This window comes from Chlamydotis macqueenii, chromosome 1 (assembly GCF_036417535.1).
Source record: "Chlamydotis macqueenii isolate bChlMac1 chromosome 1, bChlMac1.mat, whole genome shotgun sequence".
Classification (NCBI taxonomy): Eukaryota; Metazoa; Chordata; class Aves; order Otidiformes; family Otididae; genus Chlamydotis; species Chlamydotis macqueenii.
In genome coordinates this window covers 25,245,332-25,317,420 of record NC_141556.1, presented here as the reverse complement: position 1 = coordinate 25,317,420, position 72,089 = coordinate 25,245,332, and the positions used below count along the sequence as shown (strand labels likewise).

Sequence of the window (72,089 nt, the reverse complement as noted above, 5' to 3'; positions counted from 1 at the left end):
AGCTGACTTGGAAGTATACTTCTTTCTGTAAGCCAAATTGCATAGTTTTGCCCTGTTTTTTCTTCCCTAGTTAGTACCCTGTCATACTGCAGTGAACGCAAGGATTACATCTGTAACCTTGTAAATCTTATAGCATAATGTGATTTCAAACTCCTTTGAGATTCTGGTTACTTGCATTGATACAAATAACTAATCATTAGAAATTGGAAAACATTATTAAATGTATTCTGTTTGTAAATTGTGTGTAAAATTTATCTTTTGATATCATGTTTCTCCTTTCCTTTATATTTTATTAGGTTATCTGTATTCTAACAAAGACTTTCTGTCTTTGGATCTTAAATCCTCATCTGTTACATCTTCATGATGCATATTCTGACTACCCAGTTATTTCTTTATTGATAGATTGTCTATTTAACAGAAACTAGCCTGTGAAGGAGAGAAGATGAGTATCTACAAGAATTACTGTCAGTTGATTTGCCACTGAAAGAGTATGAGAGTGCTCTGGGATGAGGGTCTGCTTGTTGCAATGTTCTTGTTTCTTCCAGGATAGGGAAAAATCTCCAATTCCAAAAGCAATCCACAGGGCCTGGAAGTATCTCCTGTACTGATGCATCACTTCACCAGGTTTAGTCTGCAAAGGCTAATGGCTGTTCTAGGTCAGGGTATACACCTGCTCGCTCTTGTTAATGGTTCTTCGAATCCCTTTCTTGTTTGGCTTCTGTAGTAACCACAGGTCTTGTTCATTCACCAAAGATGTGATCCCAAGCAAACACTTTGGTCATGTGTATTTTTAATAATGTTTGTAGAGTTATATGCACATACTGGCTCAGGCTTGTGTCAATATCTTTGGGGCAGAACGTGCCAGAAGGCCTCAATTCCCACCAAAATCAATGGATTTAACCACGTTGGACTCATCCCAAACTTCAGTGACCACACTCACCATGATTAAAAGTCCCAGTTTAACACAGAAACAACTCATTTTATTCACTCCCTGCCTTGACTAGCTCTGAAACTTTGAGGATGGCATTTGTGCTGGCTGAGCTACAAATAAGGAGTCTGGGACTTGAGTTTGTTTCTGGTCCTGCATAGGGTCAGTAGGGCTCGGTAGGATTTCAGGGCTCTGACCTCACTGCAGAGTTAAGGCTTAGGAACAGGCACAAATTAAACTACCTTCTCAGGGGAAATCAGAGGAGAGTATTAGATTTATCTTCTGTTTTTTTTTCTTTCCTAAGACAGTTTGAGAAAGACATAGATTGACAGTGGTTAATATTAGGGTGAAATTTAATAAACATCATGAAGTTGGGAGGATTTTTTGTCTTCCCCATGTTGTGGGAAATAGTTGTTCCTCCACAGAGGAGTAATTTTAATTTGTGTTGGCCTTGCTGCATGAGAACTATGCTATGAGCTAATTTAAAATTCACACTTTCTGTTACATTTCCCAACTGCCTTGATTGTGGAAATTAAGTATGGGGGGAAAGGTTGGTAAAATGGAATATGGTCACATAGACTTTCCATACCATTAACCAATGGTCTGCATGAGTCTACCGGATGGCTCCAGAGAGTACGTTAATGGAAAGGTAAAAAAAAACGAAACAAAACAAAAATTGTGATACCTTGTCCTTTTGTTGTATCTGTGCATGCAATGATTTTTCTGTGCACTTTTCCAAACTTTAATGTGAGATGTGTCACAAGTCTAATTGTATAATTTTATACTATGTCTACTAGATATTCCGTAAGGAAGTATTATATTGATTGTCTGCTGACTATTTGAGTTGTAGTCTCAGATAAAGAAAGTTACTGCTTGTTTACATATCTTAGTTCTTTGAAGCTTGGTCTCCTATAAACAGAGCCAAGACTCTTGTGTGTTGCAAAAGCTTAATGCAGGCTGCAGATCCTCACTGTTGGTCAGACAGTTATTGTTCAGCCCAGTGCTTGCTTTTGCATGGGTGTGGAAAATTAGCCCGTCTAAGAGTATTTTAATGCTGGTAATAACTGTGGAAATTTTGCTAAAACATCTAAACTTATAAAAGTAATTTAAATGCAACTATCCAATTATGTTTAATATAGCCATTATGCAACTGAAATGCTAGAAACCCATGATAGTTCTAGGATGCCTAAATTACAAGAACAGCGCTTGATCCTGTAAGGGAGAATCGCCTGAGATTTACTCCAGAATACCTGAGTTGAAGATATCTGTGCTGAGCTATAGTGGCTCCTTTGGTAGACTTTCCATGGAGCTCAGAGACATGAGCATCCTCCTGCTCTTCTGACACAGGTCTGTCCCAAGGTGCCTCCAGGCCGCACGCTGCGCTGCTTCAGGTGCTGAGCCGCGCTGGTCCCACAGACACTGCTGTGCGACGTCAGGCCGTTCCCATGGCCTTAGCTACAGACTGTGTTGTGAATGTTTAGTGATCTTGATGGTAGCTGCAAGGCACCCTTAAAAGATGGCATAGAGCAGCCCAGTAAATGTCTTCCAGTGTAGGAATGTTGCTGTTACCTGCCCTATCCCTGCTTCCCCTGCTGCTATTCCCCACAAGGGCTGTTTGCTTTCCAGCGATGGGAGGAGTGACACAGGACTTGTTATTTCAGGCAGTTAGGATCCTCCAGAATGAAAAGCCAGCCAGAATTGCAAGCTTTCAATATTGTGATTGAATATTGCTGTGTTATCCCCATTGCAAAGTGCAAATGCAGAGCGCTTCTGAAGATAAGGCTTCTCATAATGGGGGTCTGAAGTTGGAAACCTGACTCCTAACCTGTACTCTGGCTTCCCCATCCCTGAGATGGCAATGGCAGCTGTAATGTTAAGTACTTTGAGATCTCTGTGTTACTAATGTCAGGCAGTATTCCTAATGAATGAAAGACCACATCCAAATGTCATTCTCCCTTTGCTTTCAGGCTGTGGCAAAGCTGATGTCAGTGGATTGCCGTTGTCACGGTGTTTCTGGGTCCTGTGCTGTGAAAACTTGTTGGAGAACAATGTCCTCCTTTGAAAAGATTGGCCGGTTTTTAAAGGATAAGTATGAAAACAGCATACAAATATCAGACAGACTGAAAAAAAAACTACGCAGGAAAGAGAAAAGCCAGCGAAAAATACCAATTGGGAAAGACGACCTGCTGTATGTGAACAAATCGCCCAATTACTGTGTCGAAGACCAAAAACTGGGGATCCCTGGGACTCAGGGAAGGGAGTGTAACCGCACCTCGGAGGGACCCAACGGCTGCAACCTCCTCTGCTGTGGGCGCGGGTACAACACCCACGTTGTCAGGCACGTGGAAAGGTGCGAATGCAAGTTTGTCTGGTGCTGCTACGTGCGCTGCCGGAGGTGCGAGACCATGACCGACGTACACACCTGCAAATAAGATTAAGTGCAGAAAACACGGCCAAACTATCCTGCACTGTTTGGTATGCAGAACTGCCGCACAGGCAGCAGTTACTCTTACCATGTGGGATTGCAGGGGGATCTGCCTCAGGGGGAATGGGTATTGCCAAACAATGGGTGGTCCAAGCATTTGGCATATGGAAGAGCAATTGAGTGAACCGCAGCCTGCCCAAAGGGACAGCTAAAACAACACAAAAAGCACTCCTGTTGACACATTTGAACATGTAACTCCATGAGCAGGGACAGACACTAAGCTTTCCGAGTCTTTAACAGCCACAACATCCTGAAGATCCATGTGGTCAGTAGGTACAGTGGAGAAAACTCAAGATCTCATTAGCCAGAGACTAAAGAGGGCGTGTAAGACACGTTAGATATGATCTTTATGTCTGTATTTTTAAAACTGGGACTAGATGATCCACTACATGGTTCAGTTCTACAAGCTTTAGGGGAAAAAAAAAAAAGATAAGGGAAATGTTCTGCTGTTGACCATGAAGCGTTTGCTTTGTGACCATTCAGAAAGCTGTCTCCTGCGTAATGTCCAGAAAAGCATCTGGTACTGAGAAATATGCATGACTGCAGAGAGCTGGGTACTGCCTGGGTAGACAAGGAGGGTCCATCGGCGTGGAGCAAGCTGTGTCCAGAGTAGAGGGGCTGGAGCACATCCTGGTGAACATGAACGGTGTACTAAATAGCAGCCTAAGGATTTTTTTATAGGTTATCTTTGAAACGCACAAAGGACAGGTCTGAGGAGGGATAGAAAGAAGTAGAGTTTGGTATTTGAAGGAAATAAAATCCTTTGCAGGCGTTTCCTCAGTATCTGAATGCACAATTTGCAAGTCAGCCGGTCGTCCGGTCATCACCCCACAGTTGGACTGTATGCAATAACCTGCTATGTTCAACCATCTTGCGGGTGGTTCACCATCATTTTTGCCATTAACCATATGAGATTCAGCCCAGAGAAAACTGCTATAAAGAAAAAGATTTTTTAAAACACTGCTTTCTCTTATAGAAGCAGCAGCTAGAACTTTACATTAGATTGCATCCCAAGTAAGTTCAATGAACAATGTGATTTATGGATTGGCTCGCACCACTAAAATATTTAAACTGTTATTGATAACATTTTCCCCCTCCATATGTTGGCTCAATTTTATTTTACATCTGTGAAAGGTTGTTTATTTTTATGCAATGATTTAATGCCTAGCTTAAAAAGCATCATGTGAAAGGATTTCTGATGTTTAAATGTGCAAAGACTTATTTTTGATAAGACAAGAAAGTTTATATTTTGTAAATACTTAAATTATGCAAGTTATGTAAAAGGTTTCCAAAACTAATGTGATGAGATTACAGCCTTTGACATCTGTTGGTTTGATATTTGTTACTACTGTAGTAGCCTTTAACTGAGTTTTATTTGCATGTTCAGCAGGAAATTAGTCAGAGAATTATATAAATATTCTTTTTTTACCATCAGGGTGGTTTTAACTATTGCAGTTAATCCACACTGATGAAAAACACTTACTTTGATTTTCTAAATGATCAGTTAATTAATATTCTATATACTTTTAAAATTATTTTCATAGAATCGTTTGGGTTGGAAGGAACCTTTAAAGGTCATTTAGTCCAACTTCCCTGCAAGGAGCAGGGACATCTCCAGCTAGATCAGATTGCTCAGTCCAACCTGGCCTTGAATATTTCCAGGGACAGGACATCTACCACCTCTCTGGGCAACCTGTTCCTTCATAAAAAAAATTGTTTCTTGTATCTACCCTAATTTACCCTCTTTCAGTTTAAAATCGTTACCCCTTGTCCTATCACAACAGGCCCTGCTGAAGAGTTTCTCCCCATCTTTCTTGTAGGCCCCCTTGAGGTACTGGAAGGCCGCTATAAAGTCTCCATATAGCCACCTCTCCTCTAGGCTGAACAGCCCCAACTCTCTCAGCCTGTCCTCACAGGAGAGGTGCTCCAGCCCTCTGATCATCTTTGTGGCCCTTCTCTGGACTCACTCCAACTGGTCCATTTCCTTCTGATGTTGGGGGCTCCAGAGCTGGACAGAGTACTGCAGGTGGGGTCTTATGAGAGTAGAGGGGCAGAATCACCTCCCTTGACCTGCTGGCCACGCTTCTTTTGATGCAGCCCAGGATGCGGTTGGGGAGCACACATTGCTGGCTCATGTCCAGCTTTTCATCCACCAGTACCAAGTCCTTCTTGGCAGGGCTGCTCTCAATTCCTTCATCCCTCAGCCTGTATTGATGCTGGGCGTTGCCCTAACACAAGACCTTGCACTTTTCAATGCATTTTACAAACAGTGAAATCCTGGCTCCAGCAGTAAATGCAGAATTCCCGCTGACATCAAGCGGACTTGCAAGGGGTTGCAATCCCTTAACTTGCTCAACGCTAACAGTCAGTGTTTAGAAAGAAATCCTCTTAGACAGTTTGGTTGAGGCTTTCAAAGTTACTTTGAGGAATCAATTTCCTAGTTGTCAATTATTTTCCCATGAAAGATGGTGACCAGATTCCCTGTCACTATCAGATATGTAGGTCAGGAGGAAGCAAACAAAATCTTCTGTGCCATGCTACTTCAGTGCCTTATGTGGAGTATCTTAGGAACACCACTTCAGTGACCAAATCCTTTATCTGCTGGTTCTTTTTAGAGCTTCCCTCCACATTTGGCCAGTCTGTCTCTATTGACCTAGACAGATCATTATCCCAAGGCCACAAAATCTGTTGTCTGTGGGAAGGGTGCTCAGTGAGCCAGTTGCTGTCACAGGAGGATTCAACACCCTCCCTGTCAAAACTTGAGTGGGGAGGACACATCCTAGTGGAAGACCCTGAAGAGACAGTTGTGAGGCCCAGGTTGTTCCCATCTTCCAACCGTGAAAATAAACCCATGGTGTCCACAGGCCATGCCACAGCGCTTGTTGGCAGCACGAATGGGACATGCTACTGGTCACTACTGATATGAAGGTGTAGAGAACACCAAGAACATCAAGCTGCTGACAGAGGTGGGTGCCTTGGTACCCTACACGAGACTGCTTCTAGCCATCCCTCCATTGAGTTCAGTGTTGAGGTCACCACCTTTTTGATGCATGGGGTTCCAGTGAGACCCAGCCGCTGGGAGTTCAGTGTGAAGACCAAGATCTTCTCTTGAAGCAGCCCCAATCTGTTTCTCAGTGCTACCTTAGCTTTTACTGAATCTAAAGGTTCTTCCATGCCTGATCTGTAATGTACTTCTCTGTATGCTTTAACTTCTGGCAGAGCAGGAAATGGGGAGAAAATGCTGGGCCTAAGGTCAGCTTCAGGGATTTGCCCAGGAGAAAAATCTCAGTGGGCTGTAAGGACACTCACATCAGCATTGCATGGAGACATGGGGCAGTCATGATGCAGCCAACTCCATCAGGGTGTCTCTTGCCTGTATGGCTAGCCAGTATTTGGTGCTGCGTTACTTTTGAGCGGTCATCTAGTTCCAAAAAAGTATCTTTTTGTTCTTAAATGTTGTTAATAAAAGACTTTTTCTTTTCTGGTTTTGTGTTGAGGAAGAGTTTATTTTTTCAAAGAATGACAAAAGGCAAGGAAGAGAAGTGGCAACACACGTGGTTTATGAAAGCTACAATAGCTGAGCAAACAAGGTAACAGGTTTGGAGCTTCACTGGCAGCAGCAGGACCCATCTTGCCTCGGAGAAGCTGAAAAACATTTCACAGCAGAGCACCGAGGGCAGAGCACTGGTGAGAGCAAGCACATGTGATCTGAGGAGCTGCTGCTCGCTCTCCTGCTGTGCTAACATCGGGCTTGGAGGGGTAAGCAGAAGCAATGCGGAGTGCACTGGGGAGACTGGAGATGAGCCCCTCTCTTTACCTATCACAGTTGAAACTGCTGTTTAACTTAAGCTCCACTGTAATTTAATCTAAGTTACATCCATAAAACCAGTTCTGGATGGGCAGCATCTGTAAAAGCAATTCTGGACAGGATGAGGATATGAACATTGTTTTGTAGTAGCATCTGGGCTAAAGAAATTAGCTGACATTTATTGCGGTATTTATTCCACAAAACTGTCTTTATGCCTTCCACACTCTGGAAAAGCTCTTCTTGGGTGAGAGCAAGAGGGAGAGCCATCTGTAAGGCAGCACACCTCCTTAGCTTTCAAAGAGGAGCCTGCGTATGACAGATGTAGCTCAGATACTTTTGTGGGCATATGGCACTGGGATGAATGTCATTCACTCCGTTTAATAGGGTGGGATTTTTTTCCCAGTGCTAGGACTGGAAGATCAAGGTTGTTGACTTTGAGAACATAGCTTTACAATACCTTTGTACAGCTTTGCCATAAGACCTCCTTTCTCTTTGAAAGTAGCTATGTGTGTGCTTATCTCAGCAAGAGAGATTAGAAAAAAAAAATGGAAAGAAATCCACAGTGGGAGTGGGGAAAGGTTTTATCTCAGTCCTGTTCCCTCACACGGCCCTTTTATGCATGGAGCAACAGTTTGTGAAAAGTAGCAAACCTGTGAAAAAATGCCACAAGTTTACTTTTTGAAGAAAGGATAATTGTAACCTCTTCTTGTAACCTCTTCTGAAAGGGAAAATGATATATGCCATTTTGAAAACAGAAATACATGTGGACTGGCTGTGTGTTTTAAGAGCAAAGTTGCATGGCTGGCTGACGTACTGACGTACTCGGAGGAGTTAGTACAGGAACACGGCTGGTCTGTCGGTTGATGTGACAGCCTGTGCGTGCATCGGCAACTGGAGAACACCGTCCTGTCCTGGCCTACTGGAGATCCCTTGTCCAAGGATGTGTGGTAAATAGAGATCATCTCCATTGCTATCAAAACGTCTCTTTGCTGGGCAGCACTTTCCAGTGAATGACAAGTATGTAAAACGTTTGTGTAAAGTAAACAGCATCAATTAGCACTGGTCATTTGGAGGAAATGGTGTTAAAAGGACACCCACTTTGGCTGAGGATTCTGGTGGAGGTGAGATGCTCAATTTCATCGAAGGATGAGGTTTCATAAGATAGCAAACTTGACTTTAGAGCAGTTCCTCGTGGGTTAAAACTGACATGGCTAGGTCATGTGAAGTGCTGAACCGGTACGAACTCACTCTGCTGGCTCACATTTATTAAAAACACATAAAATTATCATCCCACTGTGCCAGACCTCATGCCAAATGAGGCACTGTCTGTCTGAGCCCTCTAAAGTACTGTAGATATCACGCAGGGTGGAATATTGGGAAGTACTAGAGTGGGATAAATGCTATTATTTGTTCTAGATAACCTGCCAGAAATGCTAATTGTGAATCCTTTCCTGACTGTATCCCATCTGTCCTGCCAGGTAATCTGGAGTGCCCAGATCTAGTAGCAGTAGTGGTATTGCGACTTTACTTTTCGTTTTATGCAAGGATTTGCAATAGCAATTTTTAGGATTTTACATACGGTTTTTTTTGTGTGTTTTGCTGTCAGTGGATCAGCACGGGCAGACAATAGCTAACTGAGAAACAGGGCTTCACACCCATACATCCAATGAGCATCACTAAAGGCAGGGGGGAGGGGCAGGTAGTAGTATTCTGGGAATAAATGGGAAACTATGGAGAAATTACTTGCTCAAAGTCACTTGTAAGAGCAATGGCAGACCTAGGTTTAAAAACAATAAGAATAGACCAATTAAATGCTTTTGTTTCACTGCATTTGTCTCTCAGCCCGTGTAGTTTGAAAACTGTGGTTTGCCAGGTGGGACTGTACAGTAACCATCCAAGTCGTGACTGCCAGGCAGGTCCCACTGCAGAGCCCAGGACAGGTTTTCAAGGCAAAGACTAAAATAATCGGTGGTCTGAAATTGCATTTCCTAAACACGACCTCCCATGGTTTGTATTTCTGGAAGTCACGTATGCTTCCCCCCCACCCACAAATCACAAATTCATCCTGAAGCAAATGGTGTTTGTTCATTAAATGAATGGTGCAGATAATTAATGCTATAATACCCGTGCGTGTCCTGGAGTCTGCTGTGACACTGAAGCAAGAGCTGTGTAATTCCATAGGTAGTCCTGTTAAATAACTAACGGTTTACTCGGCAGAGAATGAAATGGGAATTAATCCTCTCTGGCCCCTGTGTCAGCTCTGCAGGGCGGGAAGTATGGTGATGGACACGAACACGAAACTGCAATTCATTGCAAAGCCAGCAGATAACACTGACTGGGGGGTCCCTCTGGCTGAGGCTGGAACGTGGATGCCGAGGCTGACTGTAAATGGATGGCCTTCAGCGAAGGGGAGCTATCGCTTCATTTGCACAGCAAAGAGGTGTAACAAAGTGTCTAGGAGGGTGAAGGCAGACACACACGTGGAGTTTAGATGCACTAATTGAACTGGAGGAAGATTAAGAGATTCATCAGAGGATAGTGCCACGTACCTTGTGAAACCTTCTGCTGAACCTGCGCCCACAAGCACGAGCCCAGCTTCTCACAGATTAAAAGATCAGAGCCTATCTCAGGGTTTGGCCATCGCATTTTCCTCTCAGCTTTGCTATGTTTGTAACTATACCATATAATTTAAAACGAGCTGCACAGTTCCCTTGTTAATACTTCAAGAATCATCAGCCTACCATCCATTTTTTATATTTTTTTTTAAATATCAAGTTATGTGTGTATCAGGATGCTTTAATTAAAATACTGAAACTTATGATTGAGTAAGAATCTATAATCATTTTCCCCAAAGCCCTAAAAATTTGTATTTGATTGGGAAGCAGAGCAAAAACACATTTCATGAGCATTTTTGTTTTCTAGAGAAAAAGTTTGACACTAGACCAGGGGTAAAAACAGACTGCGGTATGATTTATGTGGGTGGTGATTTACTCTCCATGCTGAACGGTCCATTGTGCCTTGTGTCAGTGGCACAAACCCAGCTGACCAGTGAAACAATGTCCCATTCTCTTGCACGGACCAATCTGCCCCATAATCTAATAAGTTAATTTGACGCTCCATTGTGTCTCAGTATGTGCTAAATAATATTTTGGCATTAAACATACTGAGGTTTCAGAAGATCTATATATCATTAAGACAATAAACATGCAGAGGAACGCAACAGTGAGATACTATTCAATTCCAGTGAGAATATTTAATTCCAGTTTAAGATGGACTGTTCAGGTTTTTAAAAAACAGTTCTGGGGAGTCAGCATTGATTATACCAATGGGAGCAAACACAGAAGCTACCCAAATCTCCGGCTCCCTACCCCCTGCCCTGACCTCTGCCTGTTGATGGGTTTAACGATACGGTTCACAGAAACACTCCGCAAACAGATTTGGCTCCGTTTGGAGCAGCAAACCGCAGCAAGAACACAGCAGTCAGAACTCCAGGAGGTGGCCGAGGACAGTAACTCCTCAGGCTGACGGTGCTGCCAACACCAGAAAGTTGTCCAGCTATGGTTTCACACTTCACGTGTGTTGAAAACTCTGTATTTTTAACATAAAACAACAAAACCAAAACCCACACAGCACAAATGGAGTATTGGACAGAAGTTCTGCAAACAAAGCAGCTAGCAAAATAAACCCATTTTAGTGATTTCTATACAAGAGATTTAGGTAGAACCAAGCTTTTGGGATTATCCAATGCTACAGCCACCTCCTGTAGAAGTTTCATGATCCCTCACAACATGCTAACATTGTGCCCTCTCAGGAAAAGAAGCAGGCCATATACAGTAAGAAGGGCTGATGCTTCAGGGCTGGCACATTTTCCATTGATCAATGATTTTACGGCACTACAACTGCCAGTAACCTCTTTAAGAAGCCCTCCTTGCTTTAAGTCACTCAGGACTAAACAGCACTAAGGCAAGACAGAACAGTATCGTACTCTCGGCTGAGACAGTATTTGAGGTAACACAATTTTGTTCATTTAAATAACCTTGACATATTAGTTGGGTTCAGTGGGATTGTTTTGTTTTTTGTTTTTTTTTTCTATTTGCTGATTATGTGCAATATCACAAGAGGAACAGAATGAACCAGCTGTTTTGGGTCACCTCCAAGGATCAGAAGTTTCCCGTAGAAGATGGAGTGATTTCTGTGCATTTTACACAGCACACAACATGGCTGAACCATTACAGTGCTCTGCATTGTTCCCTAACCCTCTCCCTGTATATCTGAAAGCCCTGGGAAAAAAAAAAGTTTTAATTTCTACGTACTTCAAAGAATAATAAACAGATGATGCTAATTTTATTTACTAATATGCCACAAAACTTAACACAAAGTAGTTATCTACATTGTGTGTTAGGTGCTTTCAAGACATCTATGAGGACTTAGATATAAAAGCCATAAATCAAGACATTATCCACCAAGTTTTCCAGTGGGAAGGATGATTCAGCTGCCAAAATCTGGGAACACAAGGCTGTACTGATAAAGACAATGTTGAAATATTCAAGGCTGAGGAAGATAACCAGCCAGAGAGGATTGCTGCAGCATTTGGTAGGAAAAGACATTTGCAGACTACATTCCACAGAAGGCAGCACTCCCTTCCACTGCCATCCATCAAACTCAAAGAGGAGACATGATTCCTCCTCAGCTGGGAGTGCCTTTTTCATGTCAATGAGGTTACAGCTATACCCTGCTATGGACAACACCCTAAAAAAGGAACAGGCCTTTTTTGAGGGAATGGGTGATTGCAAATATACAGATTACAGCAATTTAAAAAGGATAAACACAAGATTAAAGGAACTGGGTTGCATGTTCTAGAAAGGAAAAGATAGGGCCAGGAAGAATGTAAAAGACATGTAAAAGGAGAGCTATCAATTTTCAATTTGCAAAGTAATTAATTTTCAGTAGAGAAGATTTGGATGGTATGTGAGACAACCTATCTAGATGGATAGCTAAGCACCAGAAGACATTTGGGGAACCAGTTCTAACCTGAGTCTATGAAGGATGCATTAGATCTTGTTTGTAAGGCTGAAAGGGACGACTACAGGAGCAGCAAGGAGGAACTAAAAGTGGTTTTAAGCTGATATTAAGATAATCAGAGACATAATGGTGAGCAAGGAGGTGGTTGGTGACAGCCAACATGGCTTCACCAAGGGCAGATAGTGCCTGACCAATTTGGTGGCCTTTTATGACGGGGTAACAGCATCGGTGGACAAGGGACGGGCAACGGATATCATCTACCTGGACTTGTGCAAGGCATTTGACACTGTCCCACACGACATCCTTCTCTCTAAACTAGAGAGGCATGGGTTCGATGGATGGACCACTCGGTGGATAAGGAGTTGGCTGGATGGTCGCACTCAGAGAGTGGTGGTCAACGGCTCAATGTCCAAGTGAAGACCGGTCACCAGTGGCGTCCCTCAGGGGTCCGTGTTGGGCCCGGCCCTGTTCAACATCTTTGTTGGCGACATGGACAGTGGGATAGAGTGCACCCTCAGCAAGTTCGCCGATGACACCAAGCTGTGTGCTGCCGTCGACTCGCTGGAAGGGAGGGATGCCATCCAGAGGGACCTGGACAGGCTGGAGAGGTGGGCCCATGCCAACCTCATGAAGTTCAACCAGGCCAAGTGCAAGGTCCTGCATCTGGGTCGTGGCAATCCCAAGCACAGATACAGGCTGGGCGGGAAATGGATCGAGAGCAGCCCGGAGGAGAAAGACCTGGGAGTGTTGGTAGACGAGAGGTTCAACATGAGTGGGCAATGCGCCCTTGCGGCCCAGAAGGCCAACCGCACCCTGGGCTGCATCAAGAGGAGCGTGGCCAGCAGGTCGAGGGAGGTGATTCTGCCCCTCTACTCTGCCCTGGTGAGACCCGACCTGGAGTACTGTGTCCAGTTCTGGAGTCCCCAACACAAGAAGGACATGGACCAGTTGGAAAGGGTCCAGAGGAGGGCCACAAAGATGATCAGAGGGCTGGAGCACCTCTCCTATGAGGACAGGATGAGAGAGTTGGGGCTGTTCAGCCTGGAGAAGAGGAGGCTCCGGGGAGACCTGATAGCGGTCTTCCAATACCTCAAGGGGGCCTACAAGAAAGATGGGGAGAAGCTGTTCAGTAGGGCCTGCTGTGATAGAACAAGGGGTAATGGGTTTAAATTAGAAGGAGGTAGGTTTAGATTAAATATTAGAAAAAAATTTTTTACAATGAGAGTTGTAGAGCACTGGAACAGGTTGCCCAGAGAGGTGGTGGATGCCCCATCCCTGGAATCGTTCAAGGCCAGGCTGGATGAGGCTCTGAGCAACCTGATCTAGTCAGGGATGTCCCTGCTTCTTGCAGGGGGCTTGGACTAGATGACCGTTGAAGGTCCCTTCCAACTCTAACTATTCTATGATTCTATGATTCTATAATGAAACATTTCAAGTAGAGCACATTCCATCTTGCCATTCTTCATTTTTTCACCTCCAGGGAAGCAGCAGCAGGAGGTGGCTGAGCCCTGGTGTTTGCACCCTTTCAGGAGGTTGCTCAGAAGGCAAGAAGCAGGGTCCATCATATCTCCAGCACTGCATCAGAAGCTACCGACACCTTGTGGTATCACTGAACAGGCCAAGAGCTGTTCTTACATCTTGCTGCTTTGGCCTCAAAGTTTCCATCCAGCCTTCCAGGTTTGTTTTTCAATTTTCTTAGCCAAGCCCCTCGTATTAACACTAGTGTACAGCCATAGCCTGGCCTTACAGAGGTAAAACTGAGGAAGAGGTACCCACCTTTGCCATGACCCAACTCAGTTGAGGGAGGGACTTCAGCCCTGCCCACCATTACACAGGCAAGTCAGTCAACACTTCTGGTGCCAGAATCTACATGATTTCCCCTCCTGAAGTTATTCACCTGGCTTCAATTTTATGAATGCACTCATTCTTGAAAAAAAACACTCTGACTGCAGAAAATCCAAACAGTTTAGGAGACATTACATATGCATCAATGTCATGGTTTTGTTTAGTGAGGGGGGGCCTAAGGTGGCAGCTTCTGTAGGAAACTGCTAGAAGTCGCTCGCCTTTGTTCAGTGGACTTGGCCAGGCCTAGGGCGGACCCACTGCTGGCCAAGGCTGAGCCGATTGGTAGCAGAATGTCCCGTGATAACGCTTCTGCAATAACGTATTTAAGAAGGGGAAAATAGAAAAAAAAAAAAAAAAAAAGAGAGAAGATGTGAAGAAGCTGAGCGGGTGCAGAGGCGCAGAGGGTGAGGCGCAGGCCTCATGGGCCTTGCAGGCCTCACCCTCTGGCCTCTCGCCAGGCAGCCGACTGGGCCCGACTCAGTCCAGCCCAGCTGCAAGAAGTGGAGAGGAGATGAGAAGTGAATAAGATGTAAAAAAAGATCCTGAGAGACATCTACCAGCCTGTTGTGAGGAACGGCTGCAGACGCCAAGGTCAGTTCAGAAGGAGGGGGAGGAGTAATGTGGCTCCTGGCCAAGATTCCCCTGCAGCCTGTGGTGATGACCATGGTGGAGCAGGTTGTCCCCCTGCAGCCCATGGAGGTCCACAGAGAAGCAGAGATCCACTTGGAGCCCGTGAAGGACCCCATACCGGGGGAGGTGGATGCCTGAAGGCGGCTGTGGCCCGTGGAGGGCCCGCTGGGGCAGCTGTTCTGGAGAGACTGCACCCGTGGAAGAGATGACCCACGCCGGAGCAGTTCCATGAAGGACTGTGGCCCGTGGGAGGGACCCCACGATGGAGCAGGGGAGGAATGTGAGTTCTTCCCCCGACCATGAAGCAGGAGAGTGAAACAACATATGATGAACTGACTGCAACCCCCATTCCCTCTTCCCCCCTGTGCCGCTCCTGGGGGGGAAGGTAGTAGAGATAATGTTAAGCTTGGGAAGAGGGAGGGGTAGATGGAGGTTATCTTGTTCTCTGTCTCATTATCCTGCTGTTTGTAGTAATAAATGAATAGTTTTCCCCAAGTTGAGTCTGTTTTGCCCATGATGGTAACTTTAAGGATTTCTCCCTGTCCTTATCTCAAACCTCGAGGCGTTTTTCCTTATATTTTCTCTCCCTGTTCTCTCGGAAGGTGGGGGGAGGGAGAGAGAGACTGCATAGTCTGGTCCTGATCGGGGCTGAACTACGATAATCAAGCATTTAGTAGTCATGTCTATGTTTGAGGGAACCAAGTGCCACAATAAGACATTTGGAAAGCAAAACATGCTGAGCAAAGGGAAGCTTTTTCCAAATTAGCACTTGGTAAACGAAAAGTGCTAAAGGCTCTGCTATTTCCAGAGTAAAAGAAAATGTTTGATCATGAAAGACACTAGGAAAGATGCAGAGGACATATCAAGGCAGCTTCTTTCTTAAGACTCCTGTTATTCACATAAAGCAACACTCGCACAGCAATTGAGAGCTGTGGTTTACAGCTGGTACCCAGCTGGGTGCTCCTTGAGGAAAATGAAGTTACAACCTCCTTGTGTCCTCCCCAATTCTTCTCACAGCTGTACTTTTTGAGATAGACATCCCCCACAATCTCTGTTTCCTCCTCTCACTGCTCTCTTCTCAACAAGCATGCAAGATGCTGCAAAAGTTCCCATCATCTTGTGCAGGAAAATATGCATCCTGCAGCTTTGCCACACACAGGTGCTTTCACACAAACCTACCGGTACAACAGACCTTCATCTTTGCAATAAACAACTTCCTACAATCAGCTGTAGGAGACCAGAAGAGTAATCTTTGTGCTTGGTGACTCAAAAGGAAACGCACAAACTATCAGTCTCATTTCTTAAAAATAAGCATCAGAAAGTTTACCTCAACAGGTGGATGCTGTAAAAGAGATGGCATGACTAGATCGTGTGGCAAGTCAACAACCAGGATGACGAACAAGAGCACGGAGACCCCATGTGCATGGCTACTCCAGTACAAGTTTTATATACACGAAGGGAGTCTTATTAAATATCAGACACCTGTGAGGACATGGGTTAGACAAAAAGAGGAAGATTTTCATCAAAATCACAAGAATCAAATTATTTAAGAAGTTACAAAAATAGTCCATTTCATTGCTTTAAAATCCATTCTTTAAAGGATTCATGGCAGGTGCAACTTTAAGGGGTTAAAAGAGTCATAATATATTTACTTAATTCAGACTGCTAAAAAAAAAAAAAGGCACAAATTTAAAAGATACAAGGGCTAAAAATAGTTGGCCTGTAGTCTTATTTCCTCTCCATTTAATTTTGCAGAGGAAATTTGAACTTTTTAATTTGATGAAAAATGAAATATTCATTGCATTCAAAATAAAAAAAGAAGGCAAGAGTAATCCAGGGAAACTAGTAATACAGACAAATGTTGTTGTTTTTTCTCTTAAGCCTCTGCCAAGGAGCTTCAAAATTATTTTGATATTATTCTGGATAATAGCATAAACAATACTGGCATATATACCAACAAAACTGTATTTCTGTGAAAATTCCAGCACTTAAATCATTAATTTTCCACAATAGCCTAATGTTATAAAACAGAAATTATTTTCCAATTGATAGAAACAGGGGTGTTTACTGTAATGAAAAAATATACATGATTTTGACATGTCCTCCTACACAAGAACATCTGAAAGATTTAACAAAAGCAGTTCCACTCTATAAGGTGCATTTATTGCTGTTCTACATTAAACTTGAGGGAAAACCACACGATTTAACAAGCTAGTTAAACATACAGAACAACTCGGAATCCAGTCTTACTCTGATATCACAGGTTATTTATTTATGACTTACAAATTAATTCCCAATATTGCTTTAAATTTTTAGTGCACAGAATTAAATTTGTTTCAGAATACATAAACAATAGTAGTATTTTGAGTGCCACTGTGTTCAACTTGCACTGTGGGTTCCTGAAAAATCCTTTGTGGCTTTTGCCCCATGGCACCAGCTCAAAGTTTTTGAAGATTATACCAGAACTCATGACAAAGCTCCAAGAGATTACACCCAATTCTGTGTCAGCTCCTATTTTGTGAATACCAACACCATCAGTTATACCATACTAACTTAGTTGCAGCAAAAGTTCAAGCTGGCCCTACTTAAAAGAAACAGAAGTTTCCAAATAAAGCAATGTTTTCTCACAGCTCTGATAAGAGCTAAAGAATAAGGCCACTTCAACTTGGTCCATCTTTTTCCCATTAAAAAAAAAAAAAAAAAAAAGGAAACATTGTCAGTTCAGATTGTCACAGATTGCATAACCCAAGATACAATGCCTTCTCTAACATCTCCCCGTAAGAACAAATTGCCTCAGCTCACATTAGATGTAACGTAAGTGGTAAAGGCGTATAATTGTGCACTCCAGAACAAATCTCAGAAGATAGACTGCTTTCTGTAACAAGCTGCTTGTGTTGTGAAATCCATTCCCAATGTTAGAACTACTCCATTATGCACATTTACTTTGTGACTAGCCACTCCAGCTGAACAGCCATAGGTAGAATGGATGGTTAAGCAGCAGGGCAAAAATTGCAATAAAAACTGAACAAGTTTGCCACGGTACCGCTGCTTAACACGCCAAGTCTCTTCTATAAAATAAACACTATTTTCAAGTCAAGTACAAATCCTTCCAAGCTGCTTTTAAATATTATGCACACTCTTTATATATTTACTTTTGTTCTTCCCCTAATAAAAATAATTTATATTGTGCTTCTCATGGCATACCTGTATTACAGTATCATGTATTTCTCCTTTGCTGATTAGTCAGTTTTGATGGGGGACTACAAAGTAAATTTCTGGAGCACCTAGTATTAGAATAACCAAATAGCTTTAATAAAAAGTGATGCTGCCATTAAAAAGGCAGAGGATAAAAAAAATTAAAGCTCTTTATTAACTTATCACTAAAATCTACATATTCCACAAAAGTTACATACTCACAGCAACATTACGCTGTTAAGAGGACAGTACAACATTTGTCAGGATCTGCTTATTATCCGCATATGCAATTTATTAGCCAGTTGATCTACAAGATATTATTTACCACAGGCAAACTAAATACTGTGCTTTTAAGAAACCTGCATAGAAATGATTTGATGTTTCTTTTGTTTTGGACATATTTACAAAAAGGACTTCTATGTGTGTTAGCAATAAATAATATCCCAATATTCAAAATGTCAGTGCTCATGCACACACCGACAGGATGGTTGCATGCTTTAAAAATATTATTTACAGTACAGTCTCCTTCATAGCCCTCTCCCTAATAATAGCAGAAAGTGCATTTTCTTCCACATTCTTTCTCCTTTCCTTTAGTTTTCATTTAGTCTTGCTTCTGAGGGATACAGCCTTCCATCTCAACAACTTCTGGCCAGCCTTCATACTTGTTTGTGTCCTTGTTGTTCTTTATATGCTGCAAATAGAAAACATCAATCTACCATTAATGTGAAGTCATTTATCCTGTTGCTTTAACTTACAGCTTTAAAAGATATTTTATGTAGCTATTTTCAGGTCATGAACAAAGAGAAACCATCACTGAACAAAGAGAAGACATCACTACTAGCCTCTCACGGTTTGTACCAAATGTAACAACCTCTCAGCATTCACCACTTAATGTAACTTGCCCAGACAAATGTATGCTTAAAACAGTTAAAAACTGGGAAAATATGTTTTAAATACTGCGATTTTTTTTTCCCCAGTTAAAAACTTGCAAAATATTTTTAAAAATTCATTACGGATGTTTATTTAGGAAGACAGACAAGGAAGAAAGAGACCAACTGTATTAAAAGCATGAACCACTAGGAAAAAATAAAGAAGAATACTAAGTTTACAAGGCACTGAAAATGAATATTCAGAATTTTACAAACATCATTTCATGTTGAATGTTCAGCTTTTTTTTTTTTTTAATTAGGGGTTTATTTTTCCACACCAAACAACCACCTGCAGTCAGGTAAGACATTACTGCCTCCAAGAGTGTGCCACTGCTCCTGCACTACGTTCCCACTCCCTTGCAAAGCTGGCAAAAGTACAGAACTATCTTTATTCATAATTAAAAGGAACAATGGCATATACTGATTTTTAACATAATCTATTTCACAAATTTTGCTATGGCAGCAATAACTTTTGCCAGAAGAGTAAACTGGACCACTGGAAACTACCACTTAGCTGGCAGAGGTCTACCATTATTAGTGCATCTAAAATACAACTGTTTGGCAGTACATTTTTAATTCTTCAGTTTAATTTCATTCACTAAAAAAAGATAAATAATCTAGTTATCGCGATACTATGATCTACTCCATATAAGATTTTTTCCTTAATTTGTGAATCACCAAATAATCTTTTATGTATACTTGAAAGGAGGAGGCTAGTCAAGGAATAAATTCGAAAATAACACTGTATGCCACTACCGCAACAGATACCCATCTCAAACAAATGCGTGGTATTTATAAAACATGTACACCTTTAGTAATGTAAGCTGTTAAACTCCAGTAAGTTACAGAATCACAGACCTGTTCAAATGGACTTTTAGTCTTAATCCCTTTTCCACCACAGAAGACCCAGTTGTCTCTAAAGCCAAGGTTAGTAATAGATGTGCTTCCTAAATCAGCAATCAGTTTCCGTGCTTCGTCATTAAGCCTTCAAAAAAACAGAGAAGTTCAGTACGTGAATAAAATACACGCTCTTAGAGCTTTCATTGTTCAAAGGACCATTCAGCTTTAATCTGATTAAATACAGTTTAAGACAGTCAATATTGGGCAAGATCTATATTTCACAATCAGATAAGGCTAGTTCTGAAACCACCTGATGTAATGAGTGCTGCTCTTCAATATTCTAACCTCAAGAAATCAGCATACAAACCTATCAGTACACTAACAAAAGCCAAGAACCCTCTCCTGTGAGAATTTATACATACATCTCAAGTTATGTTCGCAATTCTCCAAGCAACTAAAAAGTTAACCTTTAAAGAAAACATTGTTTGCAGGCTCAGGCTGAAGTCTAGATAAAGTAAAAGCTATTTTAGATTAGAAGAGTGACCTCAATATGTGAAAGAAGTTCTTGTCTGCTTGGGTCAATTAATTCAAAATTCAGAATCCTGCCCCACAACACAGTTCAATGCCTACAGGTCCCAGTAGGATAATTTTAGTACAGAAGGGAAAACGATTCTGTAGGATGATAAGTTATCATTCCAAAGCCTCAAAGTAACAGCTTTTTATTTCTTCCTTTCAGTTACTCTATTTGCCCAATTACTAACACACATAACTTCTGATTATTACTACTAACTGAGATATGGTTGTATGACTCACTTCAGCTAAAATTATGAAAATGACTAAGTTCTTTGGAAGTTATTTGCACAACCCACATTTCAAGTTTCTAGAGCATTTAGGGCAGCTTATATTAAAAAAAAAATAAATAAAAAAATCAATAACTGTCAGGATGAACGGGCCAGGTTCACCTTCTTGATTAGCTGATATATCTACATACAGCTTTCGAGAACATCAGCTGTGACATGATTAACGAAACAAACTGTACTTATCTAAAACAAAGAAGAAAGGAAAAAGAGCAAAGAGAAGAGTAACAAAACAAGTCAACAGGAAAACAGACAGGAGATCCAGCTTTGGAATAAAAAACCCCAAACATTAAATTGCTTTCTTCTCCTAAAAGCAGTGAACATACAGACACTGAATTATTTACTGCACACTGCAAAATCAGGAGTTTGTCATAGGAAAGCTGCTCCTATATCAAAGATATAGACAAGTTGTAGATAAAAAAAACTGAACCAAAAGAGGAAAAAATGTACAGAACACACTAGAAAAAAAGTTTATTATTAAACCAGAGGAAACAGGAAAAAAAAAAATCTTAATTTTAATTCTTCAAAGCAATCCTTTGGATAGGATGACTTAAGTGAGGAACAGATTACAATACAAATTCTACAATAATTTTTAGAATCTATTAAAGCTGACCGAAGTTGGGAAGATTGGAAGATAATGCTTAAAGAGAATTAAAACCTCTTAGGCTATGTCTACATTAGTATACTGAACAGCTTTAAGGTGGAAAAGTTCCAAACAAACACTGAGACCAACAAGTATGAGGCACACACCAGTAACCTCTCAGCCTTCAAAAGGAAGGATACAGGCAGGGTTTATTGGAAATGGTCTCTGCACCCCTGCAACCACCGAACTCTGTCTTGGAGTTGATCCAAAAAAAAGTGCTGGGTGGAACAGACCAATTTCCACCAGAGTATGTTCTCACCATGATGTTCTGATGTCTGGACATATCTGAATTTACTAGCATGAAACAGAACAAGCTATTAGGAATAGAAAAAACAGCACATCTCCAGAAAGCTTACATATCCGTGGCAGTATACATTCAAAAAAAGAGGTGAGGACAAACTCTAATAGAGCAGTTGGAAACCTACAGGGTCTTCAGGAGCCAGGGAGAATAAGAGTATAGTTTAAAAAAAAAAAAACAACCACATTGCATGACATGCAAATATATTCTTCATAGCTATGAGTAAGCAATTTGTTGGACTGACCATAGGTCCTACACTGTCTTCTTATTGCATTTAACATCTTTTCTCAGAGGAGAAAAAAAACCTATGTGTACTGATACAGCAATTGCTAATTAGTGCACTATTAATCTCTACCCTCTTCAGATTTTCAAACAACACTTGTGATATTTCTGCTAATGGGTCTAAATTAATATGCAATTTGTTGTTTCTCTGTTGCTGGGATCACAAAGTATACACCTAACACTCCTCTAGGTAAATACACACAGAACACATTACACTTGGTTAGTTTTAATTCAATCCTTGTTGTCCCCAAATCACATAAGTATTATAAAACTAACAAATTGAAAGCACAGTTTCAAATTCATCATTTTGGAAGAACAAAACTTTATCAAAAGTGATGGTGTGATAATTATGCTTTTTCAGTACAAAAGAGCATGTCAAAGTCTAAGCAGTATTTACTGTATAAATCAATGACATACTTGGTTGCACCATCATCATATGTTCCCATTAACACTATCGTTCCATCCTGAATGGACTTCAGAAATTCAATAAATGGTGCCACATCTGAAAAGAGAGAGAACACAAAACTGTTTAAATATAGAGCGCTTGCTTGTTATTAAACTCCTGCAACGCCTTCCTGCACAGACATTCTGTTTAAGAATATCTGGAAATGTACTTATAAATTTATAAAAAGATGCTAAATGGGAGAAAAATAAAATGCATCAGAGAACTCTTTCGTTTTATAAGAAGTGTTTAATCCATATTGTGTAAAGACATAACCACTAGGAGGAACTACTGGGAGAACAAGTATGTTTGATTAACCATACCATTCCCTCCCACCTCAACTATTTATGTCTCTTTAAAGTTGCATACTTGCAATTACAGAAGGTGGAGGTGAAGCACTCCCTTAACTACTACCTGAAACCACCACAGCAAATGGAGTCTGAGAAAAAGAGGAAAAAAAAAGAAGAGACATTTAAGTTGTTTCTCTCTAACCAGCTAAGGTAACTGCACCTACCTCCTCCCCACATGTCAAAGAATTTAGTGTCTAATGGTTCTCCTGTTTTACCTGGAGAAAAAGAAATACTTGGTGTCAAGGATAAAAAAATATTTTACAGACAACATGCCCCCAGCTCCTCTTAATGACTCTTTCAGAGAAAGTGTGCAGAAGGCACCATACAAATCAGTTAGTATGGTAACTTCTCTTTTATGAGGATTGCTCCTTAAACAGCATAGTAGTTTGTGAAAAGGTGAAGGAAAAAAAAGAGAGAAGCTGCAAACTTCTAATTTGGCTTCAAGTGGAATATAAAACAAAACAAAAAAGCCCACAGCCTCTAAAATCAATAAAGAGAATTCACTTCATATATTTGCCTTTTTTAAAGTTGTTTTTGCAAAAATAGATAGTACAGCTATAGGTTGCCTTTAGTGCCCCATGGAAAGTAAGATAGATTAAAATTACACTGCATGTTTTGCTATAGACCGGAAATTCTCAGTCGATTTAAACACTTAGAACAAACAGAAGAAAGTGGATGATACAGTAATCTCCTTAGGCTTTTTTTTTACTATGCTGCCTACAGAGGCACTATTTGATGGAAGGTAGAGTTTTCTTTTTAATACATACATTCATTTAAAGTTTAGAAGACAAAGACTGGTAGCTATATAATACAAAGGCATGTATTTTAGTTTTGGGCACACTGAGACAACTTTGGAGGGCAAAACAGGATTAGGCAAGCATTGTTCAAGTCGTGTTTCAAACGATGTAAAACTGACTACAATCCAAAAATAACATGAATTTATATTGCAGTGAAATGACAAAGTGCTATCTCAGTGCTACAAGGAATCGCTTCCTGCACATTAAGGACAAATCTGCCAGTCCTGATGTTCAGTTCAGCCCTCAGGGTGACAAACAGGTAAATTTGTTTGGTTTTAATGAAATCCTGAACACAATTGCATAATGTGGTATATTTACAGACAAGATCTAAAATATGGACTAATCAAATATACTGATTTCAAGCTAGGATATTAAGAACTAGCTCCTTCCATGTAGTAAGAGAATTGTTAAGTTTTGCTGAAAAGAGAGCAACAGAAGAATTTAGTCTACAAAGTTTTATTAGCCATGGCAATATACAAAAGTCAAAATTAGCAGCGTGCATCTCATGTCTTTTTCCATTTTATATGTGCATTAGGAATTTATCTGCTGTATCACAGAGACAGTCACCACAGCAGTCCATATTACTATTTTTACCACACATTTTTAGAAACAAAAAACACAGAGTTTTTCTACTTTCTAACAAAAAGGTGTAAGTGTCAAGACGTGACATTATCTCAGTATAAATAAACTCAATACTTCCTTTTCTCCTCCCGCTTGCCTTTCAGCATCCCTTAATACTTCATCTTAAATTTCAGAAACAATTTGAAAATTAAGACAATCTGCTCACTTAAAATGTCACTTACCGTTGACCAAGGCCACATTTATTCCTCTGCCAACATTATTTTTGACTCCACTCATTAAACTGAAACAAAAGAAAATTTTATTTTTAACAGGACAATTTTCTGATGTGAATTATTTCCAGTTTTTAAATATCAACAATCAAACTCCAAGAAATACATAGTTGAAAGACCACACATTCACAAGCACTTAAATGAAGCAAAGTCTCCTTGAACTAATCTATGTGCTCCTATTGCACCACTGAATTGAGAATAATAATACATCAGATATCCCCAGTCGTAACCCATTTCATTTGATTATTTGATCAATTAATCATCTTGGTTTCAAGTATGTTTGTATATTAAAAGTGTCACCAAAAATAGAGTGCTATTAATGTATTTAAGAAAATTTCTTGTAGTTAAAGAGCCTGAAACAATCTGAAGAGCTTAGCACAGTCACATAACCAACATTAAGATTTTTTTTCTATAAGCACATGATGAACAAAAATGTGTTCTGTTCAGTTTAAAGCTAACTGAACATAAGTATTTAAATTTAATGTTGCAGCATCACACTAAGAAACAAGAAAGTCAAAGCAGTTAGCTACTTGTACCTAAAATAGGAAATCTAAATCCAACAAAAATAATTCATGCACTGATTGCACTTAAACAAAAGTTGAATATAATTTTGGAGTACAGTTCCACATCCTCACAAAACCATCACAATCTATGACAGCAATTACTTGGCCAAACTTACAATGGCAAAGGAGCTGGAAATTACAGACACATTGTGAAATGGAAGCCCTTCGGAGCCGTAAGGAAGAGCTAATGGCAACATCAAGACTGTCAGCTAGGGTGCTGTGCTGTTTTGGACCACGATGGGTGTACCACTCCAGTGAGAGGAAGCTTAGAGGCCTCCTCATCCCTTTTCACTGGCACTGTATAATGATCTCTGTTCTGCCTCCAGGCCTCAAACATCTCAGCATTAACATTTTGAAGCTAGGATTAAGACAGTTAACACCAACAAGGAGAAAGAGGAGTAAGGGTTGAAACTATCACATAAATTAAAACAAAGATGAAGTCTTTAGCTGACATTCAAGAAAGCACCTCAGCATAAGCATACAGGAGCACATATCTCACTAACCAAAAACACACTATCAAATGCTTTAATTCCATCCTGATCAGGATTTCATTAACCTCATTAGCTTGCTCTAAGAAGGGGCTGCAGATGTTTACAACCCTGTTATGTTCAAAACTTTTTTCAGATTTCTTCTGCAACCTTATGATTTTCAGGTCATGTCTGAACATCTCTTCTATGCAACACTTAGAAGGACCGCATCCTTAGACACACAACTGGAACATCAGCTTTCTCATGCTAACTTATTAGTGACAGGCTAGAAACAAGAAACAGTGTCACAAAAGTATAACAAAAATCTTCCTCTCTGATGCCATCTTTTTCATCTAGGATGAAGACAGAAGCCAACATTTAGAGGAATGTCAAATATAATAGATAACCATTAGGAATAGACTCGGTATTAGTTAGCTCAGAGAGGCCACAAAAGACTACTCGTTAATGGTAACTCTTGGTACAGCCACTTAAGTTTTAAAGAACTAGTAATCCAAGATGAAAGAGTCCATATTCTTCTGTTAGCCCCCTAAGTTGTATAATCTGCCAAAAAATCCGATTAAAGTTTCTCCAATTCAGTAACTTCTGAAACAGAAGACCTGCAATTTTCTGCTGAAATAGAGAACTCAGTTCTGCTTTGCAGTGAGTTCCACAAGTATTTTACCCACTGGAGGATCATTTCTTCTCTGAGCACATGATTTTCAGGTCACGGCTGAGCATCCATTCTAAGCAGCAGAAACACGGCACAAAGACTGAAAACAAATTTTAAAACCCTGTGAAGTTCTGAACGCATTCCTCCACTCATATAAAATTTAGTGGGCATTTAATTTACCAATAAGAACTTCCTTTTATTTAAACCACAAAATTCTCTGTTATTACGTGCCAATCAAAAATATCCAATACTGAAGTGACTAGACACTGAAAATTCACATATACATAACAAAAGTTATAATGGATTTCAGACAACAAAAAAGCCTCAAAACATGGGTACAAGAAGTACTACTTATTAAAGGAAGGTAGTGTGACATTCTGCTATAAGGTTACTGCAGCACAAGCATGCAACTGCCTTCCTAATAGAAACAGTAAAACTGCATGGAGAAGTTGCAGGTAGGGAAGATGGCAATATTCCCCCTTTTTCTAAAACGCCCATGAAGTAGTAACTACCATATTTAGTATTTTGATGACTACTGTTTTTTTTTTTTTTTTTTTTAATAATTTGGATAATATCCTTCCAATATAGGAGAACAAGGCTATAACTGAACTTCTATACAGCAGAATTCTTATTTCACACTAAAATATCTATATAATTAAAAAGAAAAACTGAAAAATTAAATGCAGTCTGAATTATATCAGCACCTTTTGTGCTATCATAAACCAAGTGGCATCTTTATGTTTAATACACAGCAAAAAAAAACCCCTATATTGCAAATTTCATTCATAAATTATGAAAACTTGTCCCCACTTCCTTGTCTTGGAAGTATGAATACAAAGTAATCAGAAAAAAATATTTTGCAGAAGTGAGCTCACAAAATATCACTAAAAAAGGAGCTACCGAAGAAGAAGTAAGTTCTTTCAGAGGTCTAAGATACTACTTTACACACTTGAGACAGCTTGTGCACCAAGCCATGAACACTACAGGCTGTAATGTGACAGCCTTCTCACAGGAGGGCAGCCGTTCATCAGTTTTACAATTCTTCCAACAATTCACAATCAACAAGTTATGGGAGTTTTTGAAAGAGAAATCTAACATCTTACGAGCAAAGCAGGAGATCATATAAAATGAAGCACATTTTCTGGTGGACCTTTAAACAGACATTACAAGTCCTCTTCTGAAGGAATTCAGGAAGACTTTTGCCAAGGGAAACTGCACTTAAAACTCCAATACCTGTGCACTAATATTAAAAGAATAGATTTCTTGCCAGCAACTGCTTTATTTTCATCTCTTTCTTCAGTGAAACATCCAGGGGTTTTTCTTTTTGACAGGAAAAACAACCTCTTCTTAGTTAACAAGTAAGTGAGACATTAAAAAAAAAAATCAAACCCTACCCTAACCCTGAGGTTAAAATATTACTTGCACTCCCACAACTTTTAATCAGTGAATAGCCCTAAGTCTTCACAGATATTAAGCTTCCTAGCAACCAGAACAAGAAGATGGCAATACCAACAAAACCACTGTGCAGAGAGATTAGATAAGACTGTCCAAGGTCACAAAGTGAACCAAAGATAAGAATAGAAAGCAGAACCTAGAAGCTTTTAGTTAGTACGTGCCAATGGTGAGCTCATGCTCGCTTTGCACAAGCTCCCTGACTGCACCGTGATGCAAACACGCTCCTACACAAGTGAGAAAGCTTGAACTAAGTCAGCCTCACAGAAGAATTGTTTGAAATTTGAATGGTGCTCCCGTTTCTACTAATAATGCAAAGGTAAGATGCTGCACATGTTCAACTGTCAGGGGAAAAAAGCTCCCATTTCAACTTCGCTACATTTAATTGCCAGAGTCAATGCTAAAAATATAGTCTTCTCTTTAAGATCACGTAAGACTAATCTTACGGTGTTACTTCAGACAGTAAAGTGATGGAAAACAAACGAATGCTTTTTATTCTCTTATAGATTAATTATTCTACGAATTATATTACAGGGTGTACGCTGTTCACAGAGTTCCCATTTGCTGTATGTGCTATCTGAACTGCTCCATACTAACACAGCGTGGGCTGAGAAACAGCTAAGCTGGAGTACTGTAAACACAAATGGAAGGCAAAGGCCTGGAAGTGTGACTGATATTAAAAAAAAATCTCCTTCTGACAACGCTAACATCATGTCTTTTCTGACATGTGACATGCAGAATTAAGTGGATAGATTGTTATACAAAGCTGCACACTCTGGGTGACGATGAGCAGGAACAACCTAAGAGCAAAAAACGAAAGTCTAAAAAAAAAAAAAAATTAATATTCTCATTATGGAGATTACTGAAAGGTATTCAGTTAAACACTCCAGGCACTATGTTACCCATAATACTATGTTACAAATATGGTTATTAGAAATATTGGTGTTAAGTCCTAACTGTTTCAAGCAGTTCCCTTCCTCATTTCATAATTAAGTTTATTAACTTTCATTATCATCAGCATAATTAAATAACTACTGATCATTAAAATACTATTTTTCCCTTTCAAAGTCATCTTTTAAAGAAAAGTGAAAAATACGTTCTGACACTGATACTATGGAAATAGTTTAAAAGATGACTTGCAAAAACCAATTCCACAGCACAGTTTTAGCAGATGACATTTAACCAAAAGTATTACGAGTAATTACTTGAAAATACAATTGTTCACTGAATTACTGTTAGAGGCACAAGAACAAGTTACCTGGAGGCAAGTTTACATCTGACTTGGCAAAGTCTAACTAATCATTAAGTCTATAAACCTGAAATAAAGTGTAAGCTATCTTGCATGTATTAAAGTAGTGTACATGTCTGCATTTACTGCAGAGTATTAAGCATGCTTCATCAGAGATTAAGTTATACTGTGATGCAACCTTTTCACGTGGCCAAACCATTGGCAAAACAAAACCTATGAAGAATTATTTAAATTGCTGCTTTTGTGTGCGAAGTGATCCAAGACAGCATTTGAAAGAGATACGTAGAGACAACAGGCAAAAATACTTACACATTATCTTCTACACAGATCTTAGGTCCAACGACATTTGCTGCTCCACTTGCCATTTTGAATGCAAAATGCTTTTCAGGACAAGCTTTAGAGATCCCACATTTGTATCTTGGAGGTTTTGTAGCTTTCAAAATGAAATAAAACAGGATTTTAGAGACATCACCACAGGTAGGCTAACAGAGAAATACCAGTTTCCTGAAGGAATTCAAGGAAAGGAATAAAGACAGGAGCATTTCATCTGCAGTTTCAGAGCAGCTTAAAATAATCTACGTTCCTGCAGTACCTCATTAATCTACTTCTTGTTCTCACCCTGCTGCTTGCTCTGGCACTGTCAGCAAAACCACAAGATAAAACTACAAGTGAAACAGACTTTACAGATATTTAGGAAAATCAGGAAAAGAGGAAAATTAGTTTGATTGCATTTCAAGTGTAATTAAGACTTTCTTAACTATTAAAATTCAACAGTCTTTCTGTTACTAGCAAAAGCAAGTCACAGCAGTAACACATGCATATAAACACTCACAGCGTGCAGCTGCATCCAGTGCTGATCTAGCTAGAATGCAAAAAGAAAGTTTTACAAGATGTTACTATTAAAGTGTCATCTGCTATAAAATATCCTATAAATTAAAAACCTTTCTGTACCCCTATAAAAACAGGTTGGTTGAAATGAAGTATCAAATACATCTCAACGTTATGTTCCAATATAAAACATTAACCTTTACACGATAGAAGAATTAAAGTGATCAGGGACCACATTTAGAAGTATTGCCTTAATTTATGACTCTCCAGTTAACAAAGATCCATGGAGATACAAAACCACCAGGGATCTGTGGAGGTGCGGGCACTGAAGTGAAATTAATTCCCTTCTTACAGTTTCACTAGGATGGGGTGAACATTTCACCTAACACTGGAAGCCTGCAACTCAAGTGTATTTGAATCCAACCATTCATTACTCCCTTTCTTGGGACAGGAAGAGACATAAGTGACCTCATCATGCACATAGCTACAATACATCTGTAATATTTAATGACACCTGTGTCTTTTCAATGATTATTAAAAATGGTGACTGGTTCAAATGTCAGCTCATACTGTAGTAATCTGGAGTTAAATAAAATGAATCCTACTCACATACCTAAAATTGGGTGGGGTTTTTTTTGTAATGAAAAGCTCCTTTAAAGATAAAGTTGGTTCAAAACATACACTCTGAATCTTAAGTCACCTCTGCTGCTAATTCTTTTCTGTGTAGAACCTGGGCACATCAGAAATGTTTTGATAACTGCACGTTCAATTGTACATGACAGTATACCTGTGCAAGCAAAAAAGCCCATCCAGAACATAAATTTTGAATTGCTTAAGCAGGAGAAAGGCAGAGTGCAGAGTTCCAGAAACATCAAGTTGCCTAGTTTACAACTCCAGACTAAGACTAAGTACCAGTAAACATAAAAAGCAGGTAAAATTACGCATACTTGGCATGCAGAAGAATCAATCTGATGAAGAGCATAGGTTAAATATTTCATACAGAAAAATAACTTAATACACACATTATATATATATGCGCAATATATATAAAAAAAAGTACACACACTAAAAAAAAAAATACAGAATTCTTCAGTGTAAGAGCCTAAGTCAAGCTTAAAGCAAAATGAATTTCTTGATTATGGCTCAAGTAAATATTAATAAGTGTCCAGAGAAAAAGTCACTACTTACCAAATATGTGTCCTAAGTTTGCATCCATTTTTATTTCAAACACTTGAGATATGACATAAAACGTCAATAAAAATATTGCTACGACTACTACCAACTTCGCAGCACCTATTCAGAAGCAGAGAAAAGTTTCAAAAAGTTATCTGCAAACGGTAGCATTTTTACCAAAATTAACAACATGAGGAATGTGCATTAGATTACACTGAAGGGAACTCAGCCAGGATGCTCATTTGTGGATTCACTAGATAGAAGTAATCTCTACGAAATGGACATTATAATGTAGAATGGAAGTGAGCCACTCCACCAGCTTACTACACCAAACACGTACCCTTCGTGCTTGTCTGACACCACAGTACACCAACTCAGCTCAGCAGCCAGGAGAAACCACAGGCTTTTCCATTGAAATCCCATCTCCCTCTTCTCAGCCACATGGACCTGTCTCCTCACTGTTCAAAATACCCCTCTTCCCCTCCCACCCAGCCCCTCAAATTGAGCTACCTCTATTTTGATGTACGGCCAAGACTCAGTGATTAGGGGTCTGTTCACATACCGCAGCTCAGCTGCTTTGGTCAGTCATTACATTAAAAGACTCCAAAAACCAGCCAACCAGAAAAAAAAAAAAAAAAAAAATCTCATCTCTTTTTCAAGAAATTTAAATTACTGAGCGAGTCTGAAGATTCAGGAGAACTAATTTAAAAAGTAATAAAAAGCAGCACCTCTCCCCTCCCCCTTTTAATATGTTGAGGCCTCAGGTAGCTTTAAGTTTTACACGCCTAACTTTCCCCAGTGCCAAGCGGTCAAGCCACCTCCTGTGAAAAGACCCGGAAGCACACAACCACAGCAATTTACACCCGAGTTTCCATTTCAGATGTATATGGTACTGCCATGAACCCCATCATTTTTCAGCATAATTTTAAAACAGATTTATACAGAATACTCCACTCAGTTTATTGTAAAATACCAACAGACTGAGAGCAGAAGTTAGGTGAGGAGGCATCTGATGAACATCGTGCCTTCCTGTCTCACCCCAGTATGTCAAACTGCTTGGAAGAAGCAACCTTACAGCATGCTTCTGTTTCTCAGACTGCCAGCCAAATAAATCTTTCAGAAAAAAACCCCAAACTTATGTATTCCTGCAGAGCTCTCACTGCTGCTGTGATGGGCTGTTCAGAAAATCTTAAAATAGACAAACTACTCAGCCTTCAGAAGGATGAGAGATGTTAATCAATTCTTCCAAAAGGCTAAAAAAAGATAAGGAGATAGAAAAAGAAAAGAAAGATCAAGAAAGAGATACAACTTGTGCATTTGCTTGTAGCTTGATCTTCTCCTAGTTTCCCTTCTCATACGTGTGAGCACATAAACGCTATGTAACAAAACACAGATGCAAATTTAATTTAAAAATACTATGCTGGAACTCCTATTGTACTTGAAGAAAAGTGAATCGTGTAAGCACAAGAAAAAACAGATGATCTGAACATATATTAAGAAGTGGAGAAAAGGTTTTTTCAAAGCAACACTGCCTAAAAAGACAAGACGGTACCAGATTTTGGAATGTGTCATCTGGCAAGTGGCACTTGGAGAGCATGTTGCTTCAGCAGACAGTAGGCAAGGCGAACAAGAACTTGGTCTGAGAGCTAACCAACCCCCCCACTCCACATCTTGAGCATTTCAACCGAACTACGAGCACTCCCTCTAAGGGAGAGGCAAAGTATCTCCTAGAAAATTCTTTTAGTGCTTGAACCAAAACCAGTCCATTTGCTGCAGGTTAAACATTCTCTAGGTACAGCTGCATCTTCTTTGTCTGTGGGCTGTAGCAACAGAAGTAGTTAGATGAAAGATAAAAAAAAAGAGGTTTGGAAAAGGCATTTAGCCATCTTCTAAAAATTGCAGCATTTTCCATTTCTTTATCAGATTTACTTTATCAGGTTTCTCTCATTTATACACATTGAGGATAATAAAACAAATTTAGAAGTAGTGACAAAAATCAGGACTAATTTCACGCATTAAGAAGGTTAATGCGCAACTCTCTTAGAAAAGAATGTGTCATTCTCTCCTAAAACAGCCAACAGTTGCTCCTTCTGCAACATAACACCGCAACTATTGATAAAAGTGCAATGCATCCGAAACTCAAAAACATTCAACTGCCACACAGGCTATTCTACTGCAAGGAAATGTTTAATATCTTCTTGTAGTGTTATATTGGCAAAGATTTTATTTTTACAATCACTACACCTTCTGTCAAGCAAAATCAGTTTTGTAAACTCTGTACTACAGTAACTTACCTCTATGAAAATGCTTTTATAGCTTTCAAACTCCCAGTAACCATTCAGGCAGTTTCAGACACTATACCATAATAGTTCATAGCACTCTGGGTTGGGGGGTGAGGCAGGGAAGAAATCACTTAAGACCTCAATTGGCCATTTTCTTATTCTGTCATCATTTTACAGAATTAACAGCCAAAGTACATAAAGTCACAGCACCTTAACCATTCACTGTCGTTCAGCTGAAGCATTTTAACCAGCTGCTTGCTCTTAGACCATCTCAAACTCCATAATTAGTTTCATTAAACAGCAATTACATGGAACAGTAATGCCTGTTAAGTTTATTTTAAAACCTTATTGCCACAACTTGTTAATGCTGTCTATAGCATTTGCTTCACAAGTGACAGAAGTCTGATTTTACTGAGAGTACTTACCTGCTATTCTCATGTTTAGTCTTCAGCCAGCTAATGACACTACTGCATTCAAAATAGCCACCTAGGGAAAAAGAAAAGCATGTCATTGTAATTACAGCCCAATAAGCACTTTTGTGATGAGCTAACAGTGAAAAAACATAGATTTTCTAGCCAATAACAATGATGATTGTCCTGAATACCTAATTCTTAACACTCACAGTAAACAGAAGATTTAAGATGGATTTCTCAGGTATTGCTTTCATTTGTTACTCCATTAAACAAGTGCTCCAAAAAAAAAAAAAAAAAAAAAAAACCCATTAATTTCATCAAATCAACTACAAATTCTGTTCAACTTTTGACCCTTCAATCTGTGACATAAGTATTTATCAGTGCTGTATCTAAGCAGCCTTTGATTTCCTAAAGCTATGTGGCAGAAGTCAACAACTCCATCTGCATTGCTTCAGAGTCCTAGCAACTTTCGGGTGCAAGCTGTTATTTGGCAACGTAACATAGCAAACTGTGCTTTGGAGAGAAAAGATTTAAGCATTTTGGCCTTGTAAGATACTGCATAAACTGTACGGGACAGACAGAAGGTTATTGCAGTACTTTAATCTATGCATTACAGAAATGTAGTAACACATTTGTCACTCATAGCAGCATCCCGAAGATTCATGTGACAGTCAATGGTGACGGAAACATCAACCCCTGAACTGAGACTATTTCAGAATATGCTAAAAACCATTGCCTATAAGCAACCACGTCCTGGTTTTGGCTGGGATGGAGCTAGTCTTCTGCAGGACAGCACAAAAGGTTTCTTCTTGAGAAGAGCTTGCTACTGTGTAAAGTCAAAACGGGCCACAACCTACAGACTGTGGTCAAGGGCTACCACCTCCACCCCAAGCAACCCCTTGTCCCTGGGCTGTACCGGCTCTGCTGTTGCTGGCTCTGCACCATGGTCATGCTCAGCCACTGTGGGCCCATGCTACACTGAGCCTGGGCATCCTGTGTCTTGAGTTTCGCCCTTCTTTTGATTCCAGAAGTGCAAAGTTGACCAGGTACAGCTGCTCGGCATCCCCAGCACTGACACAGTATCCATGAAAATCAGGCTAGGTAAATATCATAATATTTACTAATCAAATACTACACATCCATTAGAAATACAGTAATTTGTTTTACAACATCTAAGCAGATTAAGCATGTAAAAAACCAATTTTAAGTGAACTGAAATTAGAATTCGCTTGAAAAAACAGTACATTACCCAAACTGTTCTATTTCATTTCTTCTTTTCTTATCATCATAAGAAAGAGTCTTCAGTTACTTTCAAAAATACATGAGGCATTCAGACAAATAACAGTCTGTAATCAGTACTTCCCTTCTGAATTCAGTTCAACCAGGCCAAGTGCAAGGTCCTGCACGTGGGACGAGGCAATCCCAGGCACAAATATAGGCTGGGCGGAGAATGGATCGAGAGCAGCCCTGAGAAGAGGGACTTGGGAGCGATGGTTGATGAGAAGCTCAACATGAGCCCGCAATGTGCACTTGCATCCCAGAAGGCCAACCACATCCTGGGCTGCATCAAGAGGAGTGTGGCCAACAGGTCAAGGGAGGTGATTCTCTACCTCTGCTCTGCTCTACCACCTGCAGTACTGTGTCCAGCTCTGGAGCCCCCAACACAAGAAGGACATGGACCAGCTGGAGCAAGTCCAGAAGAGGGCCACAAAGATGATCAGAGGGCTGGAGCACCTCTCCTGTGAGGACAGGCTGAGAGAGTTGGGGCTGTTCAGCCTGGAGAAGAGGAGGCTCCGGGGAGACCTTATAGCGGTCTTCCAGTACCTAAAGGGGGCCTACAGGAAAGACGGGGAGAAGCTCTTCAGCAGGGCCTGCTGTGACAGGACAAGGGGTAGCGGTTTCAAAACAGAGGGAGGTAGATTTAGATTAAATATTAGGAAAAATGTTTTTTACAACAAGGATGGTTGAAAACACATAATAAACTACCATTTCAATCCAAGTAGCCATCCCACACCCCCATCACAAAAGCTACAGCATCTCTAACACTCTGCAGTCTTATGCCATGATTTCTAAAACCATCAAAAACACTATATTTAGAAATGTTTTGAAAAACTATTGGTATTAGAAGACAGGAAATGCCAATAAATAAGAAGATCACCAGAAGCCCCACATAGTTCTCATGGTCTATGCTAGGGAGGAAAAACTGATATTACGCAAACAGCCTTTTGCCTTCACTTAACTCAGTATCTCTATGTTCAGTGATTTGTGTCCAGATCCGCTTTGCCAAAGACACAGCGATTGTGCTGTATTGCTTAAAGTTTCCAAGAAAATGGTCAGCAGAGAAATAAACAGGAAAAAACAAATACAAGTACAGAAATAATTCTACTCCACAAGAATTTGAAAATAAATACCAACAAAGTTTGAAAAGTAGACAAATGTTTCTGAATACTAAGGCTGTACTACAAGGGAAGACTCACAGCATATTATGGACATAATATATCCATTATATTTATAACCACACATATTATATCCACATGTAATATAATCTTTAAGAGAAAGACCGGTATTTATCAGTCTTATAAAAAGGCAAAAAGAATCTGCTAGAGCAGAAAAACTCATTTTATTTCAAAGTCTGTGAACAGAATTATTCTAAGCTCCTTTCTCTCTCCTCCCCACCCCCGGAAATATATCAACATTAAAATAAACACCATCTGTAGTTTGAACAACCATAAGCTTGTTCTAAGCCAGCACTGAAAAAAAAAGTTTCCTCTTTTCATTTGGCTATAAACAAAAACACGACAAATTCAAAGCATAAGAGTAAGAATATGAACAAAATAAAAAAGTAGAAACCTAAGTGAAATCATCACATCATCCAGCCTTGACTGCAGAATGCCTTTATCTGAACGCCTCCATCCACCCAGCTTGGTGATCATATTCAACAGGTAAGATGTATTTTATTTTAAATTTTAAATGTTTCTTTGATTTACAAAAAAGTAAAAATGAATGTTATGCCTCAACTTCAAAGTAATTTTTAAAGTTATGTAGAGATTATTTTAAAAAAAAAAAGTGCGTTTTGATCTAGAGAACTACAGGAATGCTACAATACAGATGAACATTGCACAGCATTTTCCAACTGCAAGAGACTTTACTTTATGAATGCCAAGTTCTTTTCCTATACAGTGTTATCTTAAATGTCTTTTTTTTAATTAAAGACAGAAGGGGAATAAAGCAGGACAGCCCATGAGCCCTTACGAGCGCATGCAGACCATGACTCCATATCTTTAGTATTAGACCTCATAAATGGAATTACAGAAGTTATAAAAATGGATCTTGACTTTCTAATAGTGCTTAGCTTAAGACCATTTAAAAACAAAAAGGTTTTAAATGAAAATACAGGAGCACAACTGAGCTCGCTCAGACTCAGATGCACAAAACCTGTATCAACAACATTCCTTCAATTGCTTTAGGAACGGGCTAAAAACCCAAACACTCTCTCCTCTTTGACATAAGACTCCACCACCCCGAGGCAGCAGAATTACAACCTAAGTATCTTCTTGACCTACTGATATCCAGTAATATTAATAACCACTTTATTATTCCATTAACATAATTGGTCTCTGTCAGGCAGGACAACGGGGCTCGCTTTTATCACTGATTCGTCAGAGACCGAGGCAGAAGGTGCAGCCTACAGCAGGGTCTGCAGGCAGGACCCTGATCAGCAGAGCAGAACCCCACACAGATGCAAAGGCCAAGGACAGGATGACTAAACAGGCAACAGATGTGATCAACATCTACAAGACAACGAAGTAAAACGGCTGGATTTGGGGAAGGACTATATTGTATGGCTGTAAAACATGGATTTTCTTTTCTTCAGATTGTTTTCTTAGTGCAGAACTTAAGAGGTTTATCAGACAGAGTCTAAAACTTAGGCAGTGGGAAAAAAAAAAAAAAAACAGAAAAAAAAAAAAAACAACAACAAAAAAAATCCCTCACATGCAACATCAAGTGCCTTGAAACAAGAAGCCATCCACAGAAGAACCCAAAACCAGTGCCTTCAGATGTCAGTTTTCCTCTACTTCAAGAGAAAGGAACTTGTTATTCCCCAGGATAGGCTACTGGAAGGATGTGTGGCAAGTTGCAGGTTTACATCTACACGGACAATCTCTATCACGAACAGAAGTAAAGGTATTTTAAGTCAGAACAAATTCTAGTTAAAATCAGCATAGTCAAACATCTACACGTGGCACATGCACTCATTCACAAGATGAATACCATCGTATTCAATGTGTGCAAACTTCTGATTTTCCTACTTGTCAAAGAAATCTTGTGCAATTCTTCATGTGGCTGGAGGAGCGTGCTCCCTTTGTCCTATGATCTCAGTGCTAAAGGTGAAGACATGTCATGTCTCAGCAACAACCACACCTGTCAAAGAGCTTTCTGAACTCTGTTGCCTCTCATCACCAATTCGCAGGAGCCAGCAGTCAGGAGAACAATTAGTGGCAAGATGTTCAGACCACTGACCTCTCACCTACAGTAAGCCTGAATAAAGAGTACAAAACTACAAAGAGGTTGTGGTCTACAGGCTGGTAGAGTCAGGCCTCTCATCAGTATATGGTGGATATTTTTCTTACAAGGCTTCAAAGATACTAACCTGCAGCCCAGCTCACCCAGCCAGCTGTGCCGCTCCAGCAAGATGGCAAAACTACACTATGTAAAGCTGTGAAACACTGAATAGTAGAAAACAAAGAAAGGGGGAATGCTTTGATAAACTGATGTAAACAGTTCTCTCTGAACTGGCAGAACATGACTACCTCAATGACAAAAGAGAAAACCAGCAGACAGGCAGGGAGCTGGTTCAGCCATATTAGCAAGTTCAAAAATTGCTCTTTCAGCACAACCCAGCAGCACAGAGAATCACAGAATAGTTAGGACTGGAAGAGATCTTTAAAGGTCCAACCCCCCTGCAAGAAGCAGGGACATGTTCAACTAGATCAGGTTGCTCAGAGCCTCGTCCAGTGTGGCCCTGAATGTTTCCAGGGATGGGGCATCAAAACCTCTCTGGGCAACCTGTGCCAGCGTTGTACCACCCTTATGGTAAAAATTTTCTTCCTGATGTCTAGTCTCAATCTACCTCCTAGTTTAAAACCATTCTTACCCCTTGTCCTATCACAACAGGCCCTACTGAGCAGCCTTTCCCCATCTTTCTTGTAGGCCCCCTTGAGGTACTGGAAGGCCACTATAAGGTCTCCCTAGCGCCACCTCTCCTCTAGGCTGAACAACCCCAACTCTCTCAGCCTGTCCTCACAGAAGAGGTGCTCCAGTCCTCTGATCATCTTCGTGGCCCTCCTCTGGACCTTCTCCAACTGGTCCATGTCCTTCTTATGTTAGGAGCTCCAGAACTGGACACAGTACTGCAGGTGGGATTTCATGAGAGCAGAGCAGAGGGGCAGAATCACCTCCCTTGACCTGCTGGCCACGCTTCTGTGTTGCTCAATCCCTCAAGAATAGGAAGGAAAAGGTAGACAGCTCACTGAACCAGAGAAGAAGTTACAGGTTATAAATCATTTTTCAATACTGGCGTGTCATTGTCCAGTTCCCTGCATGAAGCTGCACGTCTATTTCTGCAGAAAAGAGTTATTTATTCTGGAAGCAAACTACTAGGGAGTGGATATGTGGAAAGACAGTTGGGAGCTGAGGTTACTGGTTACTTTTTCTACTCCACCCAGCTTTCTGCATTTTACTTTGTCCCAAGGCAGGGGCAATTTCCAGATGTTGCAATTTCCAGTGCCAAAGCCATTCCAGGCAACCCCCATGACAGCCCAAAATGCTACACATAGGGCAACATAACAAAAGCAGAAGAAAAAACAGAAAATGGCAGCATACAACAACAGCAACAAAAAAGAAAGGAAGAGTGAAAAGGGCTTTTGCCCACTTCTTGATTAACTTGTGTGGGGATGACAAACACAAATCTGACAAATTCAGGACATACACCACACAGCTACCGCACATATTTTGATACATACTAAAACTAGCTTCCATCAGTAGAGCAGAAGACGCTTGCTTTTAAAAGAGACCCACGCCTCTTGAAAGAGCTCTGCCAGATACTTCACACAGGGAGTTTATACTCTAACTTTATTTAGGACAACTACGAGTCCGTAATTCTGCCAAGAAAATCATTACCATATTTTATTAGATGACATAAAGTTTCTAACATGCCAAGACTGAGTTCTTTCCACATTCATGTATTAGATATGGTGATCATCAAGCAAGTTTTCTTCCTAGAATCAAGGTCTAAGAGGAAACTGTACTGAAGTGAGCAAAGGAAATTGAAAAAATACACACCAACAGTTATTAATACTGCCACACTGGTGCAGTACTGAACACAGCCCAGATTTCACTCCCAAACTGAATGCAATTCAATTTGGTCAATTCTTTATCAGCCCTGCCCAGTACTCTTGCCCAGAGACAGTGCCACGGGACACAACGTAGGGCACGTGACACTCGGGGACAGTCTCTGCTCTACTTACTGCGCATGAAAGCTCCGCCCGCTTGCGATGTACTTCCCTCTATACGGGTTTTTAAAATATGACTGCAATATATGTTTTTGATTTAGATTAGACATAAGGAAGAAATTCTTTACTGTGAGAGTAGTGAGGCACTGGAACAGGTTACCCAGAGAAGCTGTGGATGCCCCATCCCTGGAAGTGTTCAAGGCCAGGTTGGATGGGGCCTTGAGCGACCTGGTCTAGTGGAAGGTGTCCCTGCCCAGGGGCAGGGTGTTGGAACTAGACGATCTTTAAGGTCCCTTCCAACACAAAACATTCTATCATTCTACAATGAAACATGCAGATTACTCTACTTCATTCCCAGGATAAAAGCATGTCCATTAGCAATTTGATAGTGTGTGTAAACTATATTTACCAAAATCAACAATGATATTTAATAAAACAGAAAGTAATACACTTCAAAACATCACGAGTGGCAAAACAGGCAGTAGTAGTGAAGAAAAGGATCCAAGAGACTATAGCAGCTCTCTAATACTGGGGTCAAAAATGTCGTACTGCTGCAAAAAACATAACTGCTCCTTGTGAACTGTACCAATAGGATTGCTGTGTGTGAAACAAAAAGCAGTTATTTTGCTCTGCCTAAAAAAAAAAAAAAAAACAAACCCAAAATACTCGGCTCTATCTGCTATTTAGACTTTTAACTGAGACCCATATGTAGTTTTTTCTAAGTCTATCTTAAAGCATAATCCCCAAATGGAAAAATCTAGATAATGATAACATGACCTAAATAAAACAACTAAGGGCTAAAGGATCAGGTTTGCTTTGCAAGGAACTGTAAAAGTAAAGAGGGAAGGAACACACACTTTTTTGTCTTACCTCCACGGTGTAATTTAAAAAATGTTTTAAAAGATTCTCAAATGGACCATTCTCAATATCCACTGGTTGCTGCTTACCTATTTCTAGCTACAGTATTGAAGGAAAACAACTTTCCAGCTACAAGGATAAAAAAGACATAAAAAAGAAGGCTGTAAGTCATCATAAAAGTCGGGGAAAATAGAACAGACATTTGCTTAACCTACAGAGTCTACAAGGTGTGAGTTACTGTCCCCTTCAATATTAACCCTGTATCTACATACTATTCTATGCAAATCTGTACCCAGATATGTAATACTAAATTGGTATCAGCCTGAGACGCCTTGAATTAAATTCAGAGGGATCTTTGTTTTCCCAAAATAGGATTTAAAAGTTTGTATACTTTAAAAAATGATCAAATAATGTTATATCTGGTTTTATCTGTATTTACTATCTGTTAATATGAATAGCACACCAAGTATACTGTACTAGAATTAGATAAGCATTCAGAATTACTTAGTACCAAAGGAAAAAAAAAGCTTAGCTTTTATTTTTATTTCTGAGTCATGAGTAGATTAGGACAGTGTTTATTTTTTGCAGTACTAACTGGCTTCCTCAATGATTAGCAGATGCAGTTTTTTTTTCCTGTCAGAGAACAGCTAAAGAAAAAAAAAAGCCATTTTACCTTTTCATACCATGTAAAATGCAATCAGCAAAATAACATTTTGTATAATCCAACCTCTGTTAACAGATATTAAAACTGTTGTTTTAAGGCAGTTCAGAGCAGTGGTGGTTTCCTACAGTGAATTACATGTCAGGGACAGCATTAGCTATTCTTATGTGAGCTCTGGTTTTAAACCAGTGGTTGTGCCAACCTGAATTACATACCACAGACCAAACAGCTGAGACAGTCAAAATCATTCCAAGTTTAAATTTCAGTAGGAATCTAAGGTTTTAATATGATCATTTTATTCAAATACAAGATGCATTTCCTTACCCAGATGATTGCTTACCCTCCTGCTAGACTAAGCATAATTTTTTTCCCCGCCATGTTTACAACATTCATTTATTTTGGTGTCATCAATTGGTGAAGGGCACACATAGAAAAGAATCACGTATTTTTTAAAATAACTACTGTTGTTCAATTTTACTGTACAATCATGCACTGTTTGTGTCTTCTGATGACACAGGCTGTGACCCAAGCAGTTGTTCCCTACAGGCACTCCTACATCCATATGAATTCCTTGTGGTTATGGCAGAACTCCATACAGACAAAAAGGTTTGTTCACAAGAACTTACAGACTCTCAAATATGGTTTTTTTTTCTTCTTCTCCTTTGAGACAAATACTACCATGAAGTATAATTGACTTCTTACTAAAATGATACCACCTGAATTGTATTCCTCCATATAGGTGTAAGATTCAGCCTGGTACACTGACAACACTGAATTAGACCCAAAGTGTTTGCTTGTTAAAAAAAAAAAAAAAAAAAGATCTTATTTTACTTCAATCAACTGCAAATGAAACTCAAATTTAGCAAATGAAACCCAAACTGAGTTAAAAATTAAATAGGCAATTCAGCTACCATTGCATGTCCTATGCTGCAAATACTGCTGTGTAGTTTCACTTCTAAGAAAGGAAATAAATATGAGAAGAACCATATGTGTTAGAGTGTTTTGATACCTGATGTGCAAAACAAATGTTTCACAAATGGTGTGTCAAATCACTGACCACACGAGCTTTTGCTAGTGGCATCAATGCAGCACTTTTGCTTCAGGCAACACACAAACTAGTCGGTCTCAAATACAGAAAAATTCCCCCGAATCCTGGGAAGCCTAGGTAAAAGATAAGGCACTCTTCCCGCTGAGAACGAAACTCAATCCACATTCCTTTTGCAATTAAAACAATAAAAACCAAACCTCATAAGCACTCAATCTATACTTTGAAGACTCTTCCCAAATATTACATGAAATTTACTGGTCCATATATTTAAAAATGGGATTTAATTTACTGTCCCTAAAACCCATACTATTTATATGTGATAAAGTAAACTGTACTATTGCTGCTGAGGTACCTATTAAAGAGAATCTTAGCCTTGTATTTCACAGGGTTGGATAAAATAATTTTGAGAAATTCAGTTAGATAAAATCCTCAAGGACAAATTACTGAACCTCATTCACCCACTTGCTTTCCAACTTCATCACAGAGAAGTACATTAATCCCCCAGCAGAGATTTAAGAGAGTGAGGTTTAACATTTTCTCCTGTCAAATGACAAGGAAACTATTTTGTAACTGAAGCACTGCTGCAATTACCACCTGTTCAGAAGTTCAAAACCACTGATTTGTTTTCTGTCATGTTTTTTTTAAGAAACAAATTACCACTTTGATTTCATAAGACAGCAAAGTCTGTTCAGTCCTTTCACAAGAGGAAGGAGTAAATAAAGCTTTGCAACACATTTATCTGCAAGATCACCAGTTCTCAATCGAAACAAGGTGTTGCCAGAATCCACTAGATGTTTCAAACGTGCAACAGCTTTCACATCTCAGTACTGATAATAAAATACTAAACCTGTTATCAGAATAATGCATCACTACCATGCACCTTATCCTGCCTCACACAGTGATTTTCAACAGAACTACCATACAAAAAGGTTATCCGTCTGAAGAACAATTAACATCTGTATAATTACTACGACTTGATATAACTACATGCGACCACTGCAGAAATTTATTTGAAGCTATGGTTACAGCATGTCACTTCACACTGGGGCCCATTTTAAATGAAGTTATCAAGCAAGCAAACAGAACAGGAAAGAAGCATTACAAATACTTCCTCTAAAGGTCCAAGTTTACTGCAGGAAGACCGATCTGCTCCTCCATACGATTCTTCTCCTCTAGCACAACCAGACTCTACATAGTAGTAGCTTTAAGATGTCAGAATGAGACCATCATCTTATGAGTGAGATTCATTTACTGCACAGACCACCACATCAACCTCATCACAGAGCCACACACCGAGACCACAGACACAGCGAGGCACGGAGCTCCTACATACTTTGCAAGGCAGAGAGGATCAAGGGTACTGATTGTAGCATTGCCACACGCTGCTGACAAAATAAAAAAAAATATTACCAAGTATTTAAGCTTATTTAGCAAGAGCTCAGCATGATCTGAGGCTACATGTTCGAGAGCAGTTTTAACCTTTGCTCAGTAGCAAGCTGATCTCACCAGGACGCTGGGATGTGCCTCTGGGGAAGTACTCCCAGGTGATAATCACCACTCAGAGCACTGTTGGTATCTCTCCCTCCTCTTGTTCCAAGGGATACAGAAACCCCTGCTCCACTACTGAGCGCCTTCTCATCCACTCACCTCCCATGTGAGGCAGCACTTGGCTTCGGCCTTTTGCAGGACAGAAAGCGAGTGCCACCAGCTGAGGGAAGCACCCTGGAGAGAAAGCATCACGCGTCAGCTCAGGGGCGGGGAGAAGGGGTAACAGTGGCACAGCAGGCCCAAGACGCAGAGGGGCCATGCTACGCCTATAGAATGCTGCAGAGTGGGATCAAATTGCAGATATTGAAACTGCTGTCGGTGACTAACGAACTCCATGCTGCGTGGTGCAGTCAGAATCGCAGCGCTCCTGTGGTACTGGCAAGTCACTGCTACTGGTCCATATTAGCACTGGACAGGCCATCACCTGTGAGTGATGAGGTGGAAGATGCTCAGAAATGGGGAGGAAATCGGTCGGTTGCATGATCCTAAACAGCTCCAGAGTGACCCACTTCTTCCTACTGAAGACACAAAGAGACAGCAAGAAAAACTGCAGTCTCTAGACTGGTTTCTGAGCCTGAAGGGATTAAAGATCCATAACCTACCACCTGGCTGCGTGCAACCCAGTACCAAACATATAAGACACAGCTGAGAGGAACTAATTTCACCGCAAAAAAAAAAAATTATAAGGACAATCTATTCTTTTTATATTTTTATGTACATATATATACACACAGACACACACTTTGTACACTTCAATATTTAACCATTGGTACACATCCCACTAACTAAAATCCAACACAGACATCTCTCCTTTGAGATGTTAAAATCCAAAGATCATCACAGATGGGAAAAATTAAAGTTATGTAGGATAGCAAGTTACTGCATGTCATCATCTATGCAGAAATTTGCCACAGTAAGGACATGTAAACTAATTTGAGGAATAGCATCCCTCAGAAACAGAAGGGTGCTTACCACTGTGGCTCTACACACATCCGACATGAAGACGCTGATACGCAATCACTACTTACTTTATCCACTCCTGAAGCTACGCCTGTCTGGATCATGCTGTTGCAAGAGACATTCACTAATTATTATAGAAATTCCTGTAACAAACTTCTGCCTGAATCGACTCAAATGCAGTTCCAAAACCATTCAGGTGTCACCTGAATGTCACCTGACCAGCAAGCAAACAAACAGCCACCGAAGTTGCCTCAACCACAACCATCTCACCTGGCACTTGCAAGAATATCTGGGCTGATCCAAAAGCAGAAATGGCTCTGGGAGCAGGTCAGCAGCTTTCTAGCAGCCGCATTAGCTTATACCAGCTTAAATGTTTGTGAAATAACAACTTAATTAACTGGTGTTACCAAAACAGAACAAGAAAAGAAGTCTTTGCTACTAGGGGACAGTTAGTTTCTCCTCAGGCAAAAGAAAACTGGAGAGAGGGTGGGAGAAGGGAAGGAAGTCAGCCAGTCACAAAAAATCATGTCTTATGAATAGAGGGGAGACTGTAATTAACATAAAAAACAGACGATACTTAAAATTTAATTAACAAAATTATGCAACCTGATCTAGTTGGAGATGTCCCTGCTCCTTGCAGGGGGTTTGGACCAGATGACCTTTAAAAGGTCCCTTCCAACCCAAACCATTCTATGATTCTATGACTTCATAAGAATTACCATGCTTTTGTACATATAAACATATTGTGCAACTTTCTGCCATTAAAACAGACTCAACAGCAATGGACACTAAATGCAGGGCAGAGTTTACTCTAGCAGCTCCCTCTCTCCCAGTAGTCTTCCAAAGCTTCTTCCCTCTTTCACAAAGTCTGTTCCATATCCTCTTGGCACTGAGCTCCAATAAGAGCTGCAAAAAAGCTAAGCTGCAGCTCCGTCTGCAAACGAAAATATAAACTATTTTTGTAACATAGGAATATCACACTGTTCATGGGGAACAAAACAGTTGAACAATTCTAAAAGAATAACCATTGATAACACCCTGTGAAAACTGAAGTGTGACTGGATTTCAGGAAGCATGGGTAAAATACTTCTGGCACTATTGCAGATTACATTTTTCCTAAAGTAATTCTGAGAATTTATGGACAATCTTGGTTTCAGATCAATGTGAGACTTCCCAGAGTGATCCTTCTAAACTATGAAACAATTAAAATAATCCAGTGCCATTGACAGCAAAATGATTGTCACAGGGTTGCGGCAGCTGGCCACTTGCAGGGAAAACACGCATGTTTACAATAATTACATCTTAAATTCTAAACTTTCTCAGTGGATTTTAGTGAAAAAATCAAAACTGAATATATCACTTACATGGAGATACTGATCGCTGATGTAAGTTGTAAGACTTGCAGCCCTTACATACCAACTCTTTGACTTCACTGGGACTATAGGTTTAAAAACCACAACCCAAGTTCTATTTGAGTAACAACTTCTCTTTGAACAGTTCAAATCTTAAAGAACAAGTTCTCTGTGTCTGCTGCGGATTCACCTTGTGGACACCTAACCTTTAGGCTGTGAAATAATCTGTAAGCAAATGAGTATTTTTCACACAGTACAGTCCCATCTTGTGATCTTACAGAAAAAAAAAAATCCTTTTCCCATGTATTATGCTAATATTCTAACAAAACCAGAAACTAAACATTCAGTAGTAACAATTCACTTATTTAATATTAGCTTGCCAAAGTTGCATTAAATTCTCAGATTCTCTCATGAAAGGTAGAGCACATAATCCCTGAAGTACTCGGCCTGCACCTAGAGGCCAGCCAGCAAGTTCTGTGTACCCAGGCGACTTTTTAAACTATTTACTCTGCACTCTTACTGGTTGAAGTGGTCAGGACTGTTGGGAAGAGATGGAAGCAATGGCCTGCAACAAACCAGGTGCCTCCTCCATCCCGAAGTGATTAGATGTTGTTACACGACAATGCCAAGCTATTAGCTTCTGAAGAGCCAACCTGTAGGCTTAAAGCAAGTCACAAAACTTGTTTCGCCACACGGACAACTATGCAAAACCAACAGACGAAAAAAAGATTTCTTCATACTTAAAAGAATCCCTGGGGGGAATATGTGCTAATTAAGAGATTCATACCTTGATTAGTTTCACAAGCTTTAGAAAGAAAGAAAAAAAAAAAAAAAAAAAAAAAGACTGTTGTGCAGTCATTAACCAGTCTTTCCCCCCCCCCCCCAACATAATTTTATTATTACATACTTTGTTGAAAGAAGAGGACCAGTCATCCAGGTTCACCAGCAAAGAACCAGCAGAGGCCCTAAGCCTGCGCGGCGTTACGGGGCACGCGTAACACTGCAAAGAATACCTGGTGTAGGCAGAGACCTTTACAAAGTCTGCAGCTATTACGTGACCATTTAAACTCTTTTAAATGTGGAATAAACGGAAAGACCGAGAAATCAGGCGAGTTACACAGCCCCTCGGCAGCTCAGGCGAAAATGTAACTTAAAGATGCGGTAGCACTTACCCATCGAAAAACCAAAAAGTGGGGTTTTTTTCCTACTTCAGTAACTCATAGGCTGAAAACGAAAGGCACACAGGTGTGTCTCTGCAAACCTGGATGCACAGCACAATCTCCTTCTTTACCAGCTCAGGACCGCTCTCCGCAACGCTGTGTTCCACGTTCCAGCGAAACAGGAGCCGAGCCTTAAAACCCGGCTGCCAACGACGCCCGCGATCCGTTACCCAACAGAGAAAGAGACAAAACCACCGAGCAGCAGCACCACTCCGTTTTCACCGCGCCAAGCCAGCAGCAAGAGGCTGCCCACACAGCAAACGCTTCGCTCATTTAACCGGACCGGGCTGCCCAGCTTCGCCGTGGGGCGCCGCCGCCTCCTCCCCGCTGCCTCCGCCGCGCCCACCGCGGGGACGGCAGAGGAGGAGAATGGGGAGCAGGGGAGGGGAGACCCCTGCCCGGCTGGCTGCTCTGAGGGCGCCCGGGGGTGCCGCCTGGCTCTGCCCTGCCCCGCACCCGAGGCCCCGGACCCCTCGCCCCTCCCAGTGGCAGCTCCCGGGCGGGAGGGCACGGGGGAAGGGCCAGGCGGCCCGGGGAAGTTGTGCCGTCGGGGGAAAACCGGTAGCGGAGGCGAGAGCCGGCGCCTGCCACGCGCAGGGGGAGAGCAATGCGCGGCCGGGCGGCAGAGCCAGCGGCGGGATCCCCGGCGGGAGGACCTGGGGCGGCCCCCAGGGAAGGGAGCGCGGGCAGCTGCCTACCTGCCCCGCACAGCCCCGCGGAGAACGCGAGCCCCTACCTGGGCTGAACGGCCGCGGGCCCGGCGGCGTCGCGCACTGTCCCCGCGCCGCAGAAGCTACCCCGGGCCGCCCGCGCCGGAGCAGGAAGCCGAGCGCAGCCCCCACCGCTGCAGAGGCAGAGGAAGGCGCGACGGCAGCGCGCCCGCCCCCTACCGGTGGCGGACCGGGTCAGCGGCAGCACCGCCCCACAGCCGCGCCCCCGCTCCAGCCCCCGCGACCCCGCCTCCCTCCCGCCGCAGGCCGAGGGGCCGGCCCGGCTAGGCAGGGGCCGCCGATATTGGTGTCTCTGGCCAGCGTCGGGGGCTGGCCCTTTCCCTCTGCCCGCGGGGGCTTTCTAGGCTCATAGGAAGGGCGGGACTACAGCGTTTTGGATAATTTGATGAAGGGTGATATTAAAAAAAAAAAAAATAAATCCCCTGCGTGTGTACATCCGCAGCCACGCAGCCACAAGTGAGGGTGCCAGGTGTGCCCGAAAGCCAGCCCCGTGCCCCGGGCCGGGAGGGAATGGAGGACCCTTTGAAATGTTTATGCTTGGTTTCTTTTATATTTTAAACACCTTTTTTTTTTTCCGCCCACCAAACATACCAGAAGTTATCTTCTGTTAATGAACAGAAAAGGCATTTTCTGCTTTAAAAAGCAACTTTTGTAAAATAATTTTTGATCAGTAGGACAGAGCTGATCCGTGCTACCATGTAGGAAGAAAACGCAATCTCTTCCTCGTCTTTATCCATGGTTGTGCTCTGTGACCGCTGTTTCTTTTTCCCTTCCCCCTACCCACCTTTTTTTGGCACTGGTATTCCTCTAACCCCACCGTGCATTGGCATTGTCAGGGAGATCAGCTGGAAGGACACCATTTTATTGCGTGGAAGAAGATTTCTCTGTTGGTCTAACTCCCTCAGCTGAGCTATTGCTGGGGTGGGTACGGAAAGTGCTGGGGCAGCAGATGGCCAGATTCAGTCCATTCCACTATTGTCAAACCACAAAATCAGTGTGGCACTTTTCTTCACAGAGAACAAAGCTGCAGCTACAATATAGGGCATATCGCACATCATCAAAGTCAAAGGTAGACAAAAGGAAGTTTCCATGTCTTATTTTAACCACATCTGGTCAACAGATCTTTCTTTCAATGGGTTTAAAATAACATACTTTGATACCAACTGCTCCTTGGTGTGAGATGGATATTTGAACATCAATCAAGTAATTTCTTTAGTAAATTCTCACAGTGCGTTGAAGTTTCAGGCATACTGAAATCTCAAAATGAGCAAAGAAACCCTCGGTGGGAACATTGCTCAAGAGAATAAAGTCGTTATGGCTTTTAATTCTAAATGATGATATAGTTATATCTTCGTTTGACAGTCATTTCAGTGCTCAGTATGTGACATTTCACCATACTCCCCTGACTACTTGCTAGGTGACACTATCTACGTAACAGACTAATGAGGTCAGTGTGCTAAAGGAGGCTGGCTCCTTTGATAAGCCAGTGTTTGCAATAGATACAAACATTTAAAAAGATAGCATAAGTAGCAGTATCAAAGTATTAAAAGAAGAAATAATATTATCTGCACAATAACCAAGAGCTCAGAATACACCTGTATCAAAGTCAAAGAAAGAAGTGAGACGTGAGAACGGCTGTAATTAAATCCCGCTGATTACCTACCCGGCTGAAAGGGTGCCCTGGCGCACGCGGGCTGGAGAGTCGCAGTTCCCGGGAAATGTGATAGCTGGCACTGGAGCTGGGGTATGCCAGCCTCCACAATGCCTCCAGAAGGCTCCGAGTTCCTCTTTTCCCTCTTTTCTAATTTGCCTTATAATTTTCCATTTTTTCTAACTTCCTTTTTTTTTTTTTTTGTAATTTGCCTTAGAATTAAATGGCTATGGCCTTTAACCAAAGGTCTTCTATAAGAAGTACAAATAATATCTATAACTGTAGGAGTTTGTTTTGCTTTATTGTCTGTGGTGAACTGACCATATTTGCTTCTGTAGACTAAGAAATTTGGTATGAAACAGGATGTGTTTCATAGCCACATGTGTTCTATTTTTTACATCACTATGTAATGTGTTCTATATTTACAATTTTAAAATCCAAAATGCGTATATTTAAAACAATAAAACAGCAGAATAGCTTTTTTATCATTACACTGTTAAACTCTGAGAAAAACATGTAACTATTTGTTTTGCAAACCTCAGAAACCAAAGTGTCTTAAGAATTCAAGTACACTGGGCCTGAACAAAGACGACCTTGTTGGCTTTACTCACATCTTTTACAAGTCTCTGCTTCTGTCTCTAGCATTTGACCTGAACTTACTTTCTTACTCTCATAGCTACTATTTTTTTCCAAGTGAAATTATAGCACTGCACTGTGTTTATTTTTCTTATTGAAAATGAAAACATTTCCTTCATGTAATTACAGGAAAGCTAAATGTGATGTGTGCCTTATTTAGCATCCCAGGGCTAATGGGGATAAATGAGAACAAAGTCAAATACAGAAGCAAACCCTTTCAGGTGCTTTACCTTTAGGCTCTTGATTCTTGCCTCTGGTCCTAGATGTTCTGCTAATCAGCCATTAGCCTTGATTCTCTGTTCTGGTATCAAAGCAATTCCTGGTGGCTTTTAAAAGTACTTTTTTTTTTTTTTCTGTAAACCTAAACTTCACATTTGTACGCTATAAATTAATACTTCTGCTCTAGCAGATCTTTCCATGGTGTTTTGAGTGAGCCAGCCTCAAGCTGCTGGCAGAGACCCAGCTCTCCGAAACTTGGAATGTCTGTGGCGTAAGAGTTACTTTTCTCAATGCAGTAGCACAATCGTAGGAAACACTGATCTTTGCATTTGGTAGGATCAGTATTGCAGTGCTATGCTAAATAACACACAAACCCTAGGCCATCTTTTAAATATTATACAGAGGAGAAAAAAAAAAAAAACACTGAGAAGACAGTTACTTAGCAAGCGCTGCTGCAGGCAGTTTGCCTTGAAGCAATTGGAAAATGTGATTTTCACCAAGTTCTAAGTTGCTTAACTATAAATAGAAACTGAAAGGTATAAGCACAGCGTGAAGCCCACTCCGCTCTCCTCTCCCTCCTCTTTCAAACATGCAAGAACATGTTATCAAGTTTTATATAAACAGTATGGGGGTGTGTCTGAAAGAGAAAGTATTATTTAGGGTTTGCCCTATGATGTGGTAAGTATTTAAAATAGATAGCTCCTCATTTCTGTGACTTTTCTCCCTGTTGCTATCAGAAGTTAATTTGAAAGCAGCCAAAATATCAGGTATCTGATATGAGAAGTCTAAGTAACAATGGATAGAAAGGATGGATATGGAAGTAATAAAAAAATCGGAGTCCAGAGGATGGATTTGAACACCTCCAAACCTTTCTTGTCACTGATGCAGTGATCCTGATCAATATTTCACAGATATCTCCTTTTTCTGTAATGTCAAAATAAAGTCCAGGTCCAATCATTCACAAACTTTCAGATTTTTTTTTTTTCATTCGTTTAGGTCGATTTTTACTTCAAGTTAAATGTATGTGATCATAAAAGGAAACCTGTATGTAAGTGAGTGGAATTCCACTGGAGTTAGTATAAAGGCAGTTGCTAAAATAACGTCACACTTTGACCACAGGGTTGCTTATTCCATTTTCCTCCCTGTGAGTGCATCTAGTATTGTTTAACTCTTATAGACTGCTGATAGTAGAGACCAAAATCTTCTTTAAATATATGTGCAAGGCACATTAGAGGAAGCTTTTTTATCTTGTCTGTTAAAGTACCTTAAGTGTTACAAGGTACTCTGTAACATTCTTTGCATATGATATCCTATTAATTCCTCATGAAATAGAATGTTTTTTGTGATATCAGACAATTTGATGCCAGTGAGGACAGGATATTCTGTCATTTAGCCAAAAGAAGTGGAAGGTGGTAATTTTCTTTTGCCATATGAGACTTACGAATATTTGTCTTAACATCTGGTACATAGGTATGAGTGCAGATGCAGTGAAATATTGCTAGCTCGAGGTCTTACAAGGAATGTGTAATGAGCTGGAGAGCCACACGAAATCTGCGCAAAATGGCAATCTTTTGCAAAACTTCCAGTCAGTGGATGTGGAGATCTTAATGGTCCCCATATATGACATTGAAGCAGTTTCCCAAAGAGCTTTACACGTCCTAAAAATCAGCGTTACAGTTTTAGATGAGGAGCGTCCAAGGAACACTTCCAACTGAGATTGTACAGATCAAGAACAAGCATCACCAGTTGGAAACTAGAGGCCCTGAGCCAGGCAATGCTACAGATGGTGTTGTTCATGAAAGGTCACAAACGCCACCCTGAACATCTTGCCTTAGTATGAGAGCTCTTCTTTTCCATGCAGTGAAGCTCCTCCAACTACAACTCTTCCTCACAGGAAACATATAAAGCTTACTTCCAAGTTTATTAATGCTTCATTTCAGCCAGATATCGTTCCTGACCCATAAGCTCTCAACCAGCTCATACCTTTCCTGAGGCAGAGATCCATGTATCCCTACTGTTCTTTCTGAAAAAGGACAACTCCTCCCCTCCCTCCCCTCCCCCTGTCCTTGCTAAATCGCCTGTATCCGCCGATTGCATCACTCTGCCCCATTGTGTGAGCTGTCCCACAACATGACTGTGATCCCAGTGAGATATTGTAGTCCTGCAACTGCATTCAGACCTCTAATTCCGCCTGTTTGTTCTCCATGCTGCATGCATTATTGTACAGGCACTTTGGATGGGCACTCAGTCATGCTGATTTCCCAGAAAATGTATGAGAGCATTCTAAATAATGCCATACTGTTGGAGCTTCACTTCCTTATTGATGTGTATGCACTTATGTCAACCTCTATCACCCTATTCTGTTGATTACACATCACCTTGCACCATTTCCTTACCAGACTGGTCCACCACTTCCTTACTTGTTTAGGTAAGTGACCTTGATTGTAGGTCACTGTCTCCCTCCCTTGTCATTCCCGGTTTAAAGCTCTCCTCACCACATTGGCCAGCCCTTTGGCAGACTTGCTTTTGCCCCACTTTGTCAAGTGGATTCTGTTTCTTCCTAGTAGTTGTGTTCCTCAGATAGGGTCCTATAAACATAAAACCCAAATGTCTTTTATTGATGCCAGCTGCATGATGCCAGCTGGTGATCTGCAATATCTGTCTGCTCTTCCTCAAGCCCTTCCTTTCCCTTCTCTGGTGGTTTTCAAGGAGAAAGCCTGTGGGGTCTGACTTAGCTGGTGCTACTGCTTTGCTGGACCAAGCTCCTGGCCCCTTAGCTGCTACCAGGGTGCTCAGTCCGTTTTGAAGGTGCAGATCTGCAGATGGAGCAGGAGCCTTCCTCCTGTTGCTAGAAGCCACAGCCTCCAGCCTTCGTCATTCTTTCCTTCCTCCCACCTGTGTGGCAGGCAGCATGCCTGCGTACCAAAGCCTGCTTTTCAACATTCTTTCCCCTCAGAGCTGCAATCAGCAGCATGCTCTGTTTTTCGCAGCACAACTCAAATGATGAGAGGAGAATTGATGGGCAGTCTCTCCATGTCCACCCACACCTTAGTGCTTAATCAAGATGACAACTCTTCCTGTCTTACCGACATATAAACCACTGTTGTCATGTCTGTGTTTTTCTAGTGGAAAGGAAAGAATCCCATCTCGTGAGGGAACGCTCAGGGTGATGGCGCAAAAAGACAGGGCAGCTCAGCAAATATCTGGAGGGTAGAGCCTGTACTCAGTCAGGCCCTTAGGTGCTACTATAATAAAAAAAAAAACATTAAGTCCTATGTATCCAGGAATAGAGAGCAGCCTGTATAATTAAGGATTCTGCCAGTTCACACAGTTGTCAACATCATGGAATGACCGAATCCCATCCTTCTAAGCCTCAAGTGATGAGTAAGATAAAAAGCGCAGAGACATTGGTGATCACCCCATCCCTCCTGGTGTGCTTGGCTGGACCACAGAAAAGAAATGGCATCCTTAGCTGTAGACTGATAGGCACAACCCTGAGGGGTTGTAGCTCCAACCACAGAGTGTTACAGAACTGGCAACGGGGGCATCTGCCTCACTCTAGAAGTGAAAAAGAGAACTTGGACAGCAGACACACTTTGTGTGAAGCAGCTCTAAATGCAGCTGGTTTTAGGCCAAAGGGGTTTATCTAGAGACCAGACTAGGCTGCATTGTTGCCCAGCTGGTACAAGCAGCTCAGCTCTAATGAAAGGATCCCTGGCAACTGCGGAAGCTCCGTGTGAGCAGGCACCTGGTGATGCAGCAGAGTTTACAGCTCACCAGCTGTGCTGTGAAAATGATCTCGTTGAGGACAAGGAGACATGGTGCTCAGAGACTAAAAGACTGGAGCTGTGGCAGTTTGGACACTGAGGTTAGATGGGATTACTTTGCAGTTGTGGGGAAAAGAACCGGAACTGTGAGAACTTCTGGAATGACTTGGAAGGTGTTGGCTCCTCGATTAACTCGTATGCCCTCTGATACTGTTCACTGGCCATCTTCACACCAGTATTATGGCTTTACGGATCTCACCACTATTGCTGAGAGTCCCAAAGTAGCGCAGTGACACTCACAGTGAATTGCAATCAGACTCTGGCTTTGCCTGCAGCTCACCAACTCCTCTTTCAAAAGCTCTTCACAGTCCAGCTGGGACAGAGGTTCAGCCTTGCTGAGCAATAGAGCAAACGCAGCGGGGACTTTCTGTTCATCTGGTCACAAGCAGAGTGGTTTTCTGAACTTGGCAGTTTAGGAGGAAAAAAATATTTCGCATCGGTTACTTCCTCCTACCACAGAGTTGACACAGCCACTGAAACTCAGATGTCTTTGGAGGAAGCTTACCTCAATAGTCAAAGTAGTATGGTATGAAAAGCAGCCGATTTTAACAACAGTCTCATTAAGCAAGACACCTTGTGAGAACCGACACCTCCTGTTTGCAGCAGGATGCTTACTCCTTACACATCAGCACTTTTATCTGTTTCTCATGCTCCTGGGTTCAATGCTGTACAAGCCTAATACTGTAGATTTTCTGACAAAAGAACAGTACAGCTTTCAGTGAATTTCAAAAACATATATTCCCAGATGATGCAACTACAGATAGTTTAAATTTTAGTTCAAAGAATGACATCAGGAGAATGCTTGCTCTGTTTCATAGTAATGTGCTGTACAAACAGCGTAGGAAAAAAAGAGCTCATGAGGTACAGGAAGATGCAGCTTGTCAGCAATTCAAGGTGGGCACCCTTTGGTGCTGGGGTGTTTCCTACTCTGCTTTTGCTGAATCTGTTCACCCAGCTTGTTAGACTTGTGCTTATGTCTCGACTAAAATACTAGTTTGTGGATTGTCCAGATGGCAAAACCTCCTAGATTACATCCCCTAAAAATGCAGAGCGGCCCACCTTCGTGAGGAAGGCCAACTTCTTCAAACAAGCATGAACTCCATCAAGTCCATGGCCTGTCTTTCAAGCCTGTGTCTCTGTAGGAAATTTCACAAGTTTTAAAGGATGTGTGATTATACATGTGCCTGCCTGTGTAAGTGCACAAAATGGCTTACACTTCTTCAATAAGGTACTAACAGCCCTTTCTAGCAACACTCCCAAAACATAGCATAAAGACAGCAATTGTGTTATTTACCATTTGTATTTGACTGTTTTTTTCTTTTTATTGGATTTTCCCCTTTTTTATGTTAACAAAAGAGCTTGTCAAAAAGAAAATCTATTTAGTACTTTAAAAAAAATAATCTAGGCAAGACTCAAATTCTAGACTGCTATTACTTGCAATCAGTCTTTTATCCTGCAAACGGAAGCAGCATGAAATGAAAGGAAAGGAAAATACTGGAGGAGTGAGAGTCTGTTATGCTGCTGCACAGTTAGTTTCTAGACAGGCCATATTGAAGCTAAAGTCACTTGGTTTACACTAGACAGAAGTGTTACTGTAAGAGATTTGTGTTACAAAGCATCCTTTTGATGTACTTTTCTTCTTAAAATGCTATATTTCTCTTAAAAATTCACTGAAGATGATTCTCCCAGTACACTGGTTTAAATTATCCCTAAATCCTTTCTGTTTAGAACATGCCAAAACTGTTGCTGGTTGATCAGATAAAGTCACACATAGTTTTTGTAGAATATTAGGAAGAAACCAAAAGAGACCTTTAGTGGTCCCCTAATCCATCTTCCCATCAGAACCAGTAATACATAAACTTTTCCTTACAGCTGTTGCTTTGTCTTATCTCCATCTGGTGATGGAGAACCTAGTTTCCATAAGTGATCCATACCATTACCTACCTATGCTTATGATCCTAATGTCTAACCAAAACCCGCCTTGCTGTAGAGCAAGCTCATTTCTTCCTCTTCCTACAGTGATGGCAGAGAACCTTTACCTTTGTTATTAGCCTTTTCTGTGTTTGAAGACTTTTTCTGTTTTCCCTCAGCCAACAAAACAGTCACACTTCCTCTAATCCTTGTTTTTAGATCATGTTTTCCAGACTTTCAGTCTCCTTCTCTGGATCATAATTTCTTTGAAACACAGTGCCCAAACCTCGACACAACTCTCCTATTTAAGCATAACCAACATAAAATGATCTGTGGCATCACAGAGAGAGCACACAGTACTCTTACATGATGCTTTCTTCCATTTTTGCCACAGCGATCCTGTTGACTGATGTTCAGCTGTGGCTGTGTATGACCCCGACATCCTCTTCCATACAAGAACCAGGACAGACCACTGTGGATAGCACAGCACAAAGGGATTTTGGTGTTACACAGCCGAGTGCAGGTTTTTTTTCTGTCACTGTTGCACCCACGTTATAGCAGTTTTCTCTAAATCTTGTCTACCAAGATTGCTCCTGAAAATCTTATGAAAGGCAGAGTCCACAACCCTGCTAACATCAAGGTACATGACATCCGCTGCATTTCTCCTGCCGACATGGCCTGTTACCTTGGTGAGATCATTCAACTAAATAATTTTCTTCTTCTTTAGCTTGATAGGGCCTCTGATGATTACCTAAGGAAAGATATTTGGTCTTCATAGTATTTGAAGTAATGTTTCTTCATTAATAGAATTTCCATTGATTTCACAGCAATTAGGTGATATCTGCCCACCTAAACACAAAACACATTTATAGTCACAGAATGATTGTTATTTACCTATTACTATTTTTTCAATTGAAATAACCAGAAAATCCTACACTTTTTGAAGCTGCTTTTGGGGGATTAGATTTTATTCTTGTAGCACTATTGCAAGCTAAGTGAGCAGAAACTGCTTACAGAAACATATACCAGGATTTCCGTAGGAAATCTTCCCTTCCTGTATTTACGACTAATCTGCTATTAATCTGTATCTTTAATCAGAGGCAGACCTCTGGTTCTATTAATTGTGCAAGAGCTGTTCTGAACTTAAGAGCACTTACGAGCATATAAGAAATGTAGCAGCAGAGTGCAGTTGCTTATCTTTTGGTCGCAGTGTGCTTCACTTGATGCAATTTCTGGAGGCCTGAATGATGGAACTGGAACTTAGATTTCAGCCAGAGGGAAAGGTTCCTAGAATAAAACCTCAGAACCAAATGCCACTGAATGTTCAGACTGCTTTGCTCATTAATCTGATCCTACCAAACCATGTGGGAGCGCGGAAAAAAAAAAAAAAATCCATAAAATAGCTTTATCTACTTCCAGCAGTGAGCAATATGGCTAGAAAATTTCTGATGAAACATTTTCTCATCAGGATGTACCATTCATTGAAATCAGAATGTTCCACAAGAGAATTTCCATTTTTGACCAATTTCCAATGGAATCCAGGCAGGTTTCCAAGACAACTGAACCTGCCAGTTTGCCTGTCTCTCTTCTCAACAGCCCTTCTGGCTGGTTCTAGGGGATCTTGGGCTTACAGACGCCTTCACTTTGGGGCTGGCAGAGTGCTGAGAGCTGGGAAAGAGGGACCCTCCGGCTTGTGGCTTCTTGGCAATTCCAGTTCCCCAGACATGCAGGGGGCGAGGCTGACAGGCTGCCTGAGAGCTGAGGCATCATGCCATGAAAAGACTCAACACTCCTTGGTTTCATTCCAAATTTTGAAATATTAAAATCTTCTACTGGAAAAAAATATCTATATTTCTTCATGCTGCTCTAATGAGTCCGTATTCTTGATCAGAGCCTAATACCTCAAGAGAGTGCATATCTATTTTTATAAGATGTTGTATAAAATTTCACAGATATTAGTGGGGCTCTGGCAGGCTGACTACACACAGATGTATTAATGAGAAAGGTCACACCTGAACATAAGACAATCTCAATTATTCCATGCTTCTGTAACTGTGCTCTCATGGTGAATAAGACAAACTGCATACTGGGTGCTATCAGGAGGACACTGGTCAGTAGATCAGTGGGAGCTCTTTTCCCCCTTATTCAGTACTGGTGAGGCTGTCCCTGGGATGCTGTGTGCAGGTTAAGAGTGACCAATTGAAGAAAGATGTCAAGAACTGGATAGGATCCACAAAACAGTCAAGTGTCTTAGACACTTGACTGATAAGCCATAGCTAATCAGCTAGCTGGTTAGGCTTAGCTTATGCCATAAGCCAAAGCTTATGGTATTTAAGCTTGTTCACTCTGGAGAAGAGGGTTCTCAGGAGTGATCTAATAGCAGCCTACAACTTCTTGAAGGACAGTTACAAAGGCAGAAGATCCGAACTCTTCTCAGTAGTGGCAGATAGCTTGACAAGGAGTGACACCCACAAAATTGCAATTGGAAGGTTCCGCTTGGACATTAGGAATAACTTTATCTCTGGGAGAATGGCTCAGCAAAGGAATTGCTCACCCAGAGAGACTCTGGAATCTCTGTCTTTGCATGCTTGCCAGTCCTGGCTAGAAAAAAAATCTAGCTGACCTGATTTAATGTTGGCTATAGTCCTGCATTGAGGGAGAGGATGGACTTCCTTAAGTTCCTTCTAACCAACACTTCTGTGATTCCCTTAAAATTCTATTTTCTAAAATTCTATTTGGTTAACATTAAACACAGTTGTCTAGCTGAAGCCAAGACCTCTGGAAGTTTCCTTATTGCAAATAAACAGGATAACAGTGTATGACATAGTATAAAAAACCCCTGTCATGTTGTACTCATGATTTTTCCTAACCTGTTTTCCCCAAATATGTAGTACTAGTCACTGTCCAATACTGAGCTAAAGGCACCATCAGATTGACCTGTCTATTAAGGAAAATACCAGTTCCGGATTCCTAAAGAGAGATATAATGCCTCTTTCCACATTTGAAGAATGTACACATTTGCTGAAGGTAATAAAAACTCTGACTGTCTTCCAGTCGACAGTCACAGCCAGTAGACACAGTAGGTTCAGATACTGCTTCTGAGGGAACATGAGATCCTGGCACTGTGCAACATCTGTGGAAGTTTCCTGTTGATTTCAGTGGAGCAGGATTTCAAGCTGATAGTCTTAATCTGCCCACTGATGAGACTGTAAACCGGTGGTAATTTACCACTCACTTGACTAAAATTGAGAAGTATGTGTATTTTGGAAAGTAAGCCAAGCAAAAAGCTGTGCCTTCTATAAGGATAAATATGTGTTGGCAAAGATGAGGCATTGGATGGATTCACCTTTGACTACTTACCTAATATTCTTTGCACATAATAAATTAGTTTTAAAATATCCTTATTTTTGCTATCATGCCAAATATACTACCATGTGATGAATATGGGGGAAATCCTGACTCCTTTGAAGTCATGGCAAACTTCCCATTGCCTATATTGGCCAACACCTGGTATGTTGACCCATATCAGACCTGGTATGGGTCTGACTGTGTGAGGCACATGAAATGAAATTCTAACAAATGTGAGCAAGAGTTGCTGGCAGAGTTGTATCTAAGACCGAATTACCTTCTATATAGCGATTAAACTTTATTTCCCACTGTTGTGGTTTTGTTTAGTGAGGGGGGGCCAAAGGTGGTAGCTTCTGTAGGAAACTGCTAGAAGTTGCTCCCCGTTGTTCAGGGGACTTGGCCAGGCCTAGGGCGGACCCGCTGCTGGCCAAGGCTGAGCTGATTGGTAACAGAATGTTCCGTGATAACACCTCTGCGATAACGTATTTAAGAAGGGGAAAACAGAAAAAAAAAAAGAGACGAGAAGATGTGAAGAAGCTGAGCGGGGGCAGAGGCGCAGAGGGGGAGGCACAGGCCTCATGGGCCTTGCAGGCCTCATCCTCTGGCCTCTTGCCAGGCAGCCGACTAGGCCCGACTGGGCCTGGCCTGGCTGCAAGAAGTGGAGAGGAGATGAGCTGGATGATGTGAAGAGATTCTGAGAGGTGTCTGCCAGCCTGTTGTGAAAAACTTTTTCTTGTGAGAGAAACAGCTGCAGACACCAAGGTCAGTTCAGAAGGAGGGGGAGGAGTAATGCGACTCCTGGCCAAGATTCCCCTGCAGCCTGTGGTGACGACCATGGTGGAGCAGGTTGTCCCCCTGCAGCCCATGCAGGTCCATGGAGGAGCAGAGATCCACTTGGAGCCCGTGAAGGACCCCACGCTGGGGTAGGTGGAGGCCTGAAGGAGGCTGTGGCCCGTGGAGGGCCCACTGGGACAGCCGTTCTAGAGGGACTGCACCCCGTGGAAGAGATGACCCACGCCGGAGCAGTTTCACAAAGGACTGTGGCATAGGGGTGGGACCCCACAACGGAGCAGGGGAGGAATGTGAGGAGTTCTTCCCCCAACCATGAAGCAGCTGCGTAAAACAACGCATGATGAACTGACCGCAACCCCCATTCCCTCTTCCCCCCTGTCCCGCTCGGGGCGGAAGGTAGTAGAGATAATGTTAAGCTTGGGAAGAGGGAGGGGTGGAGGGAGGTTACCTTGTTCTCTGTCTCATTATCCTGCTGTTTGTAGTAATAAATTAATAGTTTTCCCCAAGTCGAGTCTGTTTTGCCCGTGACGGTAACTTTAAGGATTTCTCCCTGTCCTTATCTCAAACCTCGAGCCGTTTTTTCTTATATCATCTCCCCCTATTCTCTTGGAGGGTGGGGGGAGTGAGAGAGAGACTGTGTAGTCTGGTCCCAATTGGGGCTGAACTACGACACCCACTTAGTCAAACATCCAGTTATGTTACGGGATAACAACTGCTGTGCCATAGATGGAAAGCACAGAGTGGGCAGCAGATGAAAGGCTGGTGTCTGAGCCTATCTCAAAGCTCAGGCTCCTCTTTCTGTCTGTTACAGCATTCTCAGGCTAACCCACACTCAAGTTTCTTGCCTTAAGGATGATCTTATTCCTTAATTTTCTTTCCAAAGTACTGGGGCCCCAATTTTACTCTCATTGACTTCAAAGTGAGCAGATTCACTCCTTCTGTGGATATACTTTCATCTATTTTATTGGAATATTTCACATTTTATGGGCTATTTTTAAATGAAATTCTGAATTTTTATTTATACAAAACCTCTGGGTGGTTTTGACTCAGTCCGAAATTTATGTATCTTTGGGCTCCTGCTACTATTTGTCTTGGCTTGCTTTGACAGTTCTCATTTCTCTGTATGTTGCAGTACTTGGGAACTCAATTGGTAACTATTCTTGCTCTTGGATAGGATTTTTCAGTCTTATAACCTAACACTTCTCCAGAAGACAAAAAAAAAAAAAAAGAAATATTGGATGCAAGAGCAAGAGAAAGAATTAACTTTTTCAAGACTTCTGCTTTGCTCCATTGAGTACCCAACCAGTCAGAAAAACACAGCTGAAACGGCATTTTATCCAAGGAAAGCTAGGTACAGGTCACTTTGGCACAGAGCAGAGAACCCCACCCAGAGAAGTCAGAGATACCAGTGTATGTATATATTCGTTACATCTATGCTTATCATTTCTGGCATGGGTTTCCAGGCCGATATATTCCCTCAGACTTCCTATTCACAGTTTGGTTAATACACTGACTACATAGTTTCCAAGCTCTCTGCAATAATCTAAGAGCCTAAATAATTTTATTTGTAATATAAATGGTCATCACATCCCAGTTGCACTGTGGTCTGGCATTACGACTGAACTGGCATCGTGACCGCATTGGAAAACCGGTCTGTGGCACTGCTCTACCAGCCGTACACACTTGTACTTCCCCCCGTTTTAGCAGTCAGCTACTGGTTTTATGAATCACCTTCCAAACTATTGCTTTTTTGTCACTTGTCAAGGATTCCTGGGTGTCTGAGTGTCTGCATATCCACAAAGCCAGGACTTGCAGCCACTTCTCAAGGGTGTACATTTGCTTATAGGCACACCATGAGCTATTGGGGCCCAGAGTGCAACTGGAAGTAAGACACATTTTGGATTCTGGTTTTGCAGCAGGTGCATTGAAGGCTCAATCTGAAAGTGTAAAACAGCTCTAATGCATGTGGCATACATCAGGCTTCATGCACATGCAAATATGTATGAACTATGTTAGTCTGAAAGAAGATTACAGGGATAGAGTAGGCAGGGTTGAAAAAATGTCGATCTTTCTCTGAATTCATTGGACTCACTAGCAGAGGGAGATACTGTCCAACACATGCCAGTAGCATCACTGGGTTCAGACAACACAGATCCTTTCCCCAAGGCTGCAAGATAGTTTGAAATCAGAGGGCCAGGGTGCTCATAGCTAAGGAAGAAAACAGGAAGCTTTCTCACCTCAGCCTCATACCTTGGTAAAGAATTCACGACTGTGCATTAATTGTTCCTTCATTAAAGCCTATGGTCGCCCTCAACCTGGCTGGCCGAGATGGACATCTACCGTAGGATCAGAATGAAAAGGTATGGTGTATGAGGAGACACCACTGTGACTATCTGGGGTACGTACTTCATGACAAGAATGTAGGAAACTTTTTCAGAAGTAGAACTGTGCTTCCTATAAGGACATGGTGCTGTCTTTTTATCTCAGTGCTTTGGGAGCTCTCTTGTGAAGAACAAAGCAAGGAACAAAACATAAATCTGTAAATCAGGTACCAACCAAACAAAAAAAAACTAAGATTCATTGGTGAAAGAAGACAGACAGACAGTTAGTGCTGCAGTAGCTGCTAAAAACTAAAAGTAATTTTGTTTTCTTCATATACAAGAAAACCACCACACTTGCCTACAGAGCGTCCTGAGTCTGAGCAGGCTGCCCGCACGTGTGTATGGCACAGTATATTTCTGATGTACTCACTTCCACTGTGTAGAGGGGCTAGTTTTGAATAAGGTGAGCAATAGTAGAAGGTCTTATCACAAACTATTGTACTTGCTGCTTCTTCTTGCTTTTCCCTTTTGACTGCCATAGACGCGTTAGTTCAGTAGGGGTACTCACAACCAGACCTATACTCAGAGATAACACTTTCTGTTGCAAGACATAGCTCTTGCAACATCTACAAACACCATATTATTTTCCCTGTTAGCTTGTAAAGCAAACTGTGACACACTGTCAATTCAATCCTAACCGCAGTGGCCGGAGGTATGAAAGTCCATACGGGTACAAGTTTTTCCACATTTTTCCATCAAAGTAATTCATCCATGATGTAGAGCTTGTAAGCTGTTCTGACCCAAGTCTTGGCTAGACTGAAACCATCAGCTCTGATGATTTTTCTGATGTAAATGCAGACCTTGTGTGAGATGACTGCCTCAATTTTCACTTTAAACTACAGAGTGAAAAATAAATTAGTTCAAATGCTACCGTAACTTTAAGATCTTCAAGCTAAGGCCTTGAGAAAAGAAAGATATCAAATTAATTTTTTAAAATTGTTTCTTGAATAAAGGAATATTCATATGGTGGTAGTAGGTTACAGCATTTAACACTGTAGCCTTGACATTTCTTATTAAATATTTAACTCCTGGCAATTGTGTACGTCACAATGTGAAATGTGATCCTGGTTTTGAGAACACAAGGTTGATTCTCATAAAATAAAGATAAGGACATGGATAAAAATAAATACTGTAAAATTGTCACAATTTGTTTACTCCAGGACAAGATCTGAGACTTTTTTGATATTTACTTGAATGCATAATATTTTTCCTGTGGGGGCAAAGGCTTGTAGACCCACTGGAATAAGTGCATTTAATTCACAAACTGTTTTTTTTTTGTTTCACAATTGTATGTAAAACACTTCTAGCATTTTAAAAGCAGATTATGTTTGAAATATGATGGTCAAAATAAAGGAAACAGGTGAAAAGGTGGGGAACTTTACAAAGACAGCAACACTGTGTGCCTTTGTACCTAACCTCAGTATAATTTCTTTTGCAATACTTTTACAGCTGGAAATAGCTGAGTTGTTTGCTTTTGAGAGCTAAAAGTTGGTGCTGATATAAGTCTCTGAAGGAATTTTACCCTGACAAATAGATGAAACGTGGCAAATTAAGAATTATTTCTCTAATTTCTCTGCTTCAGAGGAGGAAAAGTATACAAAGTTCAGAATAAGAAGACCCTATTTGCACAGAAGCACCTCAGCACTTCAATTTCTCTCTTAAAATAGAGGCAGTTATTGTGGTATCCAAGATTACATTGAAAGGCAACTACAGGCAAAGAAAGACTTTTTAGCAGCACCTTTTTTCCACACAGAGTTATAAACATACCATGGAGTGTCATGAGTGTATTATGGAAAATACTGAAGTTGTCATGTACAATAGGGTATAAGATAATACGTGTTCATGGCTGCTCTACTAGTGGTTTCCTAACCCTTTGAAATTCCTTGATTATATTTCCTATTTTGCAGGCAAATAAACGGAAGGCTCATGAAGTAAATGGAGTTGGACCATCTTGTACCAGTGGTGTATTTGGCTCCGTACACGCGGTCAGAAAGTATCAAGCCACTTTCTAAATGCTCAATACAACGCGTGATGCTGGGGTGTAGTTGAGATAATTAATTTAACACAGCAGTTTCTGTCTTTAGTTTAAAGCAACATTAAGTATACTACCTGCACCTGTTACTTCTGTGTATATGAGTTGTTATGCAAAACTACTGTAACAAATACAGAGTTGTGTCATCTAGAAGAGTAAAACTGAGCACTAGGAGACTGGATGAAATAGTGTAGAATAGCATAGTTGCAGTCAATCTGCTTTACATATTATTTTATATTATAATATAATATTTTTTGTAATATTGCTTCAGGACCAAGAATATAGGCTGTCCTATATTCCTGGAAATGTACTACTGTGCAAAATAATAATGAGCAGAGGTGTGGTCTGATTATCAATGGGCTGGCTGTACTTACAAGGCACTCCACTGTGTATACAATATGAAGTTCCATCAGCCCTACAACATCTCTGAAGATCATAAACATGTTCCAAAAAATGTTGATCCCTTAACAGAATTGTCCAACAAACCTTCTGCAATCAATGAATAGAGATAGGCACTTGCAGTTGACTTGTTTGCACTGTAATACTTGAAAGGAACGCTTTTTTCCTTTCTGTTCTGTATCCTTCTGTGGTTACAGAAGGGTCACTAGAAGGGGTGCTCCATTCTGCCCTGCTAGAACCGAGCTGACCATTTTCTCAAGGGATGACAAATACTGGCACTGTAACCATTTCACGTGTAGAGTATAAGGGGATGTCTTCTGACACCATTTTGCCTTCTTGGATACCTACAGAGAAAAAAAAAATCCTGATCTTGCTCTTTGTTACTGCCCCTTAATTGATTTGAAGAACAAACAGCACTTCAGGCAGAGCATTTCTAAATGCTGACTCCATGTCCCTAGCAGTCAGTCACTTAGCACGCAGCATCATGGCTTACAACATTTGCTACCTGAGGTGTGATAATAATTACTCAGAGACAGATTTGTTTATTTGCCTGAGAGGAAGCCTTTCCTCTTGAAGTCGTCTTGATAGGAATGTCAGCAAAAGCCACAGGCTTCCAAGGATGGACTGAATCTTTTTATTTTTCATTTCAGCATAAACAAACTCTGCATAATTCAATTCCTAATTGCATCGCTCATCTCAGTCATAGCTTCTTGGCTAATTACTCTGGAAAATCAATTTTATTTACTTGAATGGCTTTTAAAAGTTATTACTTCTGTGATACTGTAACTTAAGGGTAATTAGTTATTTGGGAGCTGAGGTGCCTTTGTGATGTAATGACTATCAGAAAAGTGAAATCTCCATGCCAGCACAGTTTATTTTTAGTATTGTGATTTCTACATTTACCGTAAGATAAATGCAAGCTTGGCACATCAGATTTTAAGCTTTTTAGATAGCTTATGCTAATTTATGTGATGTGCCAGATTCATCTCTGTCAACTCTCAGTCAAAACCAGGATGTCTGTCATTGGTTTTAGTTATTGGAATGTAAAATTTGACTGCATAAAGCAGAAGGACTTCATCTGGGTGCTATTAATAGAAAACAGATTGATGGAGCTGGGGTCGTTCAAGAGAAGGAGACATGTGGTAGCACAGTGAAGCTGACAGAGGCCAAAGGTTGACCCTAGCTAGAGACCTCAGCTAGAGACAAATGAATGGGCTTTCAGAGGCCTGCGTAGATGGAAGGAAAACTAAAAATTAATGAATAATCTGTTTTAGTTTCTTTCCTCTGCCTCAGTGCAAAGATATGAAGCTTGATTTATGTTTAAAAATAAAGAGAACATTAACAAAGAAGCACACTGCCAGCCACTTTTATTGTCCACTGCCAGACAGAGTGTACAACAACTCACCATTTTTGGTTAGCTGCTCAGGATGAAGGAATGTGTGAGGAATTTCAGTGATGGTCCATGTAGGGCCACTGTGAGAAATTACAAGCTTAAGAGTGCGGGTTGTGGAATACCACAGTGTCCCAACTCCAGACCTGCTGCTTTGTCAAGAATATTTTGAGTCCCATTATGTTAAAACATTACAGTTTCATGACTTACCAGTCCCAAAGGAAGTCCAAAGCACAGGTTACTTGTATAAAACTTCACTACCTGTCTCCTACAGAGTAAAGCCTTTCAGATGCTTTTAGTGCAACATGACAGGTGGTAAGACAGGAGCAACTATATCAGCAAATTGATAAGTGTGCAGGTGCAGAACTTTGATAGGGATTCTCCCCTGTAGCATGTTGTAGGGCCAGACCCTTAGCAGGACCCTGCATCCTCTGCCTCTATGGATCTGAACAAGAACTCCTTCAGCCTCTCGTGCAGTCCCTTGTGACTTCATACATGGCTGCTAGTATTAGCTGTTAAGATTATACAGCATTTTTAATGGTCATACGTTTTCAGTAACTTATTTTTAGATGCTCGAGCCCATTATGCTTGAATTTTTTTTTGAGAAACATGGCTAAATGAGAGAAGAATCTGACATGGAATTTCATTGGAGTTGGGAAAGCACCATTTGCTATGCTTGCCAGAGCTTGACTGCATTTTTAATCTCCAAATATTCTCAGCTCTGGAGGTGAAGCATGACTTTTTCTGTAATGCAGCAAAGCAGAATACTGCTGTGTGTGTTTAAGTTTACTGAGGGCCTTTGGAAGCCAGGGAGGTATTAGGGAGGTAGAAGATTAATCTGAACAGCAGAAGAGCAGCAGACAAAAGAAACTGAAAGGAAAGAGACTGTCATAACTAACATATACCAAACATCTTCCAAACTTATTGTAATGTTTGTGACACTTATGTTTCTAGCATAGTATCTTATTATTACTATCTGCTTTTCCAGAATCATAGAATCATAGAATGGTTAGGGTTGGAAGGGACCTTCAAAGGTCATCTAGTCCAACTCCCCTGCAAGGAGCAGGGACATCCCTGACTAGATCAGGTTACTCAGAGCCCCATCCAAGCTGACCTTGAATGTTTCCAGGGATGGGGCAGCTACCACCTCTCTGAGCAATCTGTTCCAGTGTTCTACAACCCTCATTGTAAAAAAATTTTTCCTAATATCTAATCTAAATCTACCTCCCTCTATTTTAAAACCGTTACTCCTAGTCCTGTCACAACAGGCCCTACTGAACAGCCTCTCCCCATCTTTCCCGTAGGCCCCCTTGAGGTACTGGAAGACCACTGTAAGGTCTCCCCAGAGCCTCCTCTTCTCCAGGCTGAACAGCCCCAACTCTCTCAGCCTGTCTTCATAGGAGAGGTGCTCCAGCACTCTTATTATCCTTCTGGCCCTCCTCTGGACCCTCTCCAAATGGTCCCTGTCCTTCTTATGTTGGGGGCTCCAGAACTGGACACAGTACTCCAGGTGGGGTTCAAGTGATACTCCAGAGGTTCAAGTGATTAAGTGGGCACTGGAAATGAAAGTTAAATGTTAAAAAATATGTTTGAGATTGATGCATTAAAATAGAGACAAGATTTTAAATGTACGTGTTTAGAACTTAAAGTATGACAGAATGGGGGATCTCTGTGCAATTTTAATTTGCTCATTTGATGCACAGACATTGTGATTGTCTTCAATAATATGAAACTGTGCTGCCATTTGTCAGTATTTTCCCACCTCATCCAGTGATTTGGATTAAAAAGGAATCTCATTTTCTTTACAGAGGCTTCAGGAGTGCTGTTAATAGAACAAGATAAGTAATTCAAAACCATTATTATAGTTATGTCCACAATGTGACTGTGACATTGTGTGGTATTGTTATTCTCATTCTATAGGCAGAGGCAGAGAAATGAAAGCCAAAATTATCAATACAAAATATATACATCAGGGCCCTAAATTTTCAAAGCATGAGGCTTTCTTATTGCCCAAGACAGCAGATTAAATGTGAAAAAGTTGTCTATAATCACAGAAGCAATCCATAGGTGAGGGAAGATTAGGATTCAGTCCCTCAGAACAACACTCAACTATCTAGTCGTAAGGTCATCACTTGCCATCTTGCTTTTCCCTGGCTTACCCATTGCATGTCTGCTTACGTCTTTAAAGGAAGCAGCCTAGACCCTCTACCCTTACAGGCTCCAAATTTGTCCCAGAGTGTCATCCATTTCCTTTGTGAAACTGAAATACAACTAAATGTGGTATCATAAGACTTAAACACACAAGGAAGAACAAACTGAGGTTGCAGGAAGAGCCCTAACTGAGACATCTCACAGGCTCATGAACACTTGGCTTTACTATCTCATTATTTTCAATATTTGTATTAGGAAGGAGGAAGCTAGTGTCAAGCATCTTTCCAGAGAAAGCATGATCATCAGCATGCTGGAGTTGTACTGATTTTCAGTGTTAGCAATAAAGCAGTCAGCCATCCAAATAATCTTACAGTAACTGCTGTGTACTCAGCTGCTCAAATGAGTAAAAAGAGGAGGAATAATTGCAAATTTCAAGAACAAAGTGTATTTTTTTTAAAGAATGGTACAAGACAATTTACTGCAAATTCATTCTTTTGCATTGTGTGTTAATTACTTGTCGTCTTTGAAATGCCTGACTCTGACCTAGCTCCTACTGAAATGTGTGAGAATCTTTCCATCCACTTCAGCAAGCACAACAGCATCTCTGGATGGCTGCAAGGTTTGTTTGCATTTGACCTGAACCAGGCAGATTCTGCCTAGAAATTGTAACTGCAATTTCATATTACTGTTGGTAGCTCTTTTTTTTTCCTAAATACAGTGGTTTTACAGAGCTTAATCATTTGTCTGTTTGGAACAATGCTTTGTGGTAGTTGTATCCTCGTGTATTTTTAAGCATATGTCTTGTAGTAGCTGACCCTGAAGACAAACTCTACAGAATCATGAAGAAAATGTCAGTACCTAGCTGCAGCTTTTCAAGGAGCTTGTTAATGTTCTTATTACAGCTGTACAAACAGAAAGCTAGAGAGAGAAACAGCAAACACTTACAAACTAGCAAGCCCCTACCATACCCATGACTACAATGAAAGTAAAACCACAACAACAATTCCTTCTGCTGGAGAAATGCAGAGTATGACTTGAACTGAGTCCAGGATTTCTGCAAGCTGCATAAAAATAAAGTTATCACTTGAATAAACAACTCCATAAGGTCCAAAAATCCGCCTCTTTCTCAAACATTCCTACTGCGTGCTATCAGGGCCCTGCGGGCTGTGTCTGGTACGCTCTCCTCTGAACGCAGGCAGAGAGAGGCTTGTATTAACGTGCAGTGACCTGGGTGTACTGCATCCCTGGGCTCCTGTCACCAACCAGGGCACCCAGGTCTGGGAACCCTGCACAGGGCTGTTGTGGGGCAGGTGCCCCCACAGATGAGGCTGACTGCCGCTGTGAATGTAAGGAGAGGTAAGGGAGAGGCACTGTACAGCGCTGGTAGTTCCCATGTCTATGACTAGGGATGGAATCTCACATCAGCTTCTCTTCTAAATCAACTCTTACATATTCCTGTTTATTATTTGGTACAGCCTGGCCAACCCTGTTATTTCTTCTAATAGTTTGCTGGGTTTTTCCTGTGCTTTTTATACCATCACCATGTTTTTGCCAGGATTGCCAGATGTCTCACAATGCAACTGGATGCAACTGCTCTGACTGAGCTTCCCAGACACTGGGCAGCCCTAAGCAATGAGTACTTTGTACTTCTACTTTACATGTGCAATGTGTCCGTTGCAGTTAACATATTTCATCTGTTAAAGTATGGTGGTTGACCCTGGCTGGCTGACAGACACCTGCCCAGCTGCTCTCTCGCTTCCCCACCTCAGCAGGACAGGAGACTAAAATAAAGTGAATCACCATCACCTTGGTTTTCTCCATGAGCTGCAGGGGAACCTCTGCCCCAGGACCTGGAGCACCTCCTCCCTCCCCTTCTCTGATCTTGCTGTCTCTAAGGCTGTTTCTCTCACATTTTCTTGCGCCTTTCTCTCACAGCTGCCGTGCAGTGTCTTTAATCCTTTCTTAAATATGTTTTCACAGAGGTGCCACCAGCTTGGCTGACAGGCTCAGCTGTGTCCCGTCATGGATATGTTTTGGAGCCGGCTGGAATTGTCTCTGTCAAACACAGGGGCACCCTCTGGTCTTTTCTCACAGAGGCCACCCCTGCAGACTTCTGCTGCCAGCACAAGGGCATGGACGCCCAGTTCATTTGCTGTGCACATGTGCAGTAAATCCAATTTGTTCAGAATGCTCCAGGTTGCAGCACACATCCAGTTCAACTCTGCAACCCATCTGTGACTGCACCTGGCCCACCCGTAGGGAGTCAGTGTGCAGGTCGGCTGCAGTCTGGCCATCCTTGTGGCTCATTGCTTCCCAGAAGACTCCTCCTGCCCTTTCTTCCCATGCTTGCAGCCACACAAGCTTCTTGCTCTAGCATGCCTCACACCACATCATAGAATCATAGAATGGTTTGGGTTGGAAAAGACCTTTAAAGATCATCTAGTCCAACTCCCCTGCAAGGAGCCAGGACATCTCCAACCAGACCAGGTTGCTCAGAGCCCCATCCAGCCTGGCCTTGAATGTTTCCAGGGATGAGGCATCCACCACCTCTCTGGGCAAGCTGTTCAATTGATCAAATGTACAGAACAGAAAGGAAAATATTTGCTTAACAGACAAGGCTATTCAGCCAGGAGCATTCCCCTGAGATACAGTATGATGGATGCCTATAAAATCGTGAATGTCATAGTGGAGATGAATAGGGAATCATTGTTCACTGTTTCTCTGAACAACAATTTGTTGGCAAGTGGAGGAGTACGCCTTGTTGCTATGCTTGTCTGTCAGTGTCAGGATGCTAGGCTGAATGGACATTTAATCTGAAGCAGTACAAACACATTCTTAATGATAGCCTATAGTTTAAGTTGAGCAAGAGATATAGATAAATAGTCTTATTTATTGAACATTTAAAAAATTATCATTAATTACTATGCTATGATCTTTTTCATTATGCACGTCCTCATCAAGCACTGTAGATAAACATGAATGTTAGTTTTGACCCCAGTCAAGGTGATGATACTGATGTTTTCCACAACTTGAACATTTACAGGGCAGAACAGGAGAGACCACCCCAGAAAGTCCTGTTTGCTTCTTGCTTCTGGAGGTCAAGAAGCCCTATCCAGACAAGCAGGAAGCCTGGGTTGAAAACAGTGGGTCTGCCTGAGGACTG

At 41.2% G+C, this 72,089-nt stretch overlaps 2 protein-coding genes across 4 annotated transcripts in view; one reads left to right on the top strand and one right to left on the bottom strand.

Moving 5' to 3' along the window:
- The window catches only part of WNT16 (Wnt family member 16), a 14,300-nt gene extending 10,940 nt beyond the window's left edge, over window positions 1-3,360 (top strand). The window contains exon 4 of the mRNA XM_086739995.1: window positions 2,896-3,360. Within this exon, the coding sequence (XP_086596121.1) occupies window positions 2,896-3,360 (465 nt within the window). The remainder of the gene's footprint in view (window positions 1-2,895) is intronic.
- A 13,604-nt stretch (window positions 3,361-16,964) lies between these two features.
- Window positions 16,965-48,328, bottom strand: FAM3C (FAM3 metabolism regulating signaling molecule C). Of its 3 annotated transcripts, none has more exons than XM_086747333.1 (10): window positions 48,195-48,328; window positions 33,312-33,372; window positions 30,620-30,724; window positions 29,436-29,465; window positions 28,913-29,036; window positions 24,155-24,213; window positions 22,719-22,769; window positions 22,180-22,264; window positions 19,701-19,827; window positions 16,965-18,604 (listed from the first exon to the last, which is right to left on the bottom strand). In XM_086747333.1, the coding sequence occupies exons 2-10, from the start codon at window positions 33,322-33,324 to the stop codon at window positions 18,515-18,517; spliced, it is 684 nt and encodes a 227-aa protein (XP_086603459.1). In that variant the 5' UTR covers window positions 33,325-33,372; window positions 48,195-48,328; the 3' UTR covers window positions 16,965-18,514. The 3 variants fall into 3 exon arrangements, with proteins under 3 accessions (XP_086603459.1, XP_086603468.1, XP_086603476.1); XM_086747342.1 differs by lacking the exon at window positions 48,195-48,328 and adding an exon at window positions 47,500-47,771; XM_086747350.1 differs by lacking the exon at window positions 29,436-29,465.
- Between the last annotated feature and the right edge of the window lie 23,761 nt (window positions 48,329-72,089).

Excerpts from the sequence above, each read along its gene's own strand:
- FAM3C (XM_086747333.1), bottom strand. Across the intron at positions 24,214-28,912 it reads ATCTGTGTAGAAGATAATGT|TTTAATGAGTGGAGTCAAAA; the intron begins GTAAGTATTTTT and ends CTTTTGTTTCAG. Across the intron at positions 19,828-22,179 it reads TATGATGATGGTGCAACCAA|GCTTAATGACGAAGCACGGA; the intron begins GTATGTCATTGA and ends GTTTTTTTGAAG.